This window comes from Mytilus californianus, unplaced genomic scaffold (genome assembly GCF_021869535.1).
Source record: "Mytilus californianus isolate M0D057914Y unplaced genomic scaffold, xbMytCali1.0.p SCAF_6, whole genome shotgun sequence".
NCBI classification, from domain to species: domain Eukaryota; kingdom Metazoa; phylum Mollusca; class Bivalvia; order Mytilida; family Mytilidae; genus Mytilus; species Mytilus californianus.
Genome location: NW_026262712.1, coordinates 75,662,493 through 75,734,581, shown reverse-complemented (window position 1 = coordinate 75,734,581; position 72,089 = coordinate 75,662,493). Strand labels below are relative to the sequence as shown.

The window sequence follows — 72,089 nt, the reverse complement described above, 5'->3', positions numbered from 1 at the left end:
AGTGTATGGATCTCTCTGACATTGTACCACAAGATTCCATATCACAAAGGGAATGCTGGGATTGATTTTGGGGGTAATTGCCTCAAAATTTTAGGAATAAGGGGCCAAAAAAAAGGGGTAAAAAACAAGCATTTTTCTAGTTTCATGACAATAACTTGTGTGTAAGTGTATGGATCTTTCTGAAATTGTACTACAAGGTTCCATATCACAAAGGGAAAGCTGGAATTGATTTTGGGGGTAATTGCCCAAAATGTTTAGGAATAAGGGCCAAAAATAAGCATTTTTCTAGTTTCCAGACAATAACTTGTGTTCAAGTGTATGGATCTCTCTGAAATTGTACTGCAAGGTACCATATTACAAAGGGAAGGCTGGGATTGATTTTGGGGGTAATTGCCTCAAAATTTTAGGAATTAGGGGCAAAAAAGGGGCAAAAAACAAGCATTTTGCTAGTTTTAGGACAATAACTTATGTGTAAGTGTATGGATCTTTATGAAATTGTACTACGAGGTTCCATATCACAGGGGCAAAGCTGGGATTGAGTTTGGGGGTAATTGCCCTAAACGTTTAGGAATTTGGGGCCAAAAAACAAGCATTTTTCTTGTTTCCAGACAATAACTTTGTGTTCAAGTGTATGGATCTCTCTGAAATTGTACTGCAAGGTACAGTACCACATAGGGAAGGCTGGGATTGAGTTTGGGGGTGATGAATCATAAGGGGGTTCAAAAAATTTGGGGGGATTTTTTTTACTTTTTATACGACCGCAAAAAAATTTTTGTGGTCGTATATTGGTATGACGTTGGCGTTGGCGTTGGCGTCGTTGTCGTCGTCGTCTGGCGTCGTCCAAAGACACATTGGTTTTCGAACTCTAACTTTAGTTTAAGTGAATGGATCTCTATGAAATTTTACCACAAGGTTCAATACCACAAAAGGAAGGTTGGGATTGATTTTGGGGGTTATGGAACCAACAGTAAAGGAATTAGGGGCCAAAAATAAGCATTTTTGTAACTTCCAGACAGAACTTCTGTGTTAGTGTATGGATCTCTCTGATATTGTACCACAAGGTTCCATATCACAAAAGGAATGCTGGGATTGATTTTGGGGGTAATTGCCTCAAAATTTTAGGAATTAGGGGCCAAAAAAGGGGCAAAAAACAAGCATTTTTCTAGTTTCATGACAATAACTTGTGTGTAAGTGTATGGATCTTTCTGAAATTGTACTACAAGGTTCCATATCACAAAGAGAAAGCTGGAATTGAGTTTGGGGGTAATTGCCGAAACGTTTAGGAATTAGGGGCCAAAAATAAGCATTTTTCTAGTTTCCAGACAATAACTTGTGTTCAAGTGTATGGATCTCTCTGAAATTGTACTGCAAGGTACCATACCACAAAGGGAAGGCTGGGATTGATGATGGAGGTAATTGCCTCAAAATTTTAGGAATTAGGGGCCAAAAAGGTGCAAAAAACCTGCATTTTTCTAGTTTCAGGACAATAACTTGTGTGTAAGTGTATGGATCTTTCTGAAATTGTACTACAAGGTTTCATATCACAAAGGGAAAGCTGGGTTTGAGTTTGGGGGTAATTGCCCTAAACGTTTAGGAATTCGGGACCAAAAAGGGGCCAAAAAACACATTTTTCTAGTTTCCAGACAATAACTTGTGTTCAAGTGTATGGATCTCTCTGAAATTGTACTGCAAGGTACCATACCACAAAGGGAAGGCTGGGATTGAGTTTGGGGGTGATGAATCATAAGGGGGTTCAAAAAATTTGGGGGGGGGGGGGATTTTTTTTTTCCTTTTTTTTTCTTTTAAAATTTTCCATTTCAAGTTGGTTATTTCTGATTTATATTTAAAAGCAAATAATAATGATATGGTAGGAGATACACACCAAACAGGATGTGTAAATTATTATATAATAAGTATTGTGCAATAGCAAGAAATTTTCAATTGCACAGTATTGCACAATAGCAAGAAATCCTCAATTGCACAGTATTGCGCAATAGCAAGAAATCTTCAATTGCACAGTATTGCGCAATAGCAAGAAATATCCAATAGCACAATATTGCACAATAGCAAGAAATTGTCAATTGTACAGTATTGCGCAATAGCAAGAAATATTTAATTGCACAGTATTGTGCAAAAGAAGATACTTCGTATAAATTGCTTATTTCTTGACCAATTTCAATGGGGTTTTATTCTTGAATTCTTGGGGTTCTTTAATATGCTGAATCTAACCGTGTATTTAGTTTTTGGATTTTGGGCCCCGTTTTTAAATTGGTCCACATTGAGGTCCAAAGGGTCCAAAATTAAACTTTGTTTGATTTCATCAAAAATTGAATTATTGGGGTTCTTTGATATGCCGAATCTAACCGTGTATTTAGATTCTTAATTTTTGGTTCCGTTTTCAAATTGGTCTACATTAAGGTCCAAAGGGTCCAAAATTAAACTTAGTTTGATTTTAACAAAAATTGAATTCTTAGGGTTCTTTGATATGCTGAATCTAAACATGTATATACATTTTAGATTTTTGATTATGGGCCCAGTTTTCAAGTTGGTCCAAATCGGGGTCCAAAATTAAACTTTGTTTGATTTCAACAAAAATTGAATATATGGGGTTCTTTGATATGCTGAATCTAACCATGTATTTAGATTTTTGTTTTTGTGGCCCCGTTATCAACTTTGTCCACATTGAGGTCAAAAGGGTCCAAAATTAAACTTTGTTTGATTTCATCAAAAATTGTATTCTTGGGGTTCTTTGATATGATGAATCTAGATTTTAGATTTTGGATATTGGACCATAATAGGTGAATGTCCAATTTAAAATTTTTAAGTTCTTAGACCACATTCATTCTGTGTCAGAAACCTATGCTGTGTCAAATATTTAATCACAACCCAAATGCAAAGCTGTATCAAGCTTGAATGTTGTGTCCATACTTGCCCCAACTGTTCAGGGTTCGACCTCTGCGGTCGTATCAAGCTGCGCCCTGCGGAGCATTTTACTTTCCTTTTGTTTTCTTTAAAATTTTCCATTTTAAATTGGTTATTTCTGATTTATATATAAAAGCAAATAATAATGATACGGTTTGAATAGGTAAATTAGAAATTTTTAAGTTCTTAGACCACATTCATTTTGTGAGCCTCTTGTTTTAATTGCTTCTGTAAGTAATATATTAATTTGAAATTTTGACGACAGACACATACAGATTATACTGTTAACAATATTTCAGAGTTTAATGTTGTCAAGCACACAAATCATAGAAGAATAGTTAATCACGTCATTGTTGTCCATTGAAAATTAGTATGAACACGATGAAAAAGTACGGGAATGTTTGTTTGTTAAACTATTGACCGTGGTTATGTCTTTGAAACTGTTGACTGGCAAATAGTCTGTGAAATGAAATAGCACAAATATTTCATTCTTTTTTATATCATGGTATATAGAAAAACACATACTGATGTATAATAATAGTTATAGTGACTGTCATTAAATTATAGTTTTTACCTTTTTTAAGTTTAGGGCAAGAAATATAGAAGATAAAGAAAAATATAAACAATTACAACTGTACAGTAGAAATGATCGGCAAAACAAGACAAACAGAAGACAACAAGGCCTAAATGGTAAGACCACTTCTAAATAATAAAAGTGATTGCCCTTGAATGATGACTATTATAAAAATAAGAAGATGTGGTATGGTAAATGAGTTATCTATCCACCAGAGTTCAATGAAGTGGATGCAAGCAATTAAAGACCAATGACGGCCTTCGATAATGAGAAAAACCATACCTTATAAGTCAGCCAATAAAGACCCCAACATGAAAAGATTTAAACAATCCAAATTAGTTCAAAGCCAATAACAAGTAATAAAAAAATCATGTCTGCGAGCACTCCACCTAACCATAATCTAGGACAGTGGTTCAAATAGCACAACATATGAACAAACTGTAAAAACTGTTGCAAGTGGCTCAACTCATTATCACTGCAAGGCACTAAAACAACTGATATTAAGTCTTGGACACAAAGCACTGAAATAACAGAACTCATAATCATGATTAGTAGGAATATCAAATTTAAGTTTCTCAAAATGTTCATATTAAACATGATAAAATAAGCTTATTTCATATTGCTGTTTTTTTCTCAATTTATATTTTGTGTATTTATAGGTGCAGAGACTTCTTGGTTTTCATGATCATCAACAGATCAATACAGAAGAGGAAACTTAAGGTTAATACTTTTCTACATTGTGTGCTAATTGGATTAATGTGAAATGAAATGTGTGCTTACCTGGAAAAAGAAAATAGGAAATTTCTACAAAATGGCTGTAAACAAAATGGAGTACAATCATAGATGCACAAGAACACAATTGTGTAATTGCAACAACCTACACTGAAGGATTAGGGAGAAATGTAGAAAAAATAGTATTTTTTTGTCGAAATAAACACCTGCTTTATCCATTCATGTACATAGCTCTGTCATTTCAACTATATAGAGGAAGATGTTCGAAGAACAAATTGCAAAAATGTATTCTCTACCAATTGAAGGAAGATGTCTGGTGGATGGAATTATTTATGCACTGAACTGTTTTGTAGGGGATTGAATAATTGTACGCAGCAGAAATGTTAAATTAACATGAAAAGTGGTTATTTTTTTAATCTGCAAATATGAGCACAATATTAATAACATCACAAATAGTATGATATTCATAGCGTTTTGCTTATTATTGTATTGTCTCAAACAGCTAGCCTATTGTTTTTGTATGTCATGTTACTCATCAGTGAACATTTTATTAAAGTTTTAATTATCTTTTGTATCAATTATTCAGTCTCAGGAAAAATTATATTCATTCTGTTTTTACTGTTATGAAATTTTCATAGAGGAAAATTGAATAAGAGAAATTTCCATAGAGGAAATTTGGAGAACAATGTTTTCCTTAGAGGAAATTTGTGGTCTTGAATTTTCCCTCAAGGAAAAGTGTTTGTCAAAAATTTCCTCACAGGAAATTGCTGTTGACAAAATTTCCTCACAGGAAAAAGTATTTCCTCAAAGGAAAATTTGAAGCCGCAAATTTCCTCACAGGAAAAAGTATTTCCTCAGAGGAAAATTTGAAGCCTCAAATTTCCTCACAGGAAATAGAATTTCCTCAAAGGAAAATTTGAAGCCGCAAATTTCCTCACAGGAAATAGAATTTCCTCAAAGGAAATATTAATGCAGCAAATTCCCTAAGGGAAATGTTTTTCCCTTGAGGAAAATACAATTTCCCTTAAGGAAAAATCTTTTTCCTTCAGGGAAATTTGATTTCCCTTGAGGAAAACTACTTTTCCTCTGAGGAAATTGTTGAAAAACGGGGCATAACTTTTTCAACAGTGGTGCTAGAGCCAAATTTTTTTAGGACAAATATCAGGGAACCAATACCAACCAAGTTATCAACTTCATTTTGACTTAACTCCAAAAATTAAGGTGACAACTTTTGCACTCAGCGGAAGTGCAAACTTGTCCCGGAGACTGTTCAGTGTCCACATTCGCCGACCAAAAACAGAATAGATTTCTAGATTTTAGAGCGTCATGCTGGCACCAACCAGAATCCACCCCTGCACCAGTCATTGCCACAATTAACCCATCAAAATACGAGTCTTTGTCCACATTTACTTAGTCTAAATAAATATATACGGGTATACATAAATGTACAATACCCAGATCTCAATCTCTAAATCGTTCCGAGTCCCTAATCGTTTTGAATATCGGCAGTGTTTATTGACATTGATTAGTCCTTTAAATTTTTTATCATTTGTTGGTAATTCATAGTCCGTAGATCCATAAGCATACTCGCAACTCCTCGTATTCTTATCATTATAATCCATGAATAACTGTCAGGACTTTTCCGATTTGTTGTGGAATGCAATTGAGTAATGTGTTTATAATCATCGAATAAATCTGTGGTCACCGGTGTCGTTTTCTACTTTGGCGCTACAACATAATCCAGGTAATTTCGTTCTTGATTAGTTCATAGGTAATTGTAACAGAAACTATATTTGCCACCATAAACGTAATCTTTCCTTATAGTTAATGGTAACTGGAGCCAATGGTCTGCGTGGAGTGAATGTACCAGAACATGTGGCGGTGGTTTGTGGACTAGACGAAGATCATGTACAAATCCATCTCCTTTAAATGGAGGTTCGGACTGTACAGGACTCCAATTCAACACAAGGCTATGTTCAGTGTCTCCTTGTCCAGGTATGTATATAAATTCCCCCTATTGTTGTGGCCTGTTGTGCATGTCCTACATGAATAGATATTCACAGTACCACACTGAAAGGCGTGTGATATGAATAAGTGATACGAAACTCTCGTTGTTGGATTTCAATGATAATAATAAACCCGTCAAAAACTTGCTTATTGCTAAATTGAAATTAAATAACTCGAGTTGATATCAAGCGATATCCCTTTTTTTCACTCACAATGAACCTATCAATATATCAGATACATGGTTCAAGCAATCAATATATAAGTTAAACAGATTTCTGTCTGTGAAAAAAAAACCAAATGTTAGCACGTTAAAATATTTACATTTTCCCCGATACGTAAACATGAATATGTCAAAAGTCTTTTAAGACATCTTTTATATCATACAATGAGAACGACCGTTCCATTATGTGTCATTTGCAAATACTTATTTTCGAAAACTTTGTAACGTAGATTATTCATATCCATCTACTTTCACGTTAGCAACTGAACAGATAAAAAAGTTAGGCTGAGTTTATTTCTCTACCCTGAAACCATTTAAATGTTAACATCTTGATATATTTTTTTAACTTTTCAAGACATAAGGATGTAATAAGGTGAAATTAAAAAAATCTAGAATTTAAAATTGATACTATAAGTCAGAAGAGCATTAATTCAGGAACGAAATGTACTAAAAATATTGATAGGTTATGGAACTCCTTTTTGAGATATTTGATTTTTAAAATATGGCAGAAAAAGGAGAACTCGGACTTTTACCTTCTATTTAGCATTGGCATTATTTGGGTCTCAAATAATTAGAAAAAAAATCTAGAATCTGCTTACATTTTGGTAATGACCTTGTTCTGAGCTATTGAAGTCGTCTATGAAAAGAAAATTGGGTGAATATTTTACCCTGTATCATAGGAAAAATCCCAAGGAGTCTGAACATCTGACTAAAATTCCTAAACCTGACCTGACTACATCCTTAAGTCGCACAATAAATAATGTATATGGAAACAGAAAACATATGAAGAACCGTTATATCTCACAACAACAATTTTGGGATAATCAAAAGATTCTGTCCTCTTTCTTGATTTTTTAAGGAAAATTAAAAACAATGTCGATTTTCTTTTTAATTTGATGTATCGATTTTTGTCTTTGTGTGTCATACACAATTTATTTAAAGAGATGATTTTTTGTTAAAATTATATCATGCAGCCATGTCAAACAACATTTGGGAAAATTATAGAAACGTCAGTTTTATTCAAAGCAGCACTTACTTAAAACAAAATAAGCAAACCGCTAACGGCTGCGTAAAATGAAATGATTATTAGTTAAGCAATTTCTCCTGAATTTCTCTTAATTTAATTCGTATGAACTCATGGTTTAATTCATTCCTTGATAGCAACTACCTGTTATTACGGTAATCAAATGCTGTTAAAATTTAAATAAAGTTTCAAATGAAAACATCTGAATTATCTCTTTGATTATATAGATATAAGAAGATGTGGTATGAGTGTGACACACCGAATAAGACTTATCACCGGTTTTGTACTAACACGAGCAACACGACGGGTGCCACATGTGGAGCAGATTCTGCTAACCCTTCCGGAGCACATGAGATTACCCCCAGTTTTTGGTGGGGTTCGTGTTGCTCTGTCGTTAGTTTTTTATGTAGTGTTTTGTGTACTGTTGTTTGTCTGTTTGTCTGTTGGTCTTTCTTTTAGCAATGGATTTGTCAGTTTATTTTCGACTGATGAGTTTGAATGTCCCTTTGGTATCGTTATTAACAAGTTCGTCAAATATGGAAACAAAACCTTAGCGGGGTCGGATAGAAATCGACCTTATGCAAATGAATATCAACAGATCTGTGAACTTATTCCGGGTTGAAAAATATCTATATGCAAAGTTTGTAACTTTTTGAAAAATTAGTTGAATTAAGAACCTCACAAAACAGATCAAAATTCAACTTTTATTTCATTTTAGAATGTTTTAAAATCAATCAAAGTCTTATACATGTACATGAATACGTGCACTTGCATAAAGTCGATTTCTATCCGACGCAGTTCAGTCATAAGAAAAAGGTCATAATTCTATGTTGAAACTGAAATTCGGAACAACAGCAAACAAAATAAAACCAAACGTATAATAGCAATGTAAGTCCTGTCAGTCATGTATTTGTTTACTTTTTTAAGACTTCAAAGAATTGTCCACTGAAAGTGAGTTTGGAGAGGACGTGAAAACCACGAATATACTTTCAACAGAGAATACTGGTAAAATCTAAGTAATTAATTGATCATATAAACAGTGTGTTTATAGCCTGTTGTAAAGATGATAAACATGGAGATGTAAACAATTGTAAACACATTCATGTATTTCAAATTGTCTAAAGCATAAAATTCAAGGAAAATAGACTTTACATATTGATTTTAGAAAAAGGTAATTATTACTTACGATTTACGTTACATTCATAAATTGATTATCATTAGATATTATGAAAGTTAATTCGATATAAAACTATAAAGATATTCTATTGTTAGTCTTTTTTTGGAACCCCCCCCCCCCCCCCCCCCCCTCCAAATTGGAGATCTTAATATAAAAAAGCAATCGAACCATTTAACTGATCCTGATATAAACAATGTTTTCTTAATACCAGACAGAAGAAAACTAAATTCAAACATTAATATTTCTACAGCATGTCACAACATTTTAATAAAGGGTTGTTATAGACGAGAACAACTAGTTCGCTATATACTAGTTTTAATGAAAAGATAGATCAATATAAGCATAGCTATGTAATTTTTATGCATTTAAGGCTTTGAAGAAGAATCCACAAGAAATGAGTTTCGAACAGACATGCAGTTCAAAAGAACATTTTCAAATGTGACAATAGGTAAAAAGAAAAATAACATATCTTTCACAATCTTGTTTTATATAATTGTACTTTAATATTGAAATAAATACTAAACAAAACACTACTTTACAATTAATTCCAAACAGATACTTCAACTTCTATTCATATGATTAAGATAATTATTGTTAGAGTTATCAAAAAATATGTTTTTTTTTTATTTTTATTTTCTTGTCCTTTGAATACATTGGTTTTGATAGAATATTTTTTATAATGACTTCTTGAATTCATTGAAAATAAATCGGTTTCGGATCTTATAATTGTTATATCAAAATGTGTCTAGAGATTTATTTTTAAAGGCTATGATGAAGTATCCACCAACAGTGAGTTTGGTACAGACATGGATTCAAAGCGAACATTTACAAATGTAACGATAGGTAAGAACAAAGTAATGTATCTTATAGAATCACATAATAAACATTTGTAGGTTCGTAATTATCAAAACCGCTGTTTACATTGCTTTCTTTTACGTCCGCAGTGTGGTTTATAAATTGAAGTAGAAAGTACTTACTAGCGTAAACTCTGATATATATATATTATGAAATATTGAAACAAAACTATTATTTTTTTTTTTGTTGTGGCTGTGGCATGAATTTTGTTAATTTAATGTCGGAAGTACTGGATTGTTGTAAAGGTGCGTTTACACCGTACGATTTTCATTCGAATTTTACCTGTGCACCTGCTTTCGACAAAATCGCACTGTTTAAACACTAAAATCGTATGTCGTTTGGTTAATCGAATGGAAAATTGTCTCGTGTGAACAGAACGCTGTACGACTTACCTGGGCGACGGTATCAAATCGGATTGAAAATCTGATGGAAAATCGTACCGTGTAAACATACCTTTATGGACAGATGAGGAAAAGACACTTTAATGAAAATCGTAAAAGGGGGAAGGGCCTTGTACACGGACGAACGGGAAGTAAAACGGCAATTTTAAGATGAAAGAAAAATAAAAAAAATAGCTTACATGTTGTTTTTGACCCATTTATACAAAACATGGTGAAACATGAAAACATGTAAAAAAAATTGCCAAACCGTTGCACGACAATTACCGTTTACCATCGCTTTGAAAAGTAAATAATGAACACCAAAGTTCATATACAATACTGAAACTTCAGAAATGTTTGATTGCATTTATTATTGCATTTTTTTAAAGAAGACAAACTTTCGTGACTAATTATTGCGATTTCAGTAAAAACTGTGAACAATCATTGCTATCAAAATTTAATTTAAGTTTTAATTTTTGCAATATCAATTCGTTTGCAATTTTGGCAATAATTAAAATATCTGAAATAAAATTTATGTTACAAATTTTCCAATAAACTGAAAATGAATTTTTTTATTCAAATTATCCAACCAGTTTCACAAGTGCATGATCATGTTTTATCAATGGACGGGAACAATGTAACAAATGTCGACAAATACGATTTTTGTAAATCAACAATCTGATAGTTATGCAAAAAATATATTTTTAGCCATTTAGATGAAGGAATGGTTCCACGTCAGACATTTAATTGATTTGCTGGAATAAAGATTTACCAAATTGCAGTAAAGAATTTCAAAGAACGAGAAAGAGAAATAGGCAGAACAATAGAAATTTCTTCATAACTTCTATGTACTCTGTACGATTTAGAGGGCTTGCCATATTGTATAAACAACCCTTCCATTTTTAAAGATGTCCTTTAATCGTTTTGTAATATTGGCCACTGGACGTTAAGCGACCAAAAATCAATTAATCATTTTGTCGTTGAATTGTTGTTCATTTACGTACATCTCCCTTGATTGAGAATCAAAATTCTAAATACAAAGGATCCCATATAATCCGTAGAATATAATAATCGGTCAGTACATGTAATACTATTTTTAGACGGGATAATGATTTCATATTGCTCTTTAACACATTAATTTAGAAAAACAAATTATAATCAAAGAGACACCTTTATGAAGCGGCTGTTGTTTCGTACTGGTTGATTTTAAGTGTCATTATTTTAAGTTGGTAGTCGATGATTCTGCTGATGGAGAATTGACGTTGCGAAGTCCATGTGACGAAGTTTTGCAGGTTCAACTTGTATTACGTTATCAACACTTTTTCGACGGCTTATGTATATAAAGGGATTTCGGTTACCCCATGGAAATTTCATCCTAACAACATTTAATTTTTATAGAAAAGTCGTAGGATTGGTTTTCACGGCAGAATGAAATTAACCATTAAATTTCACATTGTAAGGTACATTTGACGTTTTATCTATGTACTTGATAGCGTTTTTTCGCATTTTCAAATGGCTGTAACTTCGTAAGTAGATCGGTTATCTACTTAAATTTTTCGATTTTTCATTGTATTTTTTAAAGTTCTAAGTTCATACAATTTCGTTTAACAATCGCTGCACATGCTATTTACGTAACTGTTACCTTAACAAGTTTAAAAGATGACGCTATGAAAACCATTCAAAAAGTGCATGCTCATATGTACTTATTGTTGCAATATTTTAACATCTTAGCACAGTTTTATTATTTCTTTGTTATTTTTTTTAAAGGATATGTGAAGTTAACCTCAATAAGACAGCAAGCCAAATTGAATGTATGAAATAAATGAAATACATTTTTGACAGTTTTTAAACATCTGTTAAATACTGTCGCTTTTATTTGAATATTCGTATCAAAATTCGGAACATTTCTTTTATATCCTCAATAAAATTAAATTGTTTAACAACAGAATTTGCTTTGCGATCTTGTTTCAGTAGAAGGAACCGTTCTTCACATAATCCCACAAGTTCGTATATTGATAAATACTTTTGAAAGTTATCGGTCACATAAGACTGTAATTCATTTATATCGTAAACATATAGATCTAAAACCGTAAAGAATCCAATGACTCGTTGTATATCTATGCTTTCTTTACCAGTATTTTAGTACAAATAATAAGAAATTAACCGGGTTAATTCGGCTGAAACAAGAAGCTGAAAATACCGAAAAGGGACAATCAAAACTCTGTATAGATGGTCATATAAAGCATGGAAAATAATAAATTTGTATTTTTACTCAATGTGATCCCATTTGGAAATTTTTAATGTTACGATTTTACAAAACAGGTTTATTAATTCATTTCAGGCAGAATCGTTGTAGGAATTGCAATTGTAATTATTGTCTTGATGACTGGTAGTTTGGCTATACTGTGTAATAAATATCATAAACAAAGAATGTCATTAATACGAAAAAAACAACAAACTCTTTTCCCGCCGATATCGTCCGATAATACTGAGGGGAAGCATTTGAATGAATACAATAATCATCATGCTATACCCACTGTTCCAACCGAGAATATTTCACTGGATGACAACAGTTCAAATACAGTTATTAAAAATAATGACATATCTAACCAGAAATCAGGATCGAGACGACAAAAAGAAACAAAAACATCCACATTTTCACAAAATAATATAACTCAGGAAAACGATGTTCTGAGTGAACACCTCCAGTCACAGTTGAGTAGCCATGTATATCTATCAATTAACCCAAGATATGATTATATTGACATTGATAAAGAACTGTCGAGTAATTTACCATTGGAACAAGTAGACTATTCGTACGATGACCTACTTGAAAGAAGACAGTACACATATGCGCCTTTGAATCAAAGTATAAACAGTGGAAACATTGACGGCAACTTATTATATGAACCTATTGATTATGACTATACGGACGGGAAGTCATCATGTCATCCTTTTGATAATGCATATGTTGATTGAAAATAAACTTCAGTAAACAAACATTACTTCGACAGATAATTGTAGTAAGATCTAAATTCTGTATTAAACATTGAATATCAGATAGAAATTGACGAAACGTAAAAATGCATACCCAAAATTTCCTTTTATTCATATGCTTTCCCTTTCGAAACGCTGAAAACTTAATTTCTCAATTTATGCACAACCTGATGATGAATAAACAGGATACCACACTTTATTAATTTTAACTTATTAGAAGATACCTGGAAGACATACACTATCCCCAAAACTTAAAAACGAACCCCATCAAAAATAGTAAATTCATAATTCTAGCGGCTTACTGGTGTACTTACAAACTTATTTACACTTTGATTCATAAACCATGAACAGCCAGGGAGAATAAATATTACTATTTTGATATATTGCTGGGATAAGTTAACAGTGTGTCATCCAGGTGTGTAATTGACGGTCACAGGTTGACAATCATTTGAATATGTGAGAAAAAACTCATGAAATGGTTTTCTTTAAAAGTTATAAAAATTGTTCTTACGCATTGGTAACTGAAGAATTGTTTAACTTTTAATTGACGAAGGACATATTTCGTGGCTAGATGAATCCACCAAGAGGCATTTTAAACTGAATTCTTGTCATGTGATTTTTCGTCTATAGCATAGGCATAGCCGGAAATGACATACATTTTGACAATGAACATCAATCTAACTTTATTATTCTGATGAGAGGTGTTTTAAAGTTTCTTGATCCCTAGAATTTTCTGCAGATTTAATTTGCGACCGTTTTTCTTTTCTTTGGTAAAATTGGTAACTTGGTATAGTTGGATTATATAACATACCACATTTTACCGTAGTCGACACAATCTACCTTGCTCGACATAATTGTCTTTCATTCATTCTCATAATGTTAATCAGGCTTTTTGTTTTCTCTCTTGACTTGTGTCACATTTTCAAACCAGTGTTCTTCGTGTACCTTTTTTTTCCATTTGAAGAATTTCGCGTGATTTCAGATCTGTTATGGTCTTTGTTAAATTCATCCATAACACTTTTAGACACGGGACGATTTAGAACTTGGCATATTGTGTAAACACCTGTCTACTGTGGACGTCCGTATATCAAACAAAAAGATATAGAAATATGTCAATTTCACGTTCATACAAGGTCTTTTCCGTTGAAAACTAAACAAACATTACAATAGTTTTGTTGTTTCAGTTACCTTTGGATTGTTTATAGGCCCCTTGCTTCCTTCCCATTTGTCTTGTTAAAGAACATTCTTTTGCACGGACGATGAATTGTGTATCAAGTGTATTTTACTGCTAATACTAATATTATGAATATTCAATCCTAAAGAAAGCTCGAAAATATAACAAAAGGACAATCAAACGTAATCAAGTTAGGACGGTCCAGGACAAGTCAATCAGATAAGTATATATGAATATGAGAGGGTTTGTGATAAATGTTTATTAAAAAGTAGTGAAAACGTAAAACTTGTGTATTGTCGATTGAAATTGTTCTTTCAGTTGAACTTCACAATTACTTTGATGGGGCAGATTTTATGTTAGGTGCACAGCACAGTTATTGAGTTCCGTATATTGAACACATATGTAACGTTTAACGTATCAATTGAGATAGCTAAACGCCTTACGATTGGTAGTGGTTATGCTTCTATTGAGAGTCGGGAAGTTGACAATGAGGAAGTTGCAATCGCCATTTTTGTCTTAGATTGTAGTTTGAAGTGGTCTATCTGTTTCAATATCAGGGAAATGATCAAGATATGTCGCGGACCTTTTACTTTTGGCAGTACCTTGGATATATGAGGTACAACCATCCACTGAAATTGTGGTTATTAAGTACCGGGACAACATCAATATATTTGAAAGTGAAATTAAAGAACTTGGCAGCTAAGTGGGTTTTTTTCCTTTGAGAAGATTTTTTATGAATTCTGCTTCATACGAGTATAAACACAAATCATCCAGTAGCCATGCACAATAAGTACACATTAAAATACCGACTGCTTACTATATCAATTCACCACACTCAACAAATACTACTAAGATACTTTAACTTAATAATATTGTTTTCGGAAATAAAAACGTGTGTATCAAATATACCTCACTCTTTTTAATCTGTCCATGTGAAAAACCTCTCAGGAATAGTTATTGTGGACTGATGAATTTCTTTCTTTTCAGCTTAATTAAAGACTCGTGGCAACTGAAAGCTAGACATGCCGGTACTGTGTACACACTCAGTATTGTTTAAGATCATATGTTGACCTCTAGATTATTTTTTTGTTGGTGGGCTACTGTTTCATTGGCATACCCCCAAAAACATCCTTTTATTCACATTATAATCTTTAATACGAACTTCACATTTATGCATAAAATCAAACTGTTCATCGGACGAAAGATAACAGTTGAAGAAAACAAAAAAATAATTTTGAAAATTTCCTAGTTTTTGATATAGCACAAATGATTGAATTTGTAGCTGGAAGACGGAAAATGTAACCTTTACTTCCCCCATGACTTCGGTTTTGGTTTGTGTGCCTCTTTCTCATCTCTAAAATTTCCAACATGTACCAAAATTAGCGTTGTAAGCAATTCATTTAAAGCATTTATAATCTGGTTAGTAAATATTCATTAATACCATATAATGTTGAAGAAGTTTAGATGTGATGATTTAAAGACCTTTAAAAAAGTCCATCAGTGTGTGATATATTTATGGAAATTTAGCCCTACCATCTATGTTCAAATTGTACTACTATATTGGCATACTTTGTTCTCGTAGTAACAAGTATTTCATGGTTTTGTTTGTTTTTTTTTTTGTTATAAAAGTTTCGGTTAAAATCAGAATTCTTTTTTTATAGCGTAATTTTGTTAGTTTACATAACTATATATACCCTGAAGAGTTATATTTTCGATAATAATGGCGGCATACCATTATTACCGCCTGCTTTCACTTTTGACATCACTAAATGGAATGAAATGTTCCGTGAGGAAATTTTCTTATTTTTAAGTGTTGATATTTTTATACAAGGGATTAAAACAATTAAAACTGGATTTTTGCGCTATCTGAACTTTTGAAATGAGATTTTAAAGATCATTGACACAAATCGATGTTGACTTTGCGCTGTAAAACTATTTTTTATGTGATGTTAGATTAACGGGCTGTCAGAAAATCTGAGCCAAATCAAAATTCGTTCAAGGTTGAATGATGATAAAAATGATAATTTGCCTGCATTATGCTAACACCAAAGAGGTTAGTCGTCTTGATATTGCTCAATGTACGATATTGTAGTAACTTCATTGTTGAAGACCTCACAGAAGCTTCAAGACGAGGAACAGCAGAAACAATAATATGTGTTTAATTTCTTATGATTTCATTAGACTTTTATCCCGTGTATATAATCCAAAATAGTTGAGATAGAAATTAGGTAAAAAATATCTAGACCAGCCTGCTATAAATCGTAATTATAAGTAGTTTTGTTTAGTTTTGATAATGAAAGAAGGAAGAAATGTTCATAGTCCTTTTGTATGCTGATACCAACATGAGTGTAAGGCATTCCAGATTTTCTAAAACCTTCTCTTAAGCATATGATCGATACAGATGTTTTAGTGGGATATTATATTGGCTGTAAATTCATAGTTCTTTTGTTAGGCAATCGAAATTATGAAGTTTGCTTTATTTTCTGGAGGTAATTATTCATAAAAAAAACAATAATTCTAAGGTTTACAAGCTGACTGTCAGTATAAATAGACATAAGCGACTGATTGAGATCACACCGACCCATCTTTTAAGTCATAATCAGCGGTTGAATTATGACTACTCGTCTATATAGTCATAATCAGGTGTTTGAAATGATGACTTTCCGTCTATATAGCCATAATCATTAGGTTGAAATGATGACTTTCCGTCTATATAGCCATAATCAATAGGTTGAAATGATGACTCCCCGGCTATATAGCCATAATCAATGGGTTCAAATGATGACTGTCCGTCTATATAGCCATAATCAATAGGTTCGAATCTTGAGTTTCCGTCAATGTTTCCAATGTTTATATTTTGATTTATTGGCATATATGTGTACTGTCTTCTAGTAATTAGGTCTTCGTACGAGTATTCTGCATTATCATATGGCGCACAAGTCGACAGTTTTTCGTCAATTTCAAAATACTCGTATCTTTGGTCAGTAGTTAGATAGACATCACTTTTCAAATTAGGCTCAGTATTATACGACGATCTTCGGAGAAAATGTCTTCGTGTTTGTCGTATTGGTAATTTTCTTGGTTTACGATCTTTGTTACACAGTATGGCCAAAACACCAGTCGCTATGACAATAATTATAAATCCAGTTCCTACAACGATGATGCCTGAAATAAAATATTAAATTTGTTTTTGAGGTTCCGTGGTTCTTAATAAATGAATTTCTCAAAAGGATAATATAGCAAATATGCAAATTGTATAAATAGAGAATATCATATGGCTTTTTCAATATCACATCCGTATCAACCCGAGACACCAATATAATCCCAAGAGCTCTGCTCGAGGGATTATATTGGTTGAGGGTTGATACGGTGTGTGATATTGAAAAAGCCATATCATATACACTTTATTATATGCATATACCTCACGTAGATGTTTTTTGTGTGACATGACGTCATACAGGTAAGGAGGTTTGAAATGACGTCATACAGATTATAGGTTTGACATGACGTCATACAGATTATTGGTTTGATAAAGCCTTTGCAACAGTGACTGTAATCGATGACGTGACGTCATACAGATTAAAGGTGTGATAAAGCCTTTGCAACCGTGCTGATATCGATATCATCACGGGTGGCTGATACAGCACGCTTGCCAATGATTGTATTACACATACAATTTATCTGTATTTACTACTAAGTATATAATAATATCCGATAATTCCTCCTTGAAAAATCAAAGTAGCTTGTTGTAGTAACTTCTAACCTAAATATCCTTGTTTCTTCACATTCGCAAGTACTACAATGCCAGTAAAACGATTGTTACTGTTTGTTTTGCAGCTTATTGTAACCCCAAAGTATAATCGTATGAAACTTAGAACGTATTAAGTCTATTTGCAAAGCTACGAAATTGGGTCAATGTGTCGTTACTGTCATACGAAAGAAGTATACAAAGTTGAACTTGCTTTGAAGCATAAGAACTCTCTATATTGGAGGAATATATGTCTTTTACCATATTGGGAATGCTCCAAATGATTTTTTTATATATTGTAAATGTATATATTATCTTTTAAAAAGTTAGTTACTGACTAGATTGTATATTTTTTTTATTTCATTTTTACAACAACAGCAAAAAAGGAACTGCTCCAAAATGTCACGTTGTTTTAATTTTCAGGATATCTGATCATGTGAAGCCTTATTGGATCATTCAGAGTAAAGTGTTTTGTCCATCGTATATCCGATCAGACTAAATTACGCATGTTTGTTTAAGATACGTCAATTTGTTTTTTACCTATTGTTACATCTGAAAATATTCCTATGAACTTCATGTCTGTCCCAAACTCACTTTTAATGGATGTTTCTTCATAACCTAAATAAACATAAAATGAAAAACTATTTATAATTCTATCATTACTATAAGCAGGAATGATTAATAGTTGTTTTTTTCCTTCTTTTTATTGTTGATGTTAAAAAAACCTTTATATTATACATAGTATATAACAAGATGCGTCTGTCGTAATTAAACCGAAAACGACATAACTTTCATCAAAACAACAGGGTAAAGTATAGATGTTTAAAGTATTGTCTGAACATTTCTTTGTTGAAACTTCCATGTCAACCACATGGTCGGGCTAATATGGGGTTATCAATTTGAGTACTTTCTACATGAACATCGCTTTAGACTGACATTGACGTATTGGGAGGATGACCGAACCAAAATAGAAATCGCAAGGTCTTAAAAAGCATTGTATGCTGATTAAAAAAATATAATAGTTAGGCTGCCTGCGAAAGTTAGAAGTTTGATTGACGGGTCTGTTTTTTTTTTTGTTTTTGCGCACTATGTTAAACTTCTACTTTCCATATATTTTACTACATACAATATATAAAAGTAATTTTAACCATGTGTTATAATCTTTTAAATTTAATTAATTTATGAAATAACAAATGACACGCCAGAGAGGTAAAAATATATATAAACGATAACAAAACGGTAAATGCATTCTTCATTGTTTTTTTTTTATATATATATTCTTTGGAAGACTGAGTTTACATTTACCTATATTCACTGTTGACAGTTTTTTCTCAGTTTTCATGTCCACTCCTATATTACTTCCTGCAGATATTGTGTTGTTGTCTGAAAGAATAACAAAAACATAAATAAAAGAGCTACATTGTCTTTGTTTCCAGATCTATATAATTCCTAGTCAGAAGATTATGTCGTAGATTTATCCTTTTTTGAAGTTTTCCAGCTTTTTTGGACGAATGTTGTACCACTTTGAATAGCATATGTGAAGGATAATATGTGGAATACTAATATACGACATGGAGACATCGACTGAACTCTATATATCAAGTTTCAAAACCATTGAATTTGCGACTTATTTCTACAGAGAATTATGTTTCTATATTAATGATGTCTTTCTTTAAACTCATAATTTTTTATTTTACTGCTGGGGGAAAAAAAGAACTATATGTCTCATTAACGAAATAAACTGTTTCTTATCTAGATCAATGATTAAAACTGGCATATGAAATATTAAAAGGAGATTTCAATAAACGGAAATATTTAAAAAAAAAAAAAAAAAAAAAATCATTTTTAGAGATAAATAAGTGTCATATCATAAGTCCATTACCCAGTTTTTGGCTTCTGCTTACATATGTATCTATACGTCTAAACATGTGACTACTTTACGACAGGAGTTATCCATCGGATAAAGTATAACACAACGATGTATATATGTTTCGTCTTAAATTTAGCCCAACAATGTTAGATATGCAAATTTTTATAGCAAAATTATGTTCTTAAGTCACTTTTTTCCTGCTTCCTAGATCACTCGACTGACTAGGCTATATAAATATACCTTCGCTAGTCGAGTTATGTCTTTTTGCATTGGCCATTATAGTTGTCACGATGTCACAGATGCAGGGTTCGAATCCCACTGAGGGAAGTTAACGGATCTATCACTGTTGGGCTAAATTCTAGACGAGGTACCTATATATATTTATATATGATAAAAAAAAAAAAGGATTCCACATTCAAACCTCCAAGATAATAAGAACTACATAAAACCTGTAATTAGTATTTTTGCTCAACGCGCGATGCAATAGAACAAATTGGAATTTATAAAACGTATTTATTGTCATTGTCAATAATATATAAATTAGGCATGCTGGTCTGATATCAAATCTCTCAATTATTACTGTTGCGAAATGGTTTTAGAAAGAAAAACTAAAAAAAAAGAGATAATTAACGTACCCTTGAATGTCAAAAGTTTTTACAACTTAATCAATGAAAATATCAAACACCACAAGGCATAGATTTATATTTAAACAAATATTTTCAAGGGATATGTTTTGTTAAATGAATATATACTAGCTTAAAAACGATACATGGTAAATGTACTCGTTATAAATATGGGTATTGACGATCCTCCATTTTAGATTAGATATATATTTGAGTACAGCACTATAAGTGCACTTCATTCTTCAACTTACCTTTAACTTACCTTCAAAAATGGATTTGAATGCTAGTTTCGATGATGATAACATAATAATTATGAAATTACTTACCAATAATGTTCAATTTATGATACGGACCATGAAGATATGGACCCATGCCCGTGTATACAGTGCAGCGAAACAAACCAGAGTCGTCACGATGAGCATTGATAACCGTTAAAGAAACGGTTCTGGTACCATCATATTTCTGGTTGTCGAAAAGGTGATTGAAATCATCTTTTGTCCAAAAAAAGGAATTTCCGACAACCGAACAATGCAGTGTAATATTATCTCCAGATTTAACAAACATGTCGTCTGAAATATCGAAATAAAACAAAATTTATAATTTCTGGGCGAATAGATTTAATATTTGTCTTCACATAAAATTGAATTTAACATCTCTATATATATATATATATGAAAAGAAAAATCTCAATCATTTTTGTTTATTTACTACAAGGAATACCCTTGTGCTAAAAAACACATAATCCATTAACGTTTCAACCTGCACACAGTTCAAGACGGGATATTCTGACATTTCTTAAAAAAACAACAAAAATGTCTAAACTGGAAACATAAAAATGGTTATTTTTTATGACTGGTCTCGATTAAACATTGGTAACCTTATTATTATTGTTGTAGATGGTATTGTTGTCTTTTTCTTTCATTTACATTCTCTTTCCGTCAGTGTCTCCGTTTTAGAATCATATTTATGCACAGAACGAAGAGATTTGATCAATGGTAAAAGATCGTAAAATGAAGTTAATAAATTATCTCACATACCTGCTGCTATGTGATACCAGGCAAAATTAGCTAAAAACATAAAAATAAAAACATCCATTTCATCTTATTTCGGACATTTCAAAGATTCAATTTAATAAAGAGTTGTAATTAACTATTTGCATTTCCTTTTATTCAATTAATTAAATATGAGTAATAATTTCCTCTATTTTTTTATGATTCATTTAATAGTTTCGAGCTAACGAGAACTTTTTAAACAAGGAAATAGCTAGAAAACGTGATTATTTGTTTCCAGAGATGATTCATTGAACCTATATAAGGGATATAGGTAGGAATTATGGATTTTCATCAACAAACAAAAACCTTCAGGATAAATATAAAGTTTATCGACGCATACTGTTCAAAAACCATTCATATAGATTTAAATTTTTCATAATCATATTGACTTTCTTTGTACGAAATTTTACAATGAACATGGAAACTATAAAGGCGATATCCCATATTCAATTATATTGTATTTCACTATGATATCAACATATACTTACTCTACTTCAATCGTATTGATTCATACGATTTCTATAAATAAAAGATTTTGCTTTTTTCCCCAAAAATAAGGGATTCCTACATAATAATATTTATAACTTTTGTAGTTGTGAGGTTGTTCGATACATTATACATCACTTCTAATTTATGTAAATATTATATTCTAAAACAAATTGACGGAAAATGACAACAAATTTGGAAATGGAATCTTTATCTCTGCCCGATGCTGTTTTATAGGTTTCATAACGAGTGAGAATGGAATATCGTTAACTAGAGGTATTTAATTTTAATATAATAATGAAAGTGCCTTCGAAGAGTACATTGTTACTATTTAAATTAAATAACGAGAGTTGATATCAAGCGATATCCAATTCTCACGAGTTGTTAAACCTATTTCTTTTTGTAGTTAAGGTGGATAGGGGGTCTTAATTAAAATCCATAGAATGTTTTAATAATTTGTCAAAATGTAGTTTTTATCATGCTTTTTTTCAAATATTAAAAAGTATGGGTCACCGGACTTTTTTTCACGCTACAGGTTGTGCAAAATTGTCAGATTTTGTATAGATTATGCATGGAAAATCCAATTTTGTGTGATAAAAAGAAAACTACACCATAGAATTTTAAGATAAAATGTGAGAAGATAGCTCTAATAACATGCTAGCAGATAAGAAAAAGAAAAATGGGGTCACCGGACTTGTTTTCTTGCTACATATTAAAATAGGTAAATTCACAACACTTCCTATTATAAAAATTACTTTATCTGAGTTATCTCCCCTACTATCTGAGTTATCTCCTCTTATGTGGCAAAGTTGACAAAAAATGAATCAAACAAAAATGTTGTGTTTGTTAGAAAATACAGCCGTAAATATGATAAAACACATTATTTTCTATATCAACATGAAAAGTCTTACACATGAATTACATACTACTCTCAAAATTTGCACGTTTCATTACAGAATTAGACCAATTGTCATCTGCTACTTCAAAATCCAAGATGGAGGAAGACACCCCAGCCACCGTAACACTATCATAGTGTTAAATACAAAATGCCTTGAATCAAAGATTTTCAGGTTGAAGAAACCAAATTTGTCCGTTGACATGGACGAAGTGTACATGAGGGTCGCAGGGTAAAAAACGACCTGCGACCTCCGGGCTTTTTAGGGGCGACTTCCGACCTGAGGGCCTTCTAGAAACGACCTGCGACCTGTAAAATTTGAATAAAACGACCTCGGACTTCACCCACGCTAAAAACGACCTTGCCATTTTGGGCCCGATGTTTTCCTTTGTGGTCCTTTGTCGCCAATTGTTTAGCACTATAAAATACAAGTTAAGTTCGATTTTCATCTTAAATCAACATGCAGTTTTCAAATAATCAATTTTGAACTATTTGTGACCCTTTTTGTATCTATAGTCGGTTAGAAGTCTTCGTTTCTTTGTTTCTAGAGCCTGATAAGCTATCAAATTGTCAAGTTATGATCATTTTGGACCATTTTTGTTTCTTAAAAAAGATTTAAGTTGGTCTGGGTTATTGCTTCAAATACACTATGGACACTATGGGCGATGGTCATCATTAGCACATACGGCACTAGCTACTAGCGTCTCTGTGTGTACTCCAAAGAGACGAATGTATCCAAGTAAGGTTGATGATCAGTTTCATGTGTTATGTCCCGACAACGTTGTTGTGGTAAATATAGTTTTTCGGTCTGTTCGTCCATCCGTTCGTTCGTCAGTTACACTTTGGTTTACCTTTGCGTTTAAGATGATTTCCTAAAAAGTTTCAAGTCGAATCTTCATAAAATTTTGTACCGTACTCTTTATTCATCATGATATGGACTAACAACTGTGTAAAAATGGGGGCGTTCCATCGAAAATGGAAATAAGCGCCGAGCGGGATACCCCTGTCTTTAAGACATTTCCTTGTTGCCATCAGTCTATAGATCGTGTTCAAAGTATCTCAGTAGGTAAATCCAGCTCTACATCCCCGGTAGTTTTATAAGAGTTCTGAGGACTTGCTCAATATGAATATTGTGCTGGATTAGTGAAATACTGAATTTTTGGTTGAAACTACTGTTCTGAAAAATCGAAAAGTTCAAGTCCTGTTTTGATCTCAATATGGAAAAGAATGGATATGGGTTAATGGCACGAAGACATCACATATTGATCATTAAATGCCACACACAAATAAATCTAGAGATGACGACACGAACTTCAATAGAGCAGGAACTTCCAACTTACAGACAGCCATCTCTGGATGGCCTCAAACAAAACAAGAACAACCGAACCCAAGGGCACAGCAAAATGTCCAAATATCTAATATAAAACTAAAAGGTTTAATCAGGAACATATATGTCCCTGGTTTAATAACACAAGAATCGACACAACATTGACTTAAATGGATCCTTTAAATATAAAAACGACTTCCGACCTCTATGTTGGAAAAAACGACCTGCGATCTGTATATTTCCCTTAAAAAACGCCCTCACGATCTTGCGACGAATTTAAAAGCGACCTTGCGACCTGAGGGGAGTACCCTGTAGGAGCCCCGTACATCGTGTTAACCTTTGAAGTCATCAATAACCTAACGAATAGCCAATGGAAATGTCGTAATATCGTCTCATGATGTTTGATAAGCCAATCAAATTAACGTATTTTTCGTATCACTTTTTCGTATTCCACTCCATGCATTGTGCTACGAGGAATATCTCTTCGCGCAAGAAATAGATAACAGGTCAAAAAGAGAAATGCCGTTATCAAGTTCATATTGAACACATTAATATTTAACACAACACAAAGGTTTGATTATTGTTTTCTAAACGCCCAGCTTTTCAGGACTATAACATGCATCCAATATTTGCCACTGGACGTTTGGCAAATACAAATTAAACCTTTTTGTCAACAAAAAGGCTAGGTCTATGCTTTTTCAAATAATAGATTAAAATAATCGTTATTGAGAATTTTCAAATTCAGTAAAAAAAATCCCATTGAAACAAACCTTAGAATGAAACTCACCGGATTTGCATATGATAAACAGGGAGTGATATTGAGCTTGTTGACATTGGTAGTATCGGCTGCAATGCATGCTTGACGTTTATCATACAAATTCAAAGACATGTTCAGTATTAAGTTTTGAAATTCGGAAATATTATCAAATGAACGATAATCGCCAAATGTAACTGATAACAAATTAAAAATATCTAGTAAATTAATCTGAACCTATTCTGGTCGAAGACTAGTTACCATCAGTTACCAATTACCGTAACCTTACATTTAATGCAAAAACGGACGTGTTGCGTAATTTATACGGCATACTGCTATTAACTTATTATTGCTGGTGTTAACTGGCACTGGACAATAATTAGCAAGTTCGTAGTGGCAGCGCAAATTTGTTTTAAATGTATAACTTGTTTTTTCTTTCTCAAAAATTTGCCACTGAATATTTTTAGTCACGATGAAAAAATGGATCTTGGGTATTCCTAAAGAAGATCAGACAGATAAACCGAACAAGGATGTCTTGAGCTTAACATACGGTCTGTAACAATAGACAGGTGTCTATGCAATGTATGGTGCACCTAATCAGCCCGTGAATATAAAGTTTATGAATGATCAACAAAAAAATACCCAAATTATAAAAATTGAAATTAAAAGAGAACCACTGACGAAGTTATTTTTTGAAGTGTCAAACCTCTCTTTTTTAATCTAGATCAATAAAATAAACAAACGCTGTATGGGCTTTGCTCATTGTTGAAGGCCGTACGGTGACCCATATTTGTTAATTTCTGTGTCATTTGGTCTCTTGTGGAGAGTTATCTCATTGGCAATCATACCACATCTTCTTTTTTAAAACCAGGAATCAAAGCTATGTTTGAAGAAGATACATTCCTTAATTTAGAAATATTTCGAAATATCATGACAGTAAATTCAATTAAAACAATATCCATATTTTTTTGTCCGTACTGAGATGGTAATACCCTCATAGACTTAAAGTCCATCAGAAGAGGTATCGATACAGTGATTGAAATAACATTGACTGTACCAATTTTACTGTAATGGATGCGTATTTTGACAATTTATATCTCCGGGCCAAAATTATTGGTGCAGTAATTTTTCCAAACAATTAAAAACAAGAACGCATACTTTGCTCTATTTTTCGATCTACATAATTGTATTTTTTCTGATATCATTTGTTATATCAATACAAATATGTATAATATTGTAACAATAGCAGAATCACACACTCTTCTTTTTTTAATTCGAATTGATTCGAATTGGCTAAATCGCATTATCCAATTCGCAATTGACGCGCATTGCAATTCGAATTAGAATTTACGTTTGGACGTTTGGACGTTAAACGTTTCGAATGCGAATTAAACTAATTTGAATTAGTTAATGCGAACCGAATTCGAATTACGTGTGAACGCAGCATTTATTTCGACGAATAACGACAGAGGAGATGAATAGTTTATTTACTGTTGAAAAATAGAAAAGATATATCAATCTACGTAAAAGAATTTTTTAATTACAATCTTTGATAACAAATTTACTGTATTATAAATGTCAGAATATTCAATGTTTAAAAAAAAATATTCCTTTTTGTCAAAAAAAGACGAAGAAAATACCAAAATGGACAATAAAAAATCATAAGTCGAAGAAAAAGAGACAATTCTATGACACAAAAGAAAAACGACAAAGACAACTAAGTCAACAAAACACTATACAGAAAACTAAGGACTAAGCAACACGAACTCGTAAACACACAGGTGAAGTCCGGTAAATGGGAAGAGTTAGTAGATCCTGCTACATAAGCTGCACTGTCAATGTATTGGCTATGATTTCCAATTCTAAATAGTATATGCTTTCCTACAGGTAACTATTTCGAGTATGAATGCACTTGTCACAACTTTTGGCTTTTCTTTTCCCTTGAAAACCAGTTTACTAATTAATGAATATAACTGCCGTTTACACTTGAAATGCTGCTTCAACGAGAAACCTTTAATGGTCCACCCATATATATTTTTTCACCTTATTAAACTGATTGACTTTTTAAATTATAAAGGATTTCATAAAGGCACTTATCCGTTGAAAATATAATTCAGTTTGGTATAATATTGAACTCAATCAATGTTTGGATGAGTGGACACGTTCATATTTTGTGAGGATCCGAAACTAAAAAGAAGGCGCTAAAAAGTCGATAATAATTGATTTGGGATATTTGATACGTTCTCTTCCACCAAAAAGTGGTCACAAAAAACTAGTTACGCTACCAAAATTCAAATTTTGCCGCAGCTTTCAAGTACCGGATTTCTGATGATTAGTTAATTAATAATAACTGCAATATGGTAAAACATAACTAAAATGCAAGATTGTAACACATAGAGTCAAGTCAAATTATGTTTGAATCAATAATGGTATTTGTATACTAGACAACTGAAATTATCTTGTTTACCAATGCATGAACGATTAATACCACCTGTTGTCCTCCGTGGTTTCTGCAGTAAATGTACCAACTTTTAGAATAATTGATTTAGAGGTAATTCATTGATAATCAAAAAAAAAGAAAGACATAAAGTACTCTTACATTTGACTAAAAATATAACAAACATTAATGGCTAACATCCACGTAATTTGGACTTTAATTGATTACTGTGCTTTCTTGTGTCAAACCTATTTGTAATTCAACGTGACAATACATGCTTTATTAACAAGGCGAATAAAAAATTATATCAATTATAAATGTGATTACGTCTTATTCTTTTTATATCATAAGTGTATACATCAAACAGTATGACAAAAAGAATGTTACTATTCTACATTTCCTCCCAGTTTTTAAGATCAATGCACATTGCACAATTTCCTTATACACGCAGAACAACAGTTGACGAATTGTTTGATGCTTCATTTACTCTTATCACGACTTCTGCATGTTCCTTCCAGAAATAAAACAGTTCAATCAACATTATACAATGGACATCCAATTCGCATTTTAAAATCATTCCAACTATATTAAACTACCTTTATTTACATTTTACATCTTAACGTAATATTTCTAGGGTAATATTGTTCAAATGGTACATGTATTTCAAATTAAACATATAGCTATTATTAGAATTTATAAACAAATGTTTCTGATCCAAGTGCTGACATATTACTAGAACTGCCAAAGGTAGTAGCCTCAGTTTTGGTATCCTCGTCATCTTCTATTTCCTAAAATAGGAAAAAATAGTACAATATAATAAAAATAAAGTAACGTTTACTCCTGTCATTAGGTGCTTATCTAAGAGAGTTTCCTTTATAGAATACCGATGGATAAAACCATTTTGTTTCAAAATTCAGATTGAGTTCAGCTTTAAACCGATCGACTCATGAAAACTTTCAGTCCATTGGTAGAGAAAGGTTGCTGTTGTTCTTCCACAAGTTGTGTTCAGTGAAAATATTTTATAATGTAATGAACATTATTGATAATTTATCTAGAAGTAAGTTCAGAAAAAGCAAACGCATAGTTGTCGGCACACACAAGAATTAAGTTACCCTTCTTGCAGAAAAACTCTATGACGGTCAATGTAAATTGAATGTCACCTTTATCTAAGTTACATAGTATTAAGTTAAAATTAAAAAGATTTTGTTAAACGGAACCTTAATTATCACCTTTACCCCCTCCACCAAAAACATCAAAATTGCATGGTAACTTAGGGGAATAACTGTTGAACTGTAAATGTCAAAATCATCAAAATCGAACTTGACCTATATTTATTATATATGACATCGTGCTTCAAACTTTCAAAGATTTGGCCAAGAGTTCCTTTATTTGTCTTCATGAAACCCAATTTTAATGTAAATTAGGAACATAACCTTGAATGGTAATTTTGAAAACAATAAAATCGAATGTGACCTTAATTTTATGACCCATGACATTGTATTTAAATTGCAAAATATTAGGACAAGTGGTACTTCAATTATTACCCTGAAACGTACAAAAAAGAACTTTAAAGTTACTAAGGGGTAACTTTTAACAGTAAATGTCAAAACTATTAAATTCAACTTGACCTATATTTTATGGTCCATGACATTGTGATTGGGTTTCAAAAGATTTGGTCGAGAGGTATTATCAATATAATAACAAAACCGAATAATATCCAACGTTTAATGTAACTAAGACCATAACTCTAGATGTCAAAACCACCAAATGCGAACGTGATCTGCTGTATTTCATGGACTATGACATTGTGTTAAAATTTCACAATACTTGGCCAAGCGGTTCTTTAATTATCTTCGGAGAACCAAACTTTCGACGGACGATTAATTTTGTTTTCTCGAACATTAGTTTCCTGCTATTATTTATTATTCTAAAAACTGTATGCACAAAAAAAAAAACACAACTAAAAACTCAACTAAAATAGCTTGCGGTAAAATTCAAGTGATTTCGACAGGTTAGTTGTGTTTGCGTTATTATTCAATGAATAGTATATAAATAACACATAGCTGAGAGGGTGATAGAGCAGATTGTTACCGCGAGAAAACATTGTCAACCGAGGCGAAGCCTAGGTTGACAATTTTTTTGTTCAAGGGGTAACATGCGTTATTTAGTTTATTATACTGAATGTTCTATCATTATCATCTTTTAGATTTTGTACTTTACTTTGACGTCATGTACATAACAACGTTAACGTTACAATTTTTAGAAAAACAACAAAAGTATAGCAAGATGTATTTTTTTATTCTGACAGTCTATGAAAACGTTCTGATGCCAAAACGTAGAACATGAGCATTGTCTTTGAAATTATTGATGTAAATTCAATTCATTATACCTTAAATTATCGATTTTTGAAGTACTAGTATATTAATATATAAATAACGAATAGCTGAGAGGGTGATAGAGCAGATTGTTACCCCGAGAAAACATTGTCAACTGAGGCCAAGGTTGACAATGTTTTTTCGAGGGGTAACAATCTGCTATATCACCCTCTTAGATATGTGTTATTTAATTTATTATACTGAATGTTCTGTTTTTACTGTCTACTAAATTTCAAATTCAAAGTAATACACTATGTCGTCTTGTACATAACAATCATCCGTATTTATTAAAGCGCACACTTGAGCAAGCGTCTCTCGTGAAGAGTAATAGAATATTTGCCATGGGATAGAGTAAATTGTCTCCCTCGTATTAACCAATCAAAATTTGGCATTTTGACATGAAGTATTATAAATTAAATTAACGGTAACAATTGGAAACTTCATATTTTTAAAAAGGTAACATTAACATCTATATGGGTATTTTTAAGATTAACATTATACAGTTGGCTTACCTGTATACTATAATCTACTCCACAGTGGAGATATTCGAGGATTTTGTTTGGTAGACAGCACCAAAATAATTTATCAAAAATTGGAATCATATACTTTGGGTCAATGTCTTCTGGCTTTGTTGGGCCTGGAAACGAATGCACAAAAATAAATTAGAAAAAAAAGATTATTCAATTTCAACATTGGATCAGGCGTCACTTAGAAAAATTGGTAAATCTATAGTGTATATCACGATACACAATATATGTGCTAATATGTACAATAATGTGTCGCACTTACAATACAATCTGATGATTTAATCCGTTTTTCGTTTGCTGTGCTATGCTGAGGGGTTGAGCGCTCACAAACATGATCAACCCCAACATGCCTTTTGTGTTTGTCCCAAGACAGACGATGATAATTCAAAGGTTGTCATTGGTTGATGTATGTCATAAGTATTTTTCGGTTATTAGTTTGTCATAAATCAGACCGTTATTACATCGGTATACTTCTAATGCCTGTCAAATGATTTAGTACAATTTTATAAGGCTGTATTTAACCTCTTATTTCAATGTGAACTTACCATATAGCTCTTCTATTCGAAATCAGTTTGTAAAGAAATCACAGTCCATATTTATATAGAGAAATATCATTATGATACATTTTGTAAAATACTGAACCCGGAAATATACAGGAAAAACAAATTTTATGCAAGCCTAACATTTTTAAAACATCCTTTGTTGTACTGTTTTCATTGATAGTGTATATTGACCTTTTCAGTAAAAATGATTGTATATTTTTGGCCTTGCCCATTTTTTCATTCGAGGTCCATGATGATTCTTACGTTGATAAAACTCACATCTGGCGTTATACTATTAGTTACATGGTGTGTTAGTGACCTAATACGATATATAAGGGGGTCAGTAAATTCCATATCGGGTGAGAGCGAAGCTCGAATCCCCACCGACTTTCATCACATGTGGTATTTAGACTAGCGGCCAATCAAAGTGATTAAGTCTTCAATACTTAGTATTAAGAACCTACTTCCCTTTGTTAATACAAAAAAAAAATGCCAACAATAACAACTTGTTAGCTTTAAATTTGTTTTATGAATTTATTTCAATCGTTCATTATCAATTTCTTCGTCTGCTGAAACCTTTCAGATTTCTTTTTTTGTTTTGAAAGGGAAGTAACTCCTTACTAACCCCATATGGTAACTAACCCCATATTATTTAGGACACCTTATATCAAATATACGTGGTCCCCACGTGTAGTCCTTTAACCAATCATATCCCCAGAAAACTATAGGGGGTAAGATAATTTATAAGACAGGTATCTTCGACGAGTTTTTATATATAAAGTGTAGGAGTAAGTACATATTGTTACCCGTACATACTAATTCTAGCAATGTTTGACGCACCATCGTGTATATCTGGACGAAAGTAATCATACTCGTTTGATTTTTTAAATCTCAAACAAATACTTAAAACAGAAGGCCCTGTCTATAATGTTCTTGGCTACTATAATGGATTGCTTCATATGCAATATTTCAATTGACACCTTTATAAGAATGAAGCTACCCATTTGGGTATATAAATTAATATTTATTGTGTTAAACGAGTAAAATGAATAGTGCAGTAATAGTTAGACTGCAAACATACGGTTTTGGAAAGGCTTTGAAAATTAGAATCATATCCTACAGCTTTAGTTGCTGTAATACCTTTATGTCATCTTGGTCTCGTTTTTATGATATCCACAGCTAAAATGTATTATACTATTGTGTGTTATACAACATTTCTTTGTCAGATAGTTTAACATATTTAACGAAGTTGAAATATACTTTCAGCTTTAGCTACCTCGAATTGGTTAAATTACCTGTTGCAAAACTGACAATCAAACCAACAACAAATGCAATAATCATACCAAACGCTGAATACCAAAGGTAAGAAAGGCTATAAAATTGATGCAACCCTGATCTGAAATAGAGTGTTTAAGAATGGAAGTTAATTTCATTAGAGAAAGTTATCTTCAACGTATTTTGTTGTTGTCATATACTATCGATTATTTTTTAAGGTGTTTTCTTAATTAGAACCTTAACTTCCAAACTCATATTGGGTTGACTCCTCTGCCGATTTTTATCTACTTTTTACACAAGCATGAAAATTAGTAGTTGAAGTTGTCATTTTCAAATTTTTGAAAGTATTAATAGTTACCGTCTTATTAGATCTGTCTTGTTAACATTCACCATATATTTTTACATTTTCATTAGAAATATGAAAAACTACTTTTTTTTCCTAAAAATGTAAACGGTTTTCAATTAGATTTCTAACATATACTAATAAATGAGTTTCAAAGGAAATTACATCTTTCCTTATAAAACAAAGTTTGTTAGTTAGTTTTCTCGTTTAAATTGTTTTACATTGGTCATTTCTTTTTTTTTTTAGTTTGCTTTACGGTATTGTTTTTGGGCATTGTTAAAAGCCGTATGGTAATCTATAGTTGCTAACTTCTACGTCATGTGGTCTCTGGTGGAGATTTGTCTCATTGGTCTTCATATGACATCTTCTCATTTTTATATTGGCATTTCAATTCGGTTGAGATTTATGACTTTTTGACACTAAACACTTCACTTTTACACGATCTTATTAATTAGAAGTTTTGTTTTATGTAGTTGCATGGTCTTCTGAAAAAAATCTCATATAGAGCCTTCTTCTGTAATAAAAAAGGTACCTATGCCAGATATACTTAACTGTAATTGTGATGAGACAATTAGAGCTGTAAATTTTCTCCTTGACAACATTTATGTACTTTCGCAAATAACGTTTATTGATAGGTTGTAGGTATTCCTGTGGGCACCAATTACGCCTAATTAATAGCAAACTTGTTCCTAAATTGTTAGGAATTACAGTTTATAGACAAACTCAGTAAAGATCCGCTTAAACTCTATTTAATTGACAAATTTAATGACACTTGATGTGAACTGGGTGGTTTTTTGTTGTTGCTTTAAATAATTTAAATAATCAAGAACTCCCTAATCATACTGCGCAAATTTACCCAAAGGGACTTACTTTAAATAAATCAAATATTAACAGCAATAATAGTCCCTTTCTAGATTTTGATAATTTACTTCACACGGAAAACTAAAACAAATTGTTAAAACAAGAGGTAAGATTCTTCGTTCCCTATTGTTAATTTTCCTTTTGTGGACGGTGATGTTCATTTCGCCCCGTTTTTCCGGTGTGTATTCTTCGTTCGCTAAGCCCGTGTCTGTAATGGTGTTTTAGATATAAATAAACGTTAGCTATGTATAGTTGATAAATTATTAAGTCATGGCTTTGGTTACCATAAATGTCTTAAAATGTTTATTAAATTCTTTCATATATACATAGATTTGGTTTTAAAGTTTGGTTGTGTGGAATTCTTGTAACAACTTTAAATTTACTGGTTATTAAGCAATTCAATTTGAAAAGGATAAAGTAACCTTAAGATTTTTATTGGTACTAATAGTGATTTTGTTTTTGATAAATTAAAACATAACTGAATATGTACCGTTAATACTTTAGTCTGGAATAACATAATTCCTTAGTTGTGTATGGCTTTGAACTAACTGGAAGTTACTATGAACACTCTTAAATGTTTATATTGATTGGTTGTTGGTGTTACTTGTTTTTTATATTTCAATGCCGATCTGATGATGAGTCAAGCCATTTCCAACTGATAGTTACAGTTTGTTTTGTGTTGTGCTGTTACACCATTGTACCAGGTTAGGAAAGGGTTGATAGCTCATATACATGTTTAACCTGACCACATCCCGTATGTGCCTGTAGTTCAGTGGTTATCGTTGGTTGCTGTCTGTTATGTCTGTTTTACGTTTATTGTTTTATCATCAATTTGGCTGTCAGTTTTTTCGTTTGAATTGTTTCATATTTTGTCATTTTTTCTCTGTTAAAGGCCGTGCGGTGACCTATAAAACCACGTCATTAGAACTCTTGGATAGTTGTCTCATTGGCAATCATACCACATCTCCTAATTGTATATGGCCAAAACAAAAACGACGAATAAAAAGAATCAATCACAGGACATTACACAGAAAACAAAAGCTATAATACTAGGAACCCCAAAACAAAACAAAAGACAGTTCTTGCTCACTAGTGAATCTGTCGTGTTACTCTTTTTTAAATACATTGATGAGTAATATCTCTAGTGATTAGGTATCTTACAATAAAACTGTATAGACAAAGGTGTATCCTTACAATTCGTTTTTAGCTGTATTGCTGTCAATTGAATGTCCAAAGTCTGTAAAGTATTCACTTGTATGATATGTGACATTAAATGGTAGCATTGTTGAGTAAATATGGTCCGTATTGTTGTGATTGGAATCGCCACATGTACTGTTTGGGAATGGTAGATTCTCTTTTATGCCAACAACGGTATATTTACCAATGCCAACCCACATAGTTATAACATATGATGTTAAACTACCAGCAACAGCCCCCTACATTAAAAAAATACAATTGAATTTAAACGAATATTTTAAGGAAAATAAAGTATTTAACCAAACATTTACCTTAGCAGTAACAGAATTCATAATGAATATTAATTGGTTGATAAGAATCAAATATTGGTTAATGAATAATATGATACATGTATATATAAGACGTGGGGCATAATTCTAATAGGTTATCACAGAATTATATCGTAGCGCTAAGTAATATAATTATAAATCATTCCGTGCCTTAACCCGACTGAACAAAGTTAAAATAAAACAGTTAATACGTGATACAACAATTCAAAAATGAAGATGAAAATGCTTACATTTTACATCAATACACGCATATCAGTAAAACATTAAGATAAATTATTGAATGACAATAATTTTTATTATACTTCACGTTAAAATGCTATATTTTGATTGGCTAATACGAGGGTGTTAACTTACTCTATTACCCTTCATGGAGACGCTTGATCAAGTGTGCGCTTTATTAAATACGACTCTATCCTATGGCAAATACTCTATTACCCTTCACGGAGACGCTCGATCAAGTGTGCGCTTTATTAAATACGGATGGTTGTTATATACAAGACGTCATAGTTTATTACTTTGAATTTGAAATTTAATCGACAGTAATAACAGAACATTCAGTACAATAAATTAAATAAAACATATCTATCTGAGAGGGTGATAGAGCAGATTGTTACCCCTCGGGAAGACATTGTCAACCTTGGCGTCGCCTCAGTTGACAATGTTTTCTCGGGGTAACAATCTGCTCTATCACCCTCTCAGCTATGTGTTATTTATATAATGATACACTGTTGTGTGATTACCTTCCAGTTTGCCCATGGAAAAAAGGCTCCTAACATTATTAATCCATTCAATGCTCCACCTGCAGCGCCCATAAAACTCAACGAAGCCTGTAATTATTTCAAAATGATTCATGTGACAACGCTGCTTAATATCTTTAACTTAAACTTTTTGTGTATTTGTTTTTTTCCGGTATTTTTGTCTTGTATGTTTGATTTGATATTTCATGACCAAATTCACATCTTAAAGCGTGAATCGTATATATAAATGGTAATGATACAATTAAAATACTCAAATGTCCATACACTTTTAGAAAGCATATACTCCTGTGGTATCAGTAATGACTAGCACTTCCTAACCAGTGTTCGGCGTTATTCGTGTCGCTTGGTATTTTGTTATCAAAATTTTGAAATAATTTTATTTTTTTATAATTGATCTGTTTCTGCTTCACAATAGGTCTTTAAGAATAATCTTATCCCATGTCAAACTTACCTGCAATACAGTTCCTTTCAAATTTTTGAATAAGAATGTTACTCCAATTCCTAATGCTCCATAGACTATAACTACAAAAAAAAAATTGTCTTACTTTTTGCATATTCTAAATACAAACAAAAATCATAGTAAACGAGATCAATATTTCTATTTGTACAGTTAAGTAACAAACCAGTCACTTGTTGATTTTACTCGGCTAGGGTGTTTCGTTTTGTTTCTTTTGCTAGAAGTTAATACAAATTTGTGTGTGTTTGGCTTCACAAACTATTGGTAGCTATCTGAGAAATATAGAGTATACGCATTGATATTAGTAACATTGTTCACCACTTCTATGCTTGTTATTTAGAATGACCTTGCGACATGTTACAGTTTGGTGCAGACCAAGCATTACATAAAGTAAACGCACGTTAACGCCACGTGCACATATTTCGTTAGTTAACTTCAATTTTCGCGTTTACTATAATTACGTTTACGTGGTCAAAATGGCAATTTTAAAATGTCTACCCGAGTAAACGCGCGTTTACTCTGTGTCCGTTTAGTCAGTAGTAAACGGGCGTTTACTTCAGATTTCACAAGTTTATTTTTACGTGCACTTAAAAGTAAACGGGCGTTTACTACAACTGTATTATTACGTGCACTTGAAAGTAAACGCGCGTTTACTTTTCGCGTTAACTGATTGTGTAAATTAAGAAATAAACTTCGTATTCATTTGTACATTTGTTTTATTAAAACGAATTTTATCTTAATATTTTACGTATATGTGTTCCAAACCAGAACAATTAAAAAAACACCTTTAATGTGACTTACCGAATTAGAATATTTACCGGATTTGTAATAACATAAGCAACACGACGGGTGCCACATGTGGAGCAGGATCTTCTTACCCTTCCGGAGCACTTGAGATCACCCCCAGTTTTTGGTGGGGTTCGTGTTGCTTAGTCTTTGGTTTTGTATGTTGTGTCATCTGTACTATTATTTGTCTGTTTGTCTTTTTATTTTTGGCCATGGCGTTGTCAGTTTGTTTTCGATATATGAGTTTGACTGTCCCTCTGGTATCTTTCGTCCCTCTTTTTTAATTCGAAATATTAACTTTCATTAATTACAAAAAATCAGTTCCAATAGCTTTACTGAGTAGCAGAATTGGTATTTTTCCTTACATGTTACATGTACAAATATCGAGGCGGATACATAGGTTATCCAACACATCGGGAAAATATTTGTATATGATGGGATATAAACATCATGGTTTACGTTGCTACGTTCCCCATTTTTAACAGTCTCTTCCTAAATATAAAACTCTATGAATTTCATACATGGATTTTTAATCGTAATTCCCCTTGTTTGCCTTGGATTTACATGATTTAAGATTCTGTTTTGTCAAATGTTAAATCGAAAATTGTACAGTGTATATATAGGGATATTGATACGGTGTTGTTACAAGCCTAAATCGTGAAGGTTGGCAGGTATAAAACTGTTGTATAAGTATGTACATTTGTACTATCTCGTCAATTTAAACAGACTTATCCATAACAATTAAACATGATATCTGGGACGTCCGAACAATATACTCGTTCTGAACATGAATAAAATATTTGCCCTTGGACGTTAGGCTACAAACGAAATCAATTAACCGACACAATATATTAACAGTACACCATGTACACTATTTCAAGAAGAGAACTTCTCATAATTTTCATTATGAATTACATGAATCAGTCATGTCTGTGTTGGATGATGCCGTTTAATAGTTTTGTTTTAAATACAAACCATCCCGAACTACTGACTTTAGTGACAAGTTCATTATGCAACTATAAAGATTTCCATAGTAAAGTGCAAATATGGTCAGTTTTGGTTGATGTGGACAAATGGATGTTATATGAGTCAGTCAGAGGTATGAAAACACTAAAATTTGTTTACGATTCCAAATTTTGAATAAAAAGAGGACATGCTGGCACTCTCAATAGATGCAAAAAAAAATTTGTAGTCATTGTGGTACAATATTGCTATCATTTGTATTATACAATCCATCCTGACATAAAAATATTACTTCTTTACTATGCAACTATAAGATTCACATAGTGAAGAGCAAATATAGTCAGTTTTGGTGGATGTGGTCAAGTACTTTTGTTATTCGAGTCATCATGATGTATAAAACTATTAAAATTAGATTACGATTCAATATTTTGAATAAAAAGAGGACATGCTGGCACTCTCAATTGATGCGAACAAAATTTTGTAGTCATTGTGGTCCAAAATTGCTATCATTTGTATTATACAATCCATCCTTACATACAAATATTACTGATTTACTAGGCTTATATAAGATTTACATAAAAAGGGCAAATATGGTCAGTTTTGGTTGATGCGGACAAATAATTTTGTTATACGAGTCAGTCTGAGGTAAGAAAACTACTGATATTTGTTTACGATTCAATATTTTGAAACAGAAGGACATGCTGGCACTCTCAATTGATGCGAAAATATTTTGTAGTCATTGTTTTCTAATATTGCTGTCATTTGTATTATACAGTTTTTCCTGACCTAAAAATATATCTGAATTACTGTGCGGCTATATAGATTTACATAATGAAGAGCAAATATGGTCAGTTTTGGTTAGAGGTCAAATAATTTTGTTATATTAGTCAGTCCTAGGTATGAAAACTACTGATATTTGTTTACGATTCAAATTTTGAATAAAAAGAGGCTATGCTGGCACTATCAATTGATGCGAACCAAATGTTTTAATCATTGTTTTCCAATATTGCTGTCATTTGTATTATACAATCCATCCTGATATAAAACATTACTAATTTACTATGCGACTATTAGATTTACATAAAAAGAGCAAATATGGTCAGTTTTGGTTGATGCAGACAAATAACTTTGTTATACGAGTCAGTCTGAGGTATGAAAACTACTGATATTAGTTTACGATTCAATATTTTGAATAAAAAAAGGACAAGCTGGCACTATAAATTGATGCGAACAAAATTTTATAGTCATTGTGTTCTAATATTGCTGTAATTTGTATTATACAGTCCCTCCTGACCTAACAAATATAACTGATTAACTGTGCAGCTATATATATTTACTTGATAAAGAGCATATATGGTCAGTTTTGGTTGATGCGGACAAATAATTTAGTTATACGAGTCAGTCTGAAGTATGAAACTACTGATATTTGTTTACGATTCAATATTTTGAATAAAAAGAGGACATGCTGGCATTCTCAATTGATGCAAAAAAAATAGACATTGTGGTCAAATGTTGCTATCATTTGTATTATACAATCCATCCTTACATACAAATATTACTGATTTACTATGCGACTATGAGATTTACATAAAAAAGAGCAAATATGGTTAGTTTTGGTTGATGCGGAAAATGATTTTGTTATATGAGTCAGTCCTATGTATGAAAACTACTGATATTTGTTTACGATTCAAATTTTGAATAACAAGAGGACATGCTGCCACAATAAATTGATGCGAACAAAATTTTGTAGTCATTGTTTTACAATATGACTGTCATTTGTATTATACAATCCCTCCTGATATAAAATATAACTGATTTCCTATGCGGTTATAAAGAGTTCCATAATAAAGTGCAAATATGATCAGTTTTGGTTGATGTGGACCAACAATTTTGTTATATAAGTCAGTCAGAGGTATGAAAACACTAAAATTTGTTTACGATTCAATATTTTGAATAAAAAGAGGACATGATGGCACTCTCAATTGATGCGAACAAAATTTTGTAGTCATTGTGGTCCAATATTGCTATCATTTGTATTATACAATCCATCCTTACATAAAAATATAATTGATTTATTATGCTACTATAATATTTACATAAAAAAGAGCAAATATGGTCAGTTTTGGTTGAAGCGGACAATAATTTTGTAATACGAGTCAGTTTGAGGTATGTAAACTACTGATATTTGTTTACGATTCAATATTTTGAATAAAAAGGGGACATGCTGGCACTATAAATTGATGCGAACAAAATTTTGTAGTCATTGTTTTCCAATATCACTGTCATTTGTATTATACAATCCATCCTGACATAAAAATATTACTGATTTACTATGCAACTATAAGATGTGCATAGTGAAGGGCAAATATGGTCAGTTTTGGTGGATGTGGTCAAATAATTTTGTTATTCGAGTCATCATGACGTATCAAAACCACTGAAATTAGATTACGATTCAATATTTTGAATAAAAAGAGGACATGCTGGAACTCTCAATTGATGCGAACAAAATTTTGTAGTCATTGTGGTCCAAAATTGCTATCATTTGTATTATACAATCCATCCTTACATACAAATATAACTGATTTATTATGCGACTATAAGATTTACATAAAAAGAGCAAATAAGGTCAGTTTTGGTTGATGCGTAAAAATAATTTTGTTATACGAGTCAGTCCTAGGTATGAATACTACTGATATTTGTTTACGATTCAATATTTTGAATAAAAGAGGACATCCCGGCACTATCAATTGATGCGAACCAAATTTTTTAGTCATTGTTTTCCAATATTGCTGTCGTTTGTATTATACAATCCATCCTGATATAAAAATATTACTGATTTACTAGGCTAATATAAGATTTACATAAAAAGGGCAAATATGGTCAGTTTTGGTTGATGCGGACAAATAATTTTGTTATGCGAGTCAGTCTGAGGTAAGAAAACTACTGATATTTGTTTACGATTCAATATTTTGAATAAAAAGAGGAAATGATGGCACTATCAATTGATGCGAACCAAATGTTTCAGTCATTGTTTTCCAATATTGCTGTCATTTGTATTATACAGTCCTTCCTGACCTAAAAATATATATGAATTACTGTGCGGCTATATAGATTTACATTATGAAGTGCAAATAGTGTCAGTTTTGGTTAGAGGTCAAATAATTTTGTTATATTAGTCAGTCCTAGGTATGAAAACTACAGATATTTGTTTACGATTCAATATTTTGAATAAAAGAGGCTATGCTGGCACTATCAATTGATGCGAACCAAATGTTTCAGTCATTGTTTTCCAATATTGCTGTCATTTGTATTATACAATCCATCCTGATATAAAACATTATTGATTTACTATGCGACTAAAAGATTTACATAAAAAAGAGCAAATATGGTCAGTTTTGGTTGTTGCGGACAACTAACTTTGTTATACGATTCAGTCTGAGGTATGAAAACTTCTGATATTTGTTCACGATTCAATATTTTGAATAAAAAGAGGACATGATGGCACTCTCAATTGATGCGAACAAAATTTTGTAGTCATTGTGGTCCAATATTGCTATCATTTGTATTATACAATCCATCCTTACATAAAAATATAATTGATTTATTATGCTACTATAATATTTACATAAAAACGAGCAAATATGGTCAGTTTTGGTTGAAGCGGACAATAATTTTGTAATACAAGTCAGTTTGAGGTATGTAAACTACTGATATTTGTTTACGATTCAATATTTTGAATAAAAAGGGGACATGCTGGCACTATAAATTGATGCGAACAAAATTTTGTAGTCATTGTTTTCCAATATCACTGTCATTTGTATTATACAATCCATCCTGACATAAAAATATTACTGATTTACTATGCAACTATAAGATGTGCATAGTGAAGGGCAAATATGGTCAGTTTTGGTGGATGTGGTCAAATAATTTTGTTATTCGAGTCATCATGACGTATCAAAACCACTGAAATTAGATTACGATTCAATATTTTGAATAAAAAGAGGACATGCTGGAACTCTCAATTGATGCGAACAAAATTTTGTAGTCATTGTGGTCCAATATTGCTATCATTTGTATTATACAATCCATCCTTACATACAAATATAACTGATTTATTATGCGACTATAAGATTTACATAAAAAGAGCAAATAAGGTCAGTTTTGGTTGATGCGTAAAAATAATTTTGTTATACGAGTCAGTCCTAGGTATGAATACTACTGATATTTGTTTACGATTCAATATTTTGAATAAAAGAGGACATCCCGGCACTATCAATTGATGCGAACCAAATTTTTTAGTCATTGTTTTCCAATATTGCTGTCGTTTGTATTATACAATCCATCCTGATATAAAAATATTACTGATTTACTAGGCTAATATAAGATTTACATAAAAAGGGCAAATATGGTCAGTTTTGGTTGATGCGGACAAATAATTTTGTTATGCGAGTCAGTCTGAGGTAAGAAAACTACTGATATTTGTTTACGATTCAATATTTTGAATAAAAAGAGGAAATGATGGCACTATCAATTGATGCGAACCAAATGTTTCAGTCATTGTTTTCCAATATTGCTGTCATTTGTATTATACAGTCCTTCCTGACCTAAAAATATATATGAATTACTGTGCGGCTATATAGATTTACATTATGAAGTGCAAATAGTGTCAGTTTTGGTTAGAGGTCAAATAATTTTGTTATATTAGTCAGTCCTAGGTATGAAAACTACAGATATTTGTTTACGATTCAATATTTTGAATAAAAGAGGCTATGCTGGCACTATCAATTGATGCGAACCAAATGTTTCAGTCATTGTTTTCCAATATTGCTGTCATTTGTATTATACAATCCATCCTGATATAAAACATTATTGATTTACTATGCGACTAAAAGATTTACATAAAAAAGAGCAAATATGGTCAGTTTTGGTTGTTGCGGACAACTAACTTTGTTATACGATTCAGTCTGAGGTATGAAAACTTCTGATATTTGTTTACGATTCAATATTTTGAATAAAAAGAGGACATGATGGCACTCTCAATTGATGCGAACAAAATTTTGTAGTCATTGTGGTCCAATATTGCTATCATTTGTATTATACAATCCATCCTTACATAAAAATATAATTGATTTATTATGCTACTATAATATTTACATAAAAACGAGCAAATATGGTCAGTTTTGGTTGAAGCGGACAATAATTTTGTAATACAAGTCAGTTTGAGGTATGTAAACTACTGATATTTGTTTACGATTCAATATTTTGAATAAAAAGGGGACATGCTGGCACTATAAATTGATGCGAACAAAATTTTGTAGTCATTGTTTTCCAATATCACTGTCATTTGTATTATACAATCCATCCTGACATAAAAATATTACTGATTTACTATGCAACTATAAGATGTGCATAGTGAAGGGCAAATATGGTCAGTTTTGGTGGATGTGGTCAAATAATTTTGTTATTCGAGTCATCATGACGTATCAAAACCACTGAAATTAGATTACGATTCAATATTTTGAATAAAAAGAGGACATGCTGGAACTCTCAATTGATGCGAACAAAATTTTGTAGTCATTGTGGTCCAATATTGCTATCATTTGTATTATACAATCCATCCTTACATACAAATATAACTGATTTATTATGCGACTATAAGATTTACATAAAAAGAGCAAATAAGGTCAGTTTTGGTTGATGCGTAAAAATAATTTTGTTATACGAGTCAGTCCTAGGTATGAATACTACTGATATTTGTTTACGATTCAATATTTTGAATAAAAGAGGACATCCCGGCACTATCAATTGATGCGAACCAAATTTTTTAGTCATTGTTTTCCAATATTGCTGTCGTTTGTATTATACAATCCATCCTGATATAAAAATATTACTGATTTACTAGGCTAATATAAGATTTACATAAAAAGGGCAAATATGGTCAGTTTTGGTTGATGCGGACAAATAATTTTGTTATGCGAGTCAGTCTGAGGTAAGAAAACTACTGATATTTGTTTACGATTCAATATTTTGAATAAAAAGAGGAAATGATGGCACTATCAATTGATGCGAACCAAATGTTTCAGTCATTGTTTTCCAATATTGCTGTCATTTGTATTATACAGTCCTTCCTGACCTAAAAATATATCTGAATTACTGTGCGGCTATATAGATTTACATAATGAAGTGCAAATAGTGTCAGTTTTGGTTAGAGGTCAAATAATTTTGTTATATTAGTCAGTCCTAGGTATGAAAACTACAGATATTTGTTTACGATTCAATATTTTGAATAAAAGAGGCTATGCTGGCACTATCAATTGATGCGAACCAAATGTTTCAGTCATTGTTTTCCAATATTGCTGTCATTTGTATTATACAATCCATCCTGATATAAAACATTATTGATTTACTATGCGACTAAAAGATTTACATAAAAAAGAGCAAATATGGTCAGTTTTGGTTGTTGCGGACAACTAACTTTGTTATACGAGTCAGTCTGAGGTATGAAAACTTCTGATATTTGTTTACGACTCAATATTTTGAATAAAAAGAGGACATGCTGGCACTCTCAATTGATTCGAACAAAATTTTGTAGTCATTGTGGTCCAATATTGCTATCATTTGTATTATACAATCCATCCTGACATAAAAATATTACTGATTAACTATGCAACTGTAAGATTTACATAAAAAAGAGCAAATAAGGTCAGTTTTGGTTGATGCGGACTAATAATTTTGTTATACGAGTCAGTCCTAGGTATGAAAACTACTGATATTTGTTTACGATTCAATATTTTGAATAAAAAGAGGACATGCTGGCACTATAAATTGATGCGAACCAAATGTTTTAGTCATTGTTTTCCAATATTGCTGTCATTTGTATTATACAATCCACCCTTACATACAATATTACTGATTTACTATGAGACTATAAGATTTGCATAAAAAAGAGCAAATAAGGTCAGTTTTGGTTGATGCGGACAAATAATTTTGTTACATGAGTGAATCTGAGGTATGAAAACTACTGATATTTGTTTACGATTAAATATTTTGAATAAAAAGAGGACATGCTGGCACTATATATTGATGCGAACAACATTTTGTAGTCATTGTTTTCAATATTGCTTTCATTTGTATTATACAGTCCCTCCTGACCTAAAAATATATAACTGAATTACGGTGCGGCTATATAGATTTACTTGATGAAGTGCAAATATGGTCAGTTTTTGGTTAATGAGGTCAAATAATTTGATATACGAGTCAGTTTGAGTCAGACAGTCTGAGATGTGAAAACTGCCTGATTTTGATGGTGACTTAATTATTTGAATAAAAGAAGAACATGTTTGAACTGTTTATTTGTGCAGAAAAAGAAATTTACGATGATTAATTTTCAATTAATTAAAGAGGTGTAATAACATTACTAATTAACTGTAATCGTCAATATGTCAATCGAAAATGAACAGTTGGTCATTTAATGTTGATGTACTTTCTCATTTGATATTTAAAGTCAGTGTATCCAGGATACGATGATAATTTGCATTAACGCGCGTTTGCTACAAACAGTAAACGTGCGTTTACTTTTGACGAAATTAGAAGACGTGCCTTTTTTCACGTTAACGCGCCGATTTTGCTTTAACGCGGAGGTAAACGCGAAAGTAAACGCCCGTTTACTTTTTATGTCTACTGAAATTTCGGATTCAACGCACAGTTAACGCAGCATTTACTTGAAGTGCACGCGAGTAAACGCCGCGTTAACTTTTTCCGCGCGTCTACATGTAATGCTTGGTCTGCACCCAACTGTATAAATAAGAGGTGAAATAAATATGTAATTTAAAGATGATTCATCTCCTAATAGAGATTTCCAATAAAAGACATACGTACGCAACTCGACGTACGGACCTAATGGGACTGGTTATTACCAACCATTGAGTTTGATTAAATACGTCGCTCAAGTTTAAACAAAGTATTCCAAGACTTTAAAAATCACACATTGGAATTTTCGTCCATACAAAATAATTTTATCATGACGAAAAATGATAAAAATCTTGCAATTTTATTGATCACGTGGTTTTCCAGATTCCCGCCTTTATTTTTACTGACATAAGATCACGTATAAACACACGTGTCCCATACCTATCATAAGTACGATTTGAATTATCTTTCATGGTTTTGATTATGACAACTATTTTTCAATATACTTTGGAGATGAAGGCCCAATTATACTTTTATTTCTGTCTTTTTTTATAGTTTATCTTGTTATTATATTTGTTGCGGGGAAACATTCAGAAGGATATTTTTCTATCTATTTCAGAAATATCGAAACCAAAGTTTGTCAGAATCTGTCTCTTTATAAAAGTTGAAAATTAAGATAAAACTATCGCTTCCATTTAATTTCTAAACAAAAGTTTTTTTCATTTATTATAAAATGTATTGATAAAAAAATCCCTATATATGTTGTTTTTTAGAATTAAGGTGTGTTTGAATAGTGATTGTTTTGTATTAATTTGTGTAACGGGAATGCTATCGGAGTTCAAATACAACAGACATTTCCAGGGAGTTTTTTATATCCCTTGAAGTAAATTAACTACAAGTATTTTATCGATTTTATTGATAAACAATTAAAAGGGTGTCACCGAATTCATTTTACTGAATAAATAATTAACGGAAATGTGTATGGTACGTAACATTGACCAATATAATATAATAAGATTTCGTTGCCAGATGCGGATCCTGGCAGAGAGGCAGCCAATCTTCGATTTGAAACGGGCGAGGATCGTGTCGAAAACTTTCTGCACTCAAACAGTGCATGGTGTAGCTTTCATTGACGCAATGAGGCAACCATCTCACCAAATTTTTGACAATTAAAAAAGAGAGATAAAGAGAATTATATACCATGTACGTATAAAGTATACTGAGTGACGACTGTTAAAAACGTTGACTGTTTTACTCTTTACTCACTCATTCCTCCTTATTAACGTCTTGAAAACTTTTTTCATAAAATGAACAAGGTAGATTCAAATATCTTTTTTAAGTAACAGACAAAGTATACCTCGCAAAAAACTGATTCAAACAAGAGGTCATAACTGTGAAACTGATATGATGCTTGATTGTTTTTTGACAACGAACTTGTTACTTTTGGTGGACAAAGTTTTCAACAGGTACTTGGCATTCCTACATTTTATGTAGTACTCTTCTATCTTGGTTAATATAAGCACGACGTCATTGTTCACCCATAGCCAGTTATTATCATCCATATATTTTGACAAAAGCTAAACGTATAAAGTTAAAAACACCATAATGGATCTTAAACCTAATATCTCCAGATCTGTACAAAAGCATATTAGAGGAGGTCATACATATAATTCTGTCAATTATTTTTGTTTTGTTTAGGACCTGTCTGTAACTGAATACTGTGAATTTAACCTTAAATAAAATTGATTGATAGTTGGTTGTATAACGTTCAGCGGCAAATGTTTCATGCATAATTAACATGTAGAGAGCTTGGCATTCTCTCTACTGCTGTACTAGAGGCATCGGATTTAACGTCCCCACTCTGACCGGGACTGCGTACTTGTACGTACATCTCGCACAACCAAACGGAATCCCCACTTTGACAATGGTTTAACTGTCGATGGGAACAAGACTAAGAGTGACCATATTTCTATTCTCCCGATCACCTTTGATGGGTAACTGTCGAGGCGAGCACGCGACCAAAGAGACAGTTATGAATATGGAAGATACATATACATGTATGTGTGTTAATCAAAACATTTGCAACAAGAATGTGTGGCCTTAAGACACCGTGCCCCTTTATTTTTCATATTTCCATGTTCAATGCACCACTTTATCCGGGTCAAGCTCTAATTTGGTATTCAACTTTAAAACTTTAATATTGTGAACAGAACAGAAGAACGGACGGATGCACAGACCAGTGAATATATTATCCCTTATTATCATAAGTTGGTCATAAAACTAAAATGATCATTCTACTTAACAAATCTTCAATCAAATATTCCGTATATGTCCGTTTTTCATACGTATTTCTATAAGTTAAATACTAAACATTTTAGAAAAAGAATTTAAGAGCAATGACGTTAAACTACGCATACGTTTGTACTGGCTCTTCCTAGAATCCAAGCATCATTATAAGACAAGATATAAAAAAATAAACTAATTCAGTAAAGTGTAATCATATTTGTCTTAAAGATGCTTTCTCATAAATTCCATTTGATAAAATTCTACGGAAAGGTGACAAAGTACTATCAGAAATATGTATCAGTGATCTGAATTTTTACTTTTGACAAAAGTATCTTGAAATGAATTATAGAAATATGCTTAAAAAAAAGAAGAAGCAGCAAATCGTGTACACCTTTAACATTTAACATGCTGGAAACTCTTGTTTTAATCTTATAACTTTAAAATAAACAAGAGTCTCGCAAGAGCCTGAATCGCTCACCTGTTATTTTTTTTGCTTAAATCTTTCATCAATGATTATTTTTGCTTTTTACACATACAAATGTATGTTCCATTTCAGCCATATTGTCTGTGTTTCTTGACGTACAAGGAAATGAAATACAAAATTTATACTAGATTCATTTGAGAAGATTTTTAAAGTTAAAAAACATAAAACAACTTGTGTAAAATTGTCCTCAAAGGGCAATAACTCCTTAAGGGGTCAATTGACAATTTTGGTCATATAAAACTTTTTTGTAGATCTTACTTTGCTGAACATTTTTGCTGTTTACAGTTTATTTTTATCTTCAATAATATTCAAGATAATAACCAAAAACAGAAATTTCCTTAAAACAACCAATTTAGTGGCAGCAACCCAACAATGGGTTGTTCGGTGTGTCTGAAAATTTCAGGGCTGATAGATCTTGACCTTTTGAACAATTTTACCCCATGTCAGATTTGCTCTAAATCCTATAGTTTCTGAGATATAAGCCAAAAACTGCATTGCATCCCTATGTTCTATTTTTAGCCATGGCGGCCATGTTTGTTGATGGATCAAAATTTCAGATACAATTCATAAACTAGATTCCTAAAGGAACATTCATTCAAAGTTGAGAAGTATTAGGCACAACAGTTTCAGAAGAGAAGATTTTTAAATGTTAACAAACTTGATGAACACATATCGTAAAATTGTCTTTAAAGGGCTATAACTCCTTAAGGGGTCAATTGACAAATTTGGTCGTTTAATTTGTCTGTAGATCTTACTTTGCTAAACATTATTGCTGTTTACAGTTTATATCTATCTATAATAATATTCAAGATAATAACAAAAAACTGCAAAATTTCCTCAAAACTACCAATTTAGTGGCAGCAACCCAACACTGGGTTGTTCGATTTGTCTGAAAATTTCAGGGCTGATAGATGTTGACCAATTGAACAAATTTTTTCCCATGTCAGATTTGCTCTAAAAGCTTTAGTTTTTGAGATATAAGCCAAAAACTGCATTTGACCCCTATGTTCTATTTTTAGCCATGGCGGCCATGTTTATCGATGGATTAAAACTTCGGATACAATTCATAAACAAGATATCCTAAGGAACATTTAGATGAAGTTTGAAGGTATTTGGCCCAGTAGTTTCAGAGGAGAAGATTTTTAAATGTTAGCAAACTTGATGAACAAATTGTGTAAAATTGTCTTTAAGGAGCAATAACTCCTTAAGGGGTCAATTGACAATTTTAGTCATATAAAACTTTTTTGTAGATTCTACTTTGCTGAACATTATTGCTGTTTACAGTTTATATCTATCTATAATAATATTCAAGATAATAACAAAAAACTGCAAAATTTCCTTAAAACTACCAATTTAGTGGCAGCAACCCAACAATGAGTTGTTCGATTCGTCTGAAAATTTCAGGGCTGATAGATCTTGACCAATTGAACAATTTTACCCCATGTCAGATTTGCTCTCAAAGCTTTAGTTTTTGAGATATAAGCAAAAAACTGCATTTGACCCCTATGTTCTATTTTTAGCCATGGCGGCCATGTTTATCGATGGATCAAAACTTTGGATACAATTCATAAACTAGATACCCTAAGGAACATTTAGTTAAAGTTTGAAGGTATTTGGCTTAGTAGTTTCAGAGGAGAAGATTTTTGAAATAGTTTACGACGACAGACGACGACGACAGACGACGGACGACGACGGTCGCCAAGTGATGGCATAAGCTCACATGGGGCCCTTCGGGCCCCGGTGAGCTAAAAATGAGAATATGATCTCGCTTCAGATTCCATTATTTTCTATTTTTCAATCTTAAGTTTGATTTAGTAGCTTTAAGAATTCATCGTTTGAGAGATAAATATATGGGTCAAGTGAAATGACGAAGGAGTTATCGGTGCGTTTGATAACGGGTAACTGAATTAATTATTCCCTTTATTGCCTTTAAAGATTGTTGTAAATGAAATCATCCTAAATTTAATAACAAAAAATATGTAAAGAATTAAAATAGTAGTTTGTGCTAATTTTTAAATAGCATCTATTCCAACAAATTATGTGTATTCAACGTGCCAAAAATTCATGCAGTATATGCTCCCCTCCGTCATCCTCTAATGCAATAGGACGAGATACGGTCAGATAGTTTGGTTATGTCGAGTAATGTCATTTTATTGGAAATCTCTTATAACATCTTACCTAGGATTCTAGTAATCCATGCCTTATTTTCCTCTGATTTATTTTTAAAGTATGGTTTCATAACATCTTCCCAGGTAACAGCTACCATGGAACTGAGATTAGATGATAGTGAGCTGAATTGGAATGCAGATTAGAATTTTCCCAATTAAAAGAGTATCAAAACACAAAACAAAAACATGTATGACCGTAGGTCAAGTATAATTGTCATTCTTTGCGATATATTGAAATTAAGAGAAATATGCATAAGCCATATCAATATACATTATATTATATGTTACAACACTAATTAACGCCTCTGCGGAAAGGCATCACCCGACTAACGAAAATGTATGTTCTCATATAACTTAGTTGGCCGTGTTGTGTAAGGAGCTTGACACAGTGCTTGGTATGTTGTCGCTGATTTTTCAACAGCTCTTGTTAATTGCAAAGTACCGAAAGTCCTGAAATTTTCCACACAAACGGGAATTTTTCCTTTTTTCTTTTTTTTTCCTTCCTTATATATTATTATAATTAGTATAATTATTGTTGTGAATTATCAGAATTTAACGTGTCCACGCAATTCAATTGTATGTTAGAAAAAAGACTGAAAAAGGAGATGTGACAAGAATACCAATTATGCAACAACCCAGCAACATAAACGTCTAAATGTACTGTCCATGCAAGATACCAAATGTCGCGATATAATCAACTTTGGTCAACATAACTATTTTTCATTTTAACTTTTTTACCTCTTTAAAAGATTTTTCTTGTGATGATTTTAATTGTACGTTTTTTACGTAACGTGTCTTTCCACTCATCGAAATTAAAAAGGGAGAGTTGAGATCTGAAATAACTACTAGTAGTTTCACCAACTCTAAGTTTATGAACCTGTCCCAAGTGAGGAACCGCGTAATAGGTAAGGTTTGTTCGTTTTTTGGTTGTTTTTTTTTTTTTTAATTCAGAAGGTCCAATAATAGGCTTATTTGGCTCTATAAATTCACCGATAACTAAACAAAAAGTAAAATCACAAAAATACTGAACTCTGAGGAAAATTCTAAAAGGAAAGTCCCTAATCAAATGGCAAAATCAAAATCTCAAAAACTTCAAACCAATGGATAACAACTGTCATATTCCTGACTTGGTACAGGCATTTTCTTATGTAGAAAATGGTGGATTAAACCTGGTTTTAAAGCTAGCTAAACCTCTCACTTGTATGACAGTCGCATCAAATTCCATTATATTGACAACGATGTGTGAACAAAACACACAGATACAATAGGTAAAACTTCACAAATAGGGGTACAACAGCAACACGAATGTATGATAGTCATTATTGTTCAAATTCTTCCAGTTTCAAAAGGAATGCTGTTAGAATATGATATCTGCCAAGTCTTAATGACACGATTTGTTAGTGGTGCAGTAAAAGTGATGTCTCATAAGGGAGATTTTTCAGATTTTTCTCCAAAAATAGGTTAATTTCAGAAAAACATTAGCTAAATTATCAAAGAGTTCGAGCACCACTAAGAATTATTTTTGCCAGTGAAAAGATAAACACACTATTAACTTAATGTGTAAATATCTTTTTAGGCGACGGCTGTACTCTTTGATAATACTAGGCATGTGTTAGAAATAAGTCTCGAGTTTGCAGATTTTCGCCTTTTTGCTGAATGCTGAATTTTCTATCATTCAAAGGCTTATAACGAATAAAAAGGGTATTTGTTTAACTAAATTTGAAACTGGAATGTTTAATGAAAGTAAACACAGTCAACATTTGATTCTTCAATTGAGAAATAGATTGAAATACATTTGATATTAGGGTTTATTTGACCGAAAACTTACCTTCTCCTTTATGTATAACATTTCTACACACAGGTGGTTAAAAGGTTCAACATCGTAGAAACACGTGTATATTGTTGAACACCGTATAGCTTGACCTATATATATATATCTTCCGGTTTTTGACGCCGAGCAATTTCTACGTCATAGATGTATATCTAACGCATAGTTTATTAATACATATTTATGTACATTTTTAAAATGTTTTTATAAACCGTAAACACAAAGAAAGCTAAAGCTAACCATTAGTCGAAGAAAGACTGACATCACCGAAGACAAAAAAAAAAGCTAAGACAAAGACAAACCAACAACCAACACAACATGTCTTAAAAGTGTTAGATACTGCACAAAACACCTGTCGCATAAGCTAGTTATGCCCCCACGACGGAAATCGTCTTAATGCTCATTGCAAACAACATTCCGGTTATGATTCTCATTCGAATATGATTTGCATTTAGTAATAAATCAGTAACGAAAATATGTTCTAATTTTTTGGGATAAAAATAAAAAGCTCTTGATGGAAAAATTTACCTCATATTTGTATCGTTCAGTTTTAAACCAACTCTCACTGTTCATACCGACATGAAATTCAACAAAGATTTTGATCAGGTATTAATATCAATTGGCATTTGTTTTATTATGTTGTTATATTATAGATGCTTTGATTTTGTATTTAGTGGTACTAGATTCTGATTGTACATATTGCACACTGTTATCAAAAAATTATACCTTTAACGAAGGATATTAATGTTGTGGTCAGATTTCAGCATTTCAATAAAAATAAATAGTAGATTACAATGAAATCATTACACTGACTTATTTTGATATTTAAAACAAAAAGGTATAATCGGATGATTTACAAATAAAAAAAAACAATCTCGTTTGTTTACCTCAATGCTCCGCAAAACAGGCATGCAATAAATAATCCAGGTACCCCGGGATATCCCAACATGTCAGATACAAAGTATGGAATTATCTGAAATATAGCCATGATTCAATGTACAATAAAAAACGATACCAATATGTAACCCATCACGTAAAGTTCCAACATAAACGGTGATTTATTTTTTTATTTATCATCTATATTTATCGATTCCTTTTTTATGATATGAAAACTTTATCTGATTACCTCCTATACATTTCTATGAATATGATTGGCTAAAAGCAACCGCGTAGAGCCCCTTTATATTTCATATGGGGTTAGCAGGCGTGGTTTAATCTTATACACGGTTAGCAGAGGTATTCAGTCCCTTTATAAAAACAACACGGCGTTAAGGATAAATCTGAAACGTTTCCCGGACATCAGATGAACAAATTGATGATGAACGATTGAAATAAATGCAGAAAACACATTAAAAGCTAACAAGTTGCTATTGTTGGCATTTGTTTTTGTATAGACCAATGGAAGGAGGTTCTTTACATTGAAGACTTGATAACTTTGATCGGCCACTAGTCTAAATGTCACATGTTAAGATAGTCGGTAAGATAAATTCGTTACACAGTTTGTTCGCTCTCACCCCATATGGAATTTACTGACCCCAAATACATCGTATTTGGTCACTAGCATACTGTGTAACTAATAATATGTAGTTACCGTGTTCATTTGTTCAATAGAAATAAACTGTCCCAATTTGTAGAGTAAAAAAACGTTAAACAGAAAAAAAAAAGATATTAAGATATAGATGTTATAGAAGGTTACAATTTAGCACCCGTTGTCCTATTGGACATAACAATTCTTTTAGAATCAACCATCTCGTAAAAAGTTATAAAAAAAGAGGAGTTAAACCATTTCCTCTTTTTTAATTTCTGTCTTCAATTATATTAAAATGAATCAATAGATTTCAAAAGTCACTTTCAAATTCACGCTTTTTTGCCAAATGCTTCATTTTATAATTGTATAGTTTTGTAAAAGCGTTTAAAATGAAGCACTTCATACAAAATGTGTTTCGGTCAACTCTTCTTCCCCCCAATGAAATAAATAAAACACTAAAGATTGAGCAGCATGAACCAATCCAAACTGGCTGTTAAAAACCATAAGTTGAAAAAAAACAGACAACACCATGGCCAAAAAGAAGGACGATGAAAACACAAACAAGCACAAACCAAACCTCGACCTATTGGTTATGCGGTACATACCAATATAAGGTTTTTATGACATGCTCAGAAAAACAACTTAGACAGATTTTCGTGTGTTTTTTCTATGAGCAATATATGTTATAGTACATATGCCATCTAATGGAAGTCACTGTTACAGTGGCGTATACAAGTTCTGGAGAATCGAGCAATCTGTAATAATATACATCCACACTAAGGTGAAACATATCTTTATTTCTACTCAGAAAATTAAAATTTGATATTCTGAAAGGCACATTGTCTTGTGTTTCAAACTAATTAGTGATTTTGCGTGCTCTGTTTTAGGATAAGTGTTAATTAATTTAAATGATATATTTGACGATTGGAATGGTTTAAACCTCATTAAATGTTAGAAATTATAAGTTCTACGAAATATGGTTATAGCTGATATAAAGAAAGATATCTAATGAGAAAAGAAACTAAATATTTAGAGATTGTACCAACAAATGGGGTTTTTGCTAAATTGTTAGTTTAGTAAATTTACCTGATTGGAGTTTTTTATGTCTCCATGAGATAATGGATCACATCCTTTGTCTGCATAAAATGCAAAAACTGAAATTCCTGATAAACACGCAAGCGTCAACAAGAGAAATACCCCAACACAGTTCATCATTACAGCTCTATAAAATATAATTAGGTTTTAGACAGTCAAAAAGAAATTGGTGTACATTATACATAGAAATATTCTACAAATGTTGTCCAACGAAAGGAAAAGCTTAAATTGTACAAATATGTCTGTAATAACAAAGTGGAACTTTAAATGTAATTAAAAAAATATATGGTGTTTTAATGATAAAAACATTTCTACATACAGTTGATCTACTTAAAAAGTTCTTCGTCACAAGGCCACAGTGATCCCTCCAACACCGAACGAAATGGAACACCTTATTGAAAGTTCTAGATACCTCTTAGGCCTTGTTTAGGCGATATTTGTTTTGCTAGTTTGGATCACGCTGCATTCCATGTGACTACTTCCGAACTACAACATTTTGAAAGAGACAGAAGATAACAAAAGGAAAATCAAAATCATAGTTGGAAAAAAAATCACACAATACCATTTCCAAACAGAAAAAAAGACGATGAAAGGACCACAATCAACAATACTCTACAAAGAAAACTAATGTCGCAGCAATACGAACCTCACCAAACAATGGGTATGATCTCAGGTACATTTGAAGAGTAAGCCGATCTTGCTTTACTAGTGGAACCCATCGTGTTGTTCGTTGCAAGTACATAATCAAAGAGAAGTTGCATTTTGTGATGTCATGATCGAGGACGGAATTGTGTCTTATCCATTTAGAATAGATATTCCATAACGATCAACCAAATCATATGGGCGTCTAAAAAATGACTAAAAAGGAACTCGTGGTTCAATAGCTCCTTTGTAATCAGTTACCCTCTTTTAAGAAAAACTTGAAAGAGACCCAATCTCTGGAATATAGTATCAAATATGGAACATATATTCCATATACTGGCGGTAATGAAAGGTTGCTACATAGACATGGAAAGTTCGCGGTTGGAACGCTGAAATCATCTATTTTATGGTAAAGTTAATTTATCAACGACACTCATTGTCAATTTTAAGATGATACTAGTAGCAGATTAAACTCTATCTGTGATATCCTGTTTTCTTCAAGTGCGATGGGATATATGCGTGGAAAAAAATCACCTAACAAATTGTGAATCATTTTGTGAGCAGTCATCATCTGTTTAGCCGAACTTGAATTTAAACAGAATGTTAGCATCTTTTCATTCGTCCTGAGAACCTCCTGCATGATATAAGCCTCATATGAATAATGGGACATGTCAAGCATAGTCGAAATATTGTATCCTTAAACGTTAATAGCCAGTATCATTGACATATATGCATTAAGAATTTCACAAATACACTCATATACCTTTTAGCATCTTTAAGAGTAGGCAAGGAACTATACCGTTGGATACTAGCCTGATTAGCTCCATATGTACCTGCCCAATTTATCATTCCACCAATAACCAGTGCCCAAAATGTATGCCTTGTAGTGGGATCTGGATCAAAGCTTAAAAAATAACATTTTTCTTTAAAATCAATCATAAAGTATAACATTATTTCTCAGCGCACAATCATTTTGATAAAGTATAACAAATAAAAATATTGCAGACTTTTTGCAATTATAAAATTGAGAATGGAAATGGGGAATGTGTCAAAGAGGCAACAACCCGACCATAGAACAGACAACAGCAGAAGGTCACCAACAGGTCTTCAATGCAGCGAGAAATTCCCGCACCCGGAGGCGTCCTTCAGCTGGCCCCTAAACAAATATATATACTAGTTCAGTGATAATGAACGCCATACTAAACTCCAAATTGTACACAAGAAACTAAAATAGTTTTTTTTTTCTCCCCTGTCTGATTTCTGTCAGTTAATTTACAGGTAAAAATTTTGAAAATTTAACACTATCTTCCCCTAAAAGCTGATCCTTTTAGCCAATTAAAGATAAAATAAAAAATAACTTACTTCCAGAAGTTTATTCGGTCCCATTCGTCATTTAAATTCCAAATATGGTTAATACCACCAACCTCTATTGTAGCCTAAGACACGAAAAAAAGATATGGTTGCTTTGGAAATCATGCAAGTCCATTATATTATAAATGAGACTATTACAATTCTCGAACATTTTACTTGCTGTTACACAAATATACTCTACTTGTAGTTGTATTTAAATAATGTAGTTATAGGCGTTTAAAGCAAATATTGATACCGTGTAAGTGGTGAACTATAACAACATTTAACCCATATTATGTATAAAGTCGAAAACAAAAGGTCATATTTCAACTTAGAAGCTACAAACGAAAGAATAATTTTCATATGCAATCAGAATTTGTTAAGGATAAGGAGAGTTAACGCAAAATGTGTTTTCGAATATTTTTCTTCTTGAAATAACGATGACAAAAATGTTGTTAATCACCCCCTCTAATTTTAAACATTGAATAAAGATATGGAATTCGTCCAAACGCATACATTTCAAAATTTGAAACCCTTATAACTACTTTTATATTTTCTTTATATCAAAATGAAAACAAAAGATGAATGAAAGAATTGTAACGTTCAGGATAAAAGCAACAAACCAAAACAAATAGTTATAGGTAGTGTTCTACAAGTGAGTTTATATATTAATAAACGGAATATAATAATAGGTCAAAAGTAAATAATATGTATTGCATATTATAATAAGCACATAAGTAGGATCTGCTTAACCTTCCACAACACTTTAGATCACCACCAGTATTTGACGGGTTTTGTGTTGCTCAGTCCTTACTATTGTATGTAGTGTTTCGTAGACTTGTCCCCTTGGTATTTGCAGCCTCTTTTTTATCAAAACTTTACGACACTTACCAAAGAGGAAATACTGAACAAGCATAAGTTTGTTCTGTGTTTCTTTAGAATTTCAAACAAAGATGATGAATTTGATCTTCCTTCACAGTTCTGGATACCAAAATTACATAATATCCTTACAAACAACGTTTCTGCCAAGTGTTCCACGAAACCTCTTTCCAAACTGTAAACATCAATTTTATCAGCAAGCAAAGCCGGGCATCAGAGTAACTGTGAAACTACCTACTCTATAGACTAAATAAATCGTACATACAATCTAAGTATATTTCCTCTTGCAATAGTATAAAACATTTGCCTTCTCTACCCTTTACACTTGTATACCCTGATTCTAAACTTTAAGACATATTAAAAGAACTAGTCAACCTTTGTTTCATAAACAAAGATTGGCCAGCGTTGATATTACTGTTTTGTTTTGATTCAAATAAAACATCCTCTTAAACTGGCAACATCAAGATTCTTGACTTTTTTAAATGACAACACATTTGTTACGTTTTGGGATGTGTTTTTCAACAAACAAACGGCATTTCAATGCAAATGAATTGTGCTCCTCTTCGTGTCGAGTTGTTCCTGTATTCACATGAGACAAACTTCATGGAGGAGCTTCACTGGTGAATGAACATCATTCTTTAACTTCGCGTTATAGATGATGTCCTTTCAATAGATAATGCTAAGTGTGGTGACTATGTTGAAAGCATCTATATCATCGATCTTTAAATAAAAAAATACCAGAGATACAAATAAGTCTGCTTCATATCGTGACTTTCGGCTCGAAATTGACAATAAGGGTCGGTGGTTAAGAATACATTACGACAAAAGGGATGATTTCAACTTCCCAATTGTGAACTTACCATTTATGTGTAGCAACATTCCAGCACTCCAGTTGATACGATATTGATTTTCTTGAAATAGGGTTGTTGGTTACTAGGAACCTATTGCACCAAGGGTTTTGAGTAGTACAGCTGAAGAAATTCAAAAGTTATAGGAACGCCGCCACAATATACTGACCGCTATGGAAGTTCTGATTTATATTTTGCGTTACCAGATTTTTACAAAGATATAATTATTTTTATTTATATCCCTACGTTTATTACAATTTTGTATTTCATTCCATTAAAACAGTTTCTGCGAAAGTAACAATATTGGAATCTTACCTTTATGACTATTGCCAATATTCCCGATAACATGATAATTGCTTGAAAAACGTCCACCCACACTATAGTTTTCAGTCCTCCCTATATTGACATAAATTACAACATGAAGTAAGCACTAGTTATACTTCTAACAAGTAATAATGTAGTTTCCATGCAAACTATTTGAGTTTCATTGTAGATTTACGAAAAACAATATTGTGCTGCTATCGAGCTATTTTAAGCATGTAAATGGAACTAATATAAAGTTTTACGTTCGGAAGTTTTTGCTAACTTGTTAGTCTTCGTCGAATATATTGATGCTGATCTATTTTGAGAAAATTCTATAAGTTAATGCACTTCAAGGGATATAAAATATTTTGCCTGGAAATTTCTTTTGTATTTGGACTCATGTGGCATTTTAAACTGTCGAAACAATGCAGAACAATCACAAATCGAGCGCACCTTCTAAAATACACCCTATATGGGGATTTTTTTTTTTTTTATTTATACATTTATTGTAAATGGAAAATACTTTTATTTAGAGATTAAATGGAAGCGATAGGTTTTATCTCAAGAGACAAACTCTGACAAACACAAATGTCGACATTTCTGAACTTGTCAGAAAAATTTCCTTGCAAATAATCCTTTTTCCACAAAAATCTAAATAAATAGATTGATAGAGAAAGAAAGAAAGAAAGAAAAACATCGGCTTACGAAAAAACAAGCATGTAAAATATAAAAAAAGTGAAGCGTTTATCTGAAAAGTATATTAAAAAATGATTGTCATAATCAAAACCTTGAAAGATAACTCAGATCGACCGTATGATAGGTAATGAGGGATACGTGTTTGTATGTCATATCATGTCAGTGAAAATTTAGGCGGGAATCTAGAGAACCACGTGATAGATTAAAAAAAAGAATTTCATCATGTTAAAATTATCTGATATGTGTTTTGATTGTAAAGTCTTGGGATACGTTGTTTAAACTTGAGCGAAGTATTTAACAAATTGCATAGGTTGGCAATAACCTATCCCATTAAGTACGTATGTCGAGTTAGGTATGTATATCATTTTATAGAAATCTCTAATATACCGCACTGTCCACATGAACACGATTTTTTACCGTATTAAAGTAGTGATATCACAAGATAAGAAAACAAGACAACACAAATAACGCTAATACGAGGATATTTGAATGCTCAGAAGCATTGTAACTCCCCAACATTTTTAGAATGACAGTTAAGCTTTTTCTGATTAGTGATATAAAAACAAGGCTATTGATGAAAGCAAACTGAATTTTTCGTCCGAAAGCCTTCGGATTGCGTGTTTTAAATTTTTCAAGGAACATAACCATTCAATCGTACGAACTGTGACGACAAATAATGAATTTGGCTCGGAATTATGAAATATTTCCGATTGAAAGTCTAAATTGACATGCACCCGCTGAAATGTCTCCCCTGCTTTACTAACCAAGACATTTTATGTTGATAGTACTAAAGATAAAGTGTTATACGAGTATCACATAAACTTGACATTATATCAATAAAATGAGGTAAATGGCAGATAAACCAAACCAGACAGACAGACACCCTACAATCATTTCATACACCAAATATAGCTGAACTATTGCTTATAGTATACATAAAACAGACCAAACCATGAAATTTAATTGACCAATGAACCATGAAAATGAGGTCAAGGTCAGATGAACCCTGCCAGTCAGACATGTACACCTTACAATCATTCCATACACCAAATATAGTTGGCCTTTTGCTTTTAGTATTTCGGCAGAGGACCTAACAACTGAAACTTAACTTCTATGTCATTTGGTCTCTGGTGCAGACTTGTCTCATTGACAATCATACCACATCTTCTTTATATTAACATCAACCAATGAACTATGAAAACGAGTTCAAGGACAGACGATACCTGCCAGACAGACATGCACACCTTACAATCATTCCATACATCAAATAGAGTTGACCTATTACTTATTGTATTAGAAAAACAGACCAAAACACACAAACTCAATATTGTCCAAAGAACCATAAAATTAAAAATGAGGACAAGGTCATATGAAACCTAACAGAAGGACATATACACCTTCCAATCATAACATACATCAATTATAGGTGACATATTACTTATAGTATTTGAGAAACGGACCTAATCATGTAATTTTAACCTTGATCACTGATCCATGAAATGATGTCGAGGTCAGGTGAACCCTGTCTGACGGACATATAGACCTTGCAAGGAACCCATATACCAAATATAGTTATCCTTTTACTAATAATAAGTGAGAAATTCACATGACAAAAATCTAAACTTTTTTTCAAGCAGTTGTCTAACCACGAAAATGAGTTCAAAGACAAAGGACATATGACAGAAAGAAACTTCGTAACATAAGGCATCTGCATCCACGGTATAAAACCAGGTCTTCCATCCTCTGAAATATAAAGCTTAATACAAATCTCGCCGCCGCCGCCGGATTGTAATTCCTATGTCTTGCATTCTGAGACAAATAGTATATCACTTGAGACATTTAATAATTATTATTTGAAAGCCATTTTGATTTTCTGAACAGACTGATAAAGCTTCTTGAACTCCTCAAAACAAATTCAGAAAACGTTTTTTTTTTTTTAAATGAATTTTAAAGAATATACATACCATAAAAGTGTAAAACGTGCATATTACACCAATCAACAGGAAAGATGCCCAGTCTGGGAAGCCGCTAACTGAATAAAATAAAATAAATATGTATACAATAAAATAATTCATTGATTGATTTGATTTGATTTTATTTATCAAAAATATTCAAACTTATAACAAAATTTCAGAGAAAATGTCCAATCCTTATCTAATTAATTTATTTATAGCATTTATAATTTTGCCGAGGTCAAGTACGGCTTGGCATTCTTGTGTTTACGTTGAGCAATTTAGGACGTCTGGGAAATAGATGTTTAGCTTGTTTATAATTTTTTCACGACTGTAATGGCGACCGCTACTACGACGACACCTAGGAGTCGCATCACAAACTAAGGTAGATAATCGGAAAAACCTGTCTATAATAAAGGCTTTTAATTTTTTGCTGAAAATTAAGTAGATATTATTTCCACAAAAAAAAATTAGTGACAAAAAATAATCATTTTATATGTAGAAAAAACAACAACTGATTTTTATGAATATCTGACAGAAGATACCAAGTTGGTTTTTTGTAAATGGGGCCCAGGAAATAATAAAAGAACAAGATGGAACATTAAAAAACGTGCGAACAGCGAACACTCAAAGCAAAAACAAAAACAAAAAGTATTTACCCGTTTGAACTATGACATTTTATCATTAACATAGAGAAAAATATAAAACTTTGAATTTAAAGCATGTCATTGATTGCAAATCTTTTCCAGCTTGTTTTTTTATGACAAACATGGTTTTCAAACCAAAATAAGTACCTGCTTGAAGAGCTGTTGATGGTGAAAAACTTGCTATTCCTGTATAAATCAACTGTGAACAAAAAGAAATAAGTTAATTTATGCAAAACACGACTTAAAAATGTTAGTTTTAAGAACGATTTCTTGACAAATAATTCATATTGCAAATATTTAAGAAAATCGCAATTAGACAAATAAAATCACGTGGTTGGGCGCCGGTGCATATTGATATTTACTCCTTTTCAAACAAAACAATATGTACTATTCTTTAATATATGAGATTGAAAGTAGGCATTACCGTAACGACTCATTTCCTACTAGACGTGTTACGAAATGGTATATACTCGATGATGAGGTTGACAGATTAAACTTTAAATGAGGGTATCGTATCAAAACACAAAAGTGATTTAAAGATTTAAATTACCTGTGTATCAATTGAATCTGCATAGTACTGATGTCCACGTATATTTATTTCTTATAACAGACGTCCCTTTGAAAACTTTATTATAGACAATTTCATTATAAATACTCCTTATGGAACAAATATTCCATAACAATTATTCTGTGAGGAATAGAAATGATAAATCCCATGATATGTCTTTCTTTTTGGAACACTGACAGGAGGCAAGGGTATTGTAGAAAGGATATAAATTCTAGAAGAAAAAAAGGAATAATGGATGAGAGAATCAAATCCCGGCCAACCCTTATAAAGTAAAGCAATATGTACTTGCTGTTTTATTTTTTTGCGTTTTCGAAATCAATAGCGACGGACCATTTAACTTAAAGGGGTGTTTACCCGAGGTCAGAACTTGTTTCCTAACCCAGGAGTTTTTAAACTCTGCACAAGGTATGTATATACATAGAATATATGCAACTCCTTTTGTGGATTTATTTTGGATATAGTTTGCCGTTTGTTTTCGGAGGTTGAAACTTCGTGAATTTTTGACCAACATGACACCTCTATGGCCTCGCTAGCCTTTATTAGACCGTGAAAATGATTGTATAGGGGTAAATTCAGTAAATAAATATACGTCATCAGGGACCGGGAGAGCTTTCTGTACAAAACTGAAGTCCTGTGCTCTTCTGATTAATAGATATTGTTTGTAATAAATATTTTTTGATAGATGGATCAAAACTAGAGTTAAAAAAAAATAAAACATGAATGCTGAATGTACTAAATTTTTTTACTACAGGGTTGAAAAGTAATGGGGTCAGTAAAGGAATTAAGTGCGAATCTACAGTGTTTGTAAACAAGGCCATGTGAATGCCCAAAAATGCCGCATGACCCTATGTTTTTATTGTTGCAAAAGATAGGGCTACATTTGTACTTTCATGAATGATATATGAAAACTTCCAATTTCTAAAGGTAAATCAGGTATAAATTTAAATCAAGACTTAGATTAGCATTAAAGTCAATGGGAGATTTTTTATTGAATTTACCCCTATAGGAAAATATGCACTCTGTCACTGTACTTGTTCAAGGCCACACAATAATCACCAAACTCATTTCCTGTAAATATTAATGCAATGGAAGCCTTTTGGAATCAGTTAAAGTTGTTTTTTATACAAATTTCTATGTTTAACTGCGGCAATCTAGAATGCACTGAGTGAACTGTGGTAGGAAGCATGGGACATATGGTAAAAAATCAGTTTTGTGTCCAGATTGAAAGAAACAATAGAAATTACACTTGAGAGTTATGATATTAATGAAAGGCATAAATATTCTCCCCATTTTACATCACATTTTGCACATATTTCTCCTAATAATGTGTAAAATCATATGGAAAATCAGAATTACCTCCCTTTGGCCAAGTATATTTTTTTTAGCTGTGTTCCCCATGTTAAGTTGTAGATCAAGTTGTAAATAATCACTTTTCAAGTATTTAAACACTCGAATAATTTGACCGTATGAAGATATTTATTTGTTTTTACATAATTCATTGCGTTTCTTTAAGTAAAAAAAAAACTAGACAACTTTTCATGATTATATACCCTTCATCTATAAAACTAGTGTTGAAATGTTTGTAATTGGATTGCTATGTTAAATAATTGCTTTTAAATATTCTAAATTGTTACTTTTATGTTCGAAATGCAAAGTTTGGTCATACCCAGTCTTATATTTTCATATTTGGCACTTTTTTCTACTTCAGTTTTGGTCGTCTAGTTTTGGCGAAGAAACCATCCTGATGTTGGGGTAACAGGAATTTCTGCAGAGTGGTTGTCAATGACATTTTGTGAACTTTACAAGTAATTAAAACACAGATTTAGTAAAATAAAACATAATTGTTGTTTTTTTATGGTATGAAACTGCTTAAAAAGCCTTTGAAAATTCTGTTTGTGGTCTTTTTCAGGGTATTTAACTAAAAACTTCCATATAAGGCAAAATTTAACTAAGAGTACATCAAGACTTTAGTTCCTAGATGTACTTGCAATACTGGTCAAAGCAAACACAGAAAACAATTCATATTTATTAAGCATAGTATTTTACACCATTCTTTTAAAAACAGTCAATGTGCAACTTTATATACCAAATATACATTGGCCGCAGTATGGGCTGTAGTTACTGTATAAATTTTCCGCTATCTTTACAAGTTCAGCCTTTATGAATGTTGTATTGAAACTGGAACTTGAAAATAGGATACATTACATGATTAATACAAAAAAAGTAGGAAAAGAAGTTAAAAAGTCCCTTATAATAATAATATGTTAAAGCCTACTCAGGAAAAGTTTAATTTCCCTTATACTATTTTCATGTAAAATGTGACTGTTTCGACCCAACGAAATGAGGATCTTTTGGAAAAGACATCCTATACATATTCATGCAAAGTTTCAAAAAATTTTGCATTGTAATTTCTGAGGTCTGAAATTGTCTTACCCGTTTGACACGCTTTTCAAACAGTCCGAAAATTACTCCCTGTTATATACCCTCTAATGCATGTATTTTCGTTTTTTTATATCTTTAACTCTAACCTTAACGAAATCTTTAAAAAAAAAAAAAAAAAAAAAAACAAGTTCAAACTGAAATTGAGATTTCTTTTGTAAGGTTCTATGTAAAATGTGACTCGTTTTTCGCCGGTTTGATATTCTTAATACATATTCCTGCATATTTCTCTTTGGGGTTTCTGAGCACAAATATATGCTTAGATACCGATTTTTTATGAAATCTATGCACGGTATACTTCTTAGTCGAACTTAGAAAATAGACAACAACTAAGTGGCAGGTGACATTAAATGCCCACAGTGTTAGCGGCAATTGAAAGCAATTTTCATGCCATTAATACACAACAAGCGGAGCCTCGGGAACAAATTTACTCCAGATATCGGTATTGCATACATACACAGGTTTTTGTGTACAGTAGGAATCATATAAGATTCACACGCAGTAGTTTCCAACAGGATTATGCTCAACAGTTTAATTTACTACCTTCAATTAGCCAGGTATTGAATTAGATTTAGATTTCCCCCAGAATTTTGTCATTTGAGGTAATAAAGTATATTGCATGTCGTTCTCCTCTCGTTACCCTATATATACATCATAAATTTAGAGCTACCTGTAGACCTAGAACAGAAAGAATATAATGTAAAAATGAACTTGCGGTTATCGTTCGGGTGTCGGGTATATGTGGAATACGCTTTTAGGCGCTTAAAAACTGTCAAAGTCAGTGGAAGCATATGGAGATATCCGGAAAAAAAAATCAACCAGACTGTAGAGCTTTGTGCATGTTTAGAAAAGGTTGTTTGGTTGTTGTTTGTTTTTCGTCCAGTGACAAATATTTCATGCATTTTCAGGAAGAAATTTAGTAATGGAGTGACAACTTGATATGTTCGAAGAACAGTAATTAATATAAAAAACAAACTGGCTTATTATGTGAATTTTTTTTTAAATCTAGAAGTGCATACTTGAATTACCATCAACCCCCTCCCCTCGCACTCACGTACACTTTTCCTGTCCTATAATCACAAGCAATGCTATCAGAAAATGATTACTAGTAATTTAAATTAATATAATAAAAAAAGAATCAAGAAGTGTGTAAGGTACCTGGTTAACATCACGCAAACTGACTTTTATCTGTTTAAATCGATTAATGTTTTGACACAGTCTCCATATTTAAAGTCTAATTTGTCAACCTCAGCGTCGAGTATATACCTTTTCGTAACATGTCTACTCATAGAGCGATCAGTATTAAAGTCAGATAACTTAATTACCGTTGACAAGTTGTTAATAATGGTTCCTGTTAGTCTCGCAGCCTTTGACTTGAAACGAAGCTCCAAGTACTGTAAAATAAAGTTGATTTAATAGCAAAATAATTGTTTATATATAATTATTTGTTTTTGGTTAATAAGGGCTTAGGATAAAGACTTCCTAAAGACTACACGGTCAAATCTTTGAAAGTTACCATAAATCTCCGTTCCAGAACAAATTTCAGCAATAAGTTATGGACAGTTTGTAATACCCATTATAAAGAAATAAATTATCGCTAACTTCCTTGTATCTAATCTTGTACAGCCTCGAATGGCGCCCAATGATAATGATAGCTAAAAAATGTAGAGTATGATCTGCTTACTATTCCGGTGTGCCTGAGATCATTCCCTGCTTTGGTGGGGTTTGTGTTACTCATTTTTTTTATTTTTCTGTGCAGTGTTTTGATATATTTTGCATTTTTGCATTATGTTATAGTTTTGTTCTTTGACCATGCTGGTTGATGTAAGGAACACAAAATTCAAATTTTAGAATACTATTTACTATAAGACTCATTCAGCCAATGTTTGATTAAAACTGATCATGCGGCTTCAGAGAACATTTTGTTAAACTTTAAAAAGACAACAGACGGCGACCATGGACATCAAGTAATGGCAATTGAACTAAAAAGTAAATAATTCTATTTGCTATCTTTACCTCATACATGCTTGTCATTTTAAGGGGATAAAATAACGGTACGAATAAGATGGTTGCCATCACTACTGCCAACATTTGTCCAAATGTGTATAAATAATACTGTGTTCCTTTTGTGTACATCTCTGCCGGTGCACCTACAATTGACAAAGTTTGTATGTCGAAATCATTGGAATATGTAATATTTAATCAGGTACATTCTTCGATGTATATTGTAGTTCACTCATTTTTGAATATGTTTTTACGATATGTTAAGATGTCGGAAAGATAAACAATAAACACATTAACAGTTAGACAAGCTTCTTGACTCTTGGTATAGACAGTCTATCTATCTTGCATAAATTAATCCAATTTATTAAGGTTATTCAGTTAATTCAGGATTTTTATTCTCATTTTAATATTTGTAATCCACATATGAACTTGTCCTTTCTATTCGCAAGATCACGAAGAACAACCTTGATAACTGTGAGCAGATCTCTTACATTCAGTCCTTCTTACATTCACAGTCCTTAATGTATTTTCTTTGTTAACGTCAACAAACATTTTTGCTGATTAAAACTGTGATAAAAGATGTGCATGTAAATTAGCCCCACATTTATTCTAAAGACAACTAGGCTAACTGTGAGCTAAACATATAAATTCACAGTCTTTTGTGGTTATGTTCTTTACTTTCGGCATCTAGAGAATCATGCAGATAAAATAAGAACACTGTAATTTTTATTGAAGCTTTTTCTTTTAATTCTTATAAAGGGGTAGACGTGTAACGATTTAAGGATTCATAAAATGAATAAATGTCAGTAAGATGTGAAATGAGTTTTCAGGAAAAAGGAAGATAATAAAAATCTGTAAGTGCATAAGTCAATTTCCGATCTTAAATCATTTTAAAGGGCGACCTTTCCAATGCTGAAAAGTTTGTCTATATACAAATTTATGACGGAATATGCATGCCTATCCCCCTTTAAGTCTTAGGATCGTTCAATGTATTTTATCAACATGCTTCGGTGGACCCACAGAAGGGTTATGTATAAACTTATTACCTGACGGACGAATCAACGAACTATCAAACTGATATTTTAATGTCTATCAAGTATACAAGATTAATTCTGCTATCTGAAATATTCAGTACAAAAGAGATTACAAAATAAAGACTTAAAATCCAAGAGTACAGATTGCAGTGGGTATTTACGATGCTTTAGTATGTGTATTTATAGATAAAGTGATCAAATTGTCAACACAGAACTACAAATCATTTCGGTTCTTTTGTATTTTTTTTTAAATATCAGTGCAGTTACGTAATTTGAACAATAAAATGAGTGCGGGGAGGAATAATCTTAGTGTAATAAATCTTCTGTTTTATTTGGTATTTTGTTGCCTAGTAAAGAGCTTTTGGTGATGTTTGTCTTGTCCAGTCCCGAGGTTTTTTGTGAAATGGCTCCATTTAGTATATTTAGGCAAAATGTTTTTAAATACTATAGATTTATGGTTTTAATGTTCCTTTTCTTCCCCTATCTTTTTACTTTTCTGTTACATTTTCCTCTATTAAACCATTCCAATCATTTACGTATACCTTGTGGATTTTTAGGAAAGTTGATTTAAATATAATGTAGAAAGAACTCTTCATGACAAATCTACAGAAAGAATTATGTTCTTTTACAAAAGACAAGCAGAATAAAATATTAACCATGCTGTCTGAAATGTGAGCTTTCTTTTGTTTCCTTGTTCAAGTTAGTGGTCATCCTGTTGGTAACTGGTCTATGCAATTTTTTAAATGTGGCTTTAACGATATGATGTCTAGATAGGTAGAGGAATAGTTGTGCGTACGTAAAACTGGTTTAGTCACACCCTAACAAGTCGGGATTTCTAGACCACGTGTCTTTCCGTGTTAGCTTTCTCTATTTGTACGTCGTTTTTTTTCGGAGAAGTCGGGAGTTGGTGGTTGAGCTATGTTATTTCTTATTTGGTTTGCTCAACTGTGGACCAGAGGTAGCATTGTTTACATATAACTTTTAACCAATTATCCACTGGCTTAATGTTTCTGAGCAAACCAGTCCTCTTGTATTCAATGACATAGACATGTTATTTTAATGTATGGTATAATTTATAGTCTAGTGCATTAGTGTTTACCTAAAATGAGTATAGCAGATTGAAAAGACACCAGTATAGAAACTGCTACGGGTAGACAGCTCATTTTTCTATCAGCCATGAGAAATTCTTTTGTTGTTCTCTGTCTACCGCCGGTAACCCCATGATAAATACCAATGCAAGATGGTATCACTAATGTAATAGCAAATACTGCCCAATCGGTAGCTGAAAACTGCTTTTCCATGAGATTAAGGTTTTCGTTTTTCTACAAAACAGAATTACAACATGTTGATAAATTCATATCCAGAGTGTCAACTTTTATTAGGATTAAGGCAGATACGTGTTAATATATTATATATATTAAACGTAACCGGTAGAAAAATCATCGGGAAAAAGTGTCGTAACTGTTCCAATATATGTATAGTGCCTGTTGCACTCCACTACTAGCAGTTTTGCCCCCATCTAAAATAATAGAACCATTTTTTTTTTTTTTTATGTTTCCGTCATGCAGTCCGTCCGTCCCGTAACAGGTTAAAGTTTTGGTTTAGGTACTTTGTATTACATCAACTTGAAACTTGGTACACTTGTTCATTTTGTAATAAATTTTTATATTGTATGCTAGATTAGGGTTTTGACTCTGATTTCGTGGTTCACTGAACATGCAAATGTGTAGTTCCAGCGGGCCATGTTGTCATATGGACGCATATTGATTTCATTCTGACTGGACAATACTTGTATTTGTACATCCAGCACAAGCAAACGCGCAACTCTAAAAATAAGTTGTTACGTTCGTTTTCGTGTGGCAAATTCCTAGTCATTTATGTGATTCTAAGTCCCCCTATCAGATCACATGTGACTTCGTATTTATAGATTTAAACACATCCAAATGTCCACTAGGCGGTAATATATTAGATTTTTTGAAATACAGACTCCATTTAGTGGATTGTCTGAGCAAAACACTGTTAGCAATGATATTTTCCTGTCCCGAAAATATAAAATCTCGCATCTCACTCAAATTTTAGTTACATTACCTCACTTGCCTATCAATTCAGTTAAAAAAACACATCTCATCACAATTCAGAAAAGTATTCTTAGTTTCTTTACTTTGCCTTGTTTGTTCTATAGAAGAGTCCACAAGGTATAACAATAAATATACATCTCGCACACACACTAGACCAATCAGTTCTAATTAGCATTAAATAAAAAGAAAACGGACTGCCATGGCAAGAAATAGAAATGCTACTCTATATCAAACAGAATAAAAAAGGGGTTACTAGTATGTACAATATATAACTTTACACTTAGATGACTTATGATGATGGTATCAAAAAGAGAAAACTGTTCACAAAAATCAAACAACATATTTACCTATTTAAAAATCATTAAGTTTATAACTTAATATACAAGATGTTTTCAAAAATGTGAAAGATATACCGTATCGCAATGACCTTGAAGATCACAACTCGAAACCATTTGAAATAATAACTAAAAGAAGAAATTTAAAATATCGCGCACGAAAAATAATTAAAAGCAATTAATAATACTCTTAACGCTAAAACAATACACTATGTAGACGATATAGGTCATATGAGAAATATAAATACATATTAAATACATAAACAAAAGATTATCTCTGTTAAAAGATCATCGTGTGTATATTTAACTTCCATGAACTCTTCAAAATGCGAAAAACATTCAATATTTTTTTATGATTTTTTTAGATGACGATCTTTCAAGGGTGTATCTATACTGTGTGTGACGAATAAAATAGTTCAATTTGAGCCAAAGCAAATAGTACAATGAAATCATGGAAAATGTTTGCAAAACCATTATAAAGGTTGTTTAATTCTACGGTCTATAATAATAATATGCCGCTTTGACATATTTCTTTGTGTGTTTTTCCAGAAATACCATACAGTTCCTCTAGAAAAAACATGAACTTTGAAATTTCCCTCATCACTCTCTTTTACTTTAGTTACTAGTCTTTCAAACCTCCAATTGTAAAAATTGTCATTCAATTTTAAATTGTAATAGTCTATAGTTGCCTTCTTTTCTGATTTTGAAATTTTAATCTTTGCCAAATGATCATTGTACTTTTGCCTTGGTATATGATCGTTGTTTTCCCTGATTAAAATTTATATTCCGCAAAGATTCAAGAAATTTGTTGTTGCTTAAATGCTTATAATCAAAATTAAGAAGCGAAAAGACAAGGTGGGTATTTAATAAAATTTACATATCCAATAAAACAGATGGAAAGATGATGTGACTTGAAAATTTCGTATCTTCGGTTGTCTATTTTTGACCAGATCAAATCGGCTTGACCACTGAAGAGCAATACCACAAAGAAATATGAATAAGTTCCGTTTTGAATACGAAAAAATACTAAAAATTGAAGTTTTTTTAAATCAGTTATCTTAATTTTTGGAATATAATTTTTAAATTATTATTCATCAAGAATATTTCACCGAATTAACATGTATTTAGAAGATAAACAAATCCCCCAAAATTAACTTATTGCCTGAAATGATGTTTTGACAATAGTTGAATAATCATCTTCAAATTTCAGGAAATAAGCAACACCGCCTGCACTGTGTCCAGCGCTCTAGACCACTCGGCCACCTAGACTGAACTAAAAATTCAGCTTTCGGTATCCTAGTGTTACCTTTCCACGTCAGTAGAATCTAGAGTTGTAACACAGTAAATGATATACTAGGCATGAAGATGTTATTGATTGCAGATTGAAATAATTATTTGATATGTACGTCTAAACAAGTGACAACTCTACAACAGATCCATCCATTGGATCACCAGTGAAGGTGATACACGGCTGAAAACACATAATATATTCATAATTACTCTAAATATCAGCACAGCAATGTTAAATCTGCATATTCGCGGAAGCAAATTTTTGTCCTTCCCTCGCCG

General features: G+C 32.1%; 2 protein-coding genes and 1 long non-coding RNA gene across 4 annotated transcripts in view; 1 reads left to right on the top strand and 2 right to left on the bottom strand.

The window, feature by feature from the left end:
• LOC127704833 (uncharacterized) overlaps positions 1 to 4,795 on the top strand; it is an 8,131-nt gene extending 3,336 nt beyond the window's left edge. For both annotated transcript variants that reach the window (XR_007983534.1, XR_007983535.1), the window contains exons 2-3: positions 3,507 to 3,612; positions 4,156 to 4,795. This is a non-coding gene — a long non-coding RNA (uncharacterized LOC127704833). The remainder of the gene's footprint in view (positions 1 to 3,506; positions 3,613 to 4,155) is intronic.
• An 11,725-nt stretch (positions 4,796 to 16,520) lies between these two features.
• On the bottom strand, positions 16,521 to 21,450 carry LOC127704433 (uncharacterized). Its single transcript, XM_052208477.1, has 5 exons — positions 21,341 to 21,450; positions 20,630 to 20,872; positions 19,116 to 19,193; positions 18,351 to 18,428; positions 16,521 to 17,227 (listed from the first exon to the last, which is right to left on the bottom strand). Exons 1-5 carry the CDS (start codon positions 21,396 to 21,398, stop codon positions 16,680 to 16,682), a joined length of 1,005 nt encoding a protein of 334 aa, XP_052064437.1. The 5' UTR covers positions 21,399 to 21,450; the 3' UTR covers positions 16,521 to 16,679.
• Positions 21,451 to 27,651: 6,201 nt separating this feature from the next.
• On the bottom strand, positions 27,652 to 69,408 carry LOC127706617 (sodium-coupled monocarboxylate transporter 1-like). The gene is made up of 17 exons (XM_052211273.1): positions 69,207 to 69,408; positions 67,086 to 67,219; positions 66,395 to 66,463; positions 62,210 to 62,261; positions 61,428 to 61,495; positions 58,780 to 58,860; positions 56,750 to 56,823; positions 56,151 to 56,291; positions 54,737 to 54,872; positions 53,010 to 53,095; positions 50,305 to 50,417; positions 35,913 to 35,983; positions 35,444 to 35,530; positions 34,372 to 34,613; positions 31,994 to 32,094; positions 30,142 to 30,266; positions 27,652 to 28,042 (listed from the first exon to the last, which is right to left on the bottom strand). The coding sequence occupies exons 1-17, from the start codon at positions 69,406 to 69,408 to the stop codon at positions 27,941 to 27,943; spliced, it is 1,884 nt and encodes a 627-aa protein (XP_052067233.1). The 3' UTR covers positions 27,652 to 27,940.
• Positions 69,409 to 72,089: the final 2,681 nt, after the last annotated feature.

Coding starts and splice junctions, on each gene's coding strand:
- LOC127704433 (XM_052208477.1), bottom strand. CDS start 21,398: ATGGATGTTTTTATTTTTATGTTTTTAGCTAATTTTGCCTGGTATCAC. Junction 19,194..20,629: donor TCATAAATTGAACATTATTG/GTAAGTAATTTC, acceptor TTATTCTTTCAG/ACAACAACACAATATCTGCA. Junction 17,228..18,350: donor ATTTTCAGATGTAACAATAG/GTAAAAAACAAA, acceptor ATTTTATTTCAG/GCATCATCGTTGTAGGAACT.
- LOC127706617 (XM_052211273.1), bottom strand. CDS start 69,408: ATGGAAAAGCAGTTTTCAGCTACCGATTGGGCAGTATTTGCTATTACA. Junction 50,418..53,009: donor CTGTTTTGCGGAGCATTGAG/GTAAACAAACGA, acceptor ATTCCAATTCAG/CTCACTATCATCTAATCTCA. Junction 32,095..34,371: donor AATACAGCTAAAAACGAATT/GTAAGGATACAC, acceptor ACTCTATTTCAG/ATCAGGGTTGCATCAATTTT.